Source organism: Porites lutea, chromosome 12 (genome assembly GCF_958299795.1).
Source record: "Porites lutea chromosome 12, jaPorLute2.1, whole genome shotgun sequence".
NCBI classification, from domain to species: Eukaryota; Metazoa; Cnidaria; class Anthozoa; order Scleractinia; family Poritidae; genus Porites; species Porites lutea.
This window is the reverse complement of record NC_133212.1, coordinates 17279284-17340231: the sequence shown is the minus strand read 5'-3', so window position 1 is coordinate 17340231 and position 60948 is coordinate 17279284. Positions and strand designations below refer to the sequence as shown.

The following is a 60948-nucleotide window of genomic DNA, read 5'->3' as shown; positions in this document are numbered from 1 at the left end:
TTACACTTAGTAGTAAAATAATTCAAGCTGCTTGTTTGTTTTTGTTTTCTGGCTCTGTTTGCAAATTAAGCTTTGATCGTATAATAATCGATGAGACGAGCCAATTTTGCTTCAAAACTCATCGGCGTGCAATCAATTTTTTCGTTTTCATTTTATAAGTCATATCACAAGTAAATTCTTTTTTTGAATGCAAATCTGCCCTCCTGAAAAAACAAATATTTCGTTCCAACTAAACGCTCCGTTAAGACGGGGATAAGAAGTCCACTTGGAAATTTCTTAACATCAGTGAAATTCTTGAATCGATGAAATTAAATCAACACGTAATTGAGCTGAGCACTTACTTTAAATACGCTAACCTGTTTAAGATTCCATTTTCCTGTTTGTCGGGGCTTTCCCTGCTGTCTCTAACCGTATTCTGAGTCATGTTATTTCTTGTTACGGGATAAAAAGGTCGTCAGATCGTGTTTCTAGACTTCGTAAATCTTAAAACTGACATAATTGCCGTGCGCACTTTTCTTTCGCTGTGGAGCTCGATAGGCTGGACACGATTTTCCGAGTGACTCAATAGTTTGGCACAACTTGTGCACAGATTAGGCACAGTTTGGGCACAACTTAGGCACGGCTTAGGCACGTTTTTCAAAACTAAAATGCACACTTTATGCAAATCTTAGGCACATTTTAGGCACAAAACCTTTGTGCCAAAGCACACTCTAGAATCCGATTTTCAGTCCAACGCACGGTTTACGAATTTTCACGTTAAAAAAATGCTGTCTAACCTTAGTTATTTGATCTTAGCATAAAAATGAGTTTCCCGAGGTCTTAACAGTTAGTCTATAATAACTTATGAGCATTCCAAAAATTATTATTTCTTCTCTTAACAACAAAAGAAAGTCGATCAAAAGCAACCTTTTAAATTGACGTTCGCACTTTACAGAGATCGGATGTAGACAGAACATCTTTCTGAAAACGCCCTAAACTTTGTTGTTTTGCCATTATGTTCAGTAATTTTTAAATACAGTTAGTACTCATAAGTCACTGACCTCTGTGGAGAAATTTTTCCAAAGTACCATTAACAGAAATAGATAAATCCCAGAATATGCGTGGTTAGACTGTAAATGTTACGCGAGCTGTTAAAAAATGGTCCCATTTTGAGCCATATTTTTCATATTTTAATTTTATTTTGGTCTTACAGCCAGAAAAAAAATATTCAATGAAAAGCTGTTTATAAACTTTAACTTCTTGCCAAATATCGATGCGATCTAAGTTTTAATAAGTTAATAAGAGCCAAACGATGTGAGATTCTTAGCCGTGTACACCAGTAGCGTGCGCCAAGCCGCTTGAGGATGCACGCTGTATCCTCGAATCCCAGTCACTAGGAAATTAAACCGACTGGGAAAAATGACAAACAAACATTGAGTTAACATTATTGTTGAAACAGTTTGTCATTAAGTTGGGTAAAACGTGGGTAAATGCTCATTTCCATAAAATATACATGTATATTAAATTTCCTTTTCTTATACAAAGCACGTTTCATTTGCGAAAACTTTCTTTTCTTTAAACTGATTGGTTATTTGATGGGGAATTTTAGCTCTCGGAAGAATACTCAGTTCATATTTTATGTCAAAACCATGACACTGGCGAACTATTTCCTTTTCGTGTCGATATTTTTTGATATCTGCAGTTTGAATTTAGCCGCAGACTGTCAGAGAGGATGCGAACAAAGCAGAGGAAGTATTGGTAAAACGGGAATGAAAAATCTGGCTATGCAAGGGCACAGCTTTAAAAATTACACGCTGTCGAAACCATATGACTGTCATGTAAAATGCTTTGAGGAGAAATGTAAATGCCAAGCGTACCAAATAAGGGAAAATCGATGCGAGTTGCTGGATGAAAACAGATTTTCTGCTCCTGAAGACTTTTTCAAGGAAAAGGGGTACACTTATTATGATATGAATAGAGAATACGTCAATCAGGTAACTAGTGAATCTAATGTCGAATGTCTCCTGCTTTGCCAAAGGAAGACACAGACAGTCTGTCTAGATTATACTTAATCAGAGTAAGGATTGTATTTAGGCTTTATTCGGTATTGCCTCGTCATGTAGTTAATAAAACAGGTTGCAATCTTTTGATAGAAATGCACTATTTTGGAAGCCGGGGGGGTACTCCTCGGAATTCTTGGTGGGGGTGTGCCGCCTGGTTCTCAAAATCTTGATGCTATTTCAGACTGTGAAAAACTGTAATTTTCCAAACCCGTTTTCAGACCAGACCTCTAAAATCCATATACCCGTTTCCAAACCTGTCCTTCAGGCAGAAATTATGTTAGCATTACTTAGCTTGGAGCGCAAACAAAAAGATTCTTCAAATCCAACTCGAATTCGCAAATTTCTCTTTCTTTCTTACTCATTTGGAATTGAGACGATAAATACGTTCATACACTTCCGTAGTTCCCACGATAACCATACCCGTTTTCAGACCAAAACAGTGCAAAAACCCTACCAGGTGGGGTGGCACATACCTGTATACTAGCTTATATAGGGGAGTACCCCCCGGGTTTGGAAGGCTGAAGTTTTGAAAAGGAGGACAACATGCATCTCAGCTTTCAAATTCCGTGTTGCTTTTAAGGATGTGGTACTTTAAAATCTTGTTCCTTAATTTTCAGCACCCTCTTTTCTTCAGAGACCCCTTTATCTCTCTCTTGAAATTAAGAACTTTTGGTTACACTTCCCCTCATGGCGCAGGTTGTTCGAATCCTAAAAATACTGGATGGATGAACAATATCTGTAACTCACTTCATGTGGTTTCTCTGTTCCCTTTCTTATTTTGAGGCAAGAGGTTTCTTGTTTGTGCAAAACAATGTGGAAGAAAAAATAGCTTTCTTGATTTTTCTTGTGCTTGACGCTCTGCGCACAGAGCTCTTTACAAAACATTCCCATATTGTTGACAGTTTGTAAAGCAAGGAAGTTGATTCAACGAAGTATATATTTCGGCATTTGCAAATTGGGCAAACCTTAAAGCGGAGCTTTCATCAAAATTCATAAGAAGGAGATATTATTTAAGGCACATTATAAAAAAGATTTAATAGAGAGGGTCCCGCAAATAATAATCTATAATAATGTATAAAGATTATTCCTACATGCACTTTTAACATACTCTCCCGTTTTACTATAGACATTTGTAAACGAGGCTTGCAAAGAGCAACCACTCCTTAACAAGTGCTGTAATCAGAATTTATGTGCTCATGGTAGCACCTGCACTGAGTTATACGACGACGCTAAAAACAAGTTCAACTGTACATGCGCAGTGGGATATTACGGCAGGTTCTGTCACAAACGAAGAGCAACTTCTTGCAAAGAGGAACTATGGAGAAACGAAAAGAGCAAGTCCGGAGTGTATCAACTGTTTGACCCAACGACTATGTCCCTGTACGAGGTCTTTTGTGATGCTATCTCTGAAAAAGGATTCGTTTGGACTTTGATTGAATCTTTCAGCTTTCGAAATAATAATGAATTTGCGGATAAAGCATTTTACAAAGAGTATCCGGTAAACCAGGAAGCCTTTACATGGAGCAAGTTTCGTTTGGCCTTGGCACGCATGATAACCACAGCAAAGCGCTCAACGCACGTGCGAGCAACGTGCAACTTTAACACTGAAGAACTTAAATACAGAGATTACTTAAGGGCCAAGTTACATGATATCGACGTTATGCGCTTTAATGGCCGTGGTGCATGTAAAAAATTTACGAATTTATTAGCATCCGAGGATATAACTGTAGCAACTGCACGGCTCAGTTCGTCCAAACAGATAATTGGCATGCGCATACTGATTCGTTTTACGGTCCAAAGAAAAGGTGTGAGTTTACCAGCCAATCCACAGGTGCAGTGAAGTTACCGAGAGGGGAGGATAACTTCGGATGGTATGAAACAGTCAATCCGGTTCACAGATGTGTATCGAGTGATGATTCCACCACTCAGTGGTGGTTTGGAGTTCGGCATCACTAGGCTCTCTAGCCTAAAGGTGGATTTCCATTTTCGCGGTTTTGGCTACGCACGTTAACGAGAGTAAATTTCAATCGCGTAAATAAAAGAGGCAAGATAAGAGGTGCTGAGCTTAAGGTGATTCCCTAGTAAAAGAACCTAACATAGATTGTAGATGAAACTTGGTACACTGATGTAACAAGTCAAGAAGATGATAAAAAAGTAATAAAAAGTGGGGGTCACCGTGCTCGTTTTGACGTCACAATGCTGAGAAATACGACTATTTAAGACCCTTTGTCAAAAACCGCGCGCAGCCCAAAACTAGACAAAAACGAGAGATTTTTTCGATGATGCATGTGGTATCGCACAGAATTTGACTTTATTGTATTGTTTATCCACTTAAATACCAGAAAAATACCTTTCAATGCTCCTGTTTTTATTTTACGCTCCAAAGTAGAATTGAATTGGACACACGCTATTCGACTCATGATAGCTCAATCCGTACAATTTAGTAAAATTGCCAAAAAACTGAACATAGATTTGTGCCAATTTTTTTCTCATCGAAAGGAAGTACTGTCCTTACTAAAATCATGGAATAAAAAATGGGGGTCACCGTACTCGTTTTTGCGGTAGAGCTGCAGAAAGTGCGCACCAAATGCATTTTCTCCGAGTTTTGAGAGAGGACTGGGGCGAGTTTCAAAATAGAAGGTATGTGAAAGGGGGAAGAAAGTTTTAAAAAATCTGTTTTTACAGAATTTACATCGAGATATCACATTTAGGATACAATGTGATAAAGAAAGCTTTTATGCATTGCCTCTATTTTATTTGCGAACGTAAATTTTACGCACGTACGCACGTAAAAATTACTCGACACTGGAAATCAACCCTTAGGGTTAGGGTTAGGCAAATAAAATAGAGACAATGTATGAAAGGTCGCACGCAAGCGTAAAAGTAGAACCTCTCGCAACTTAACGTGTAATCTCAACGCTTCATATCTTGCCTCTATTTTATTTACGTGATTAAAATTTACGCGCGTTAACGTGCGTAGCCAAAAACGCGTCAGTGGAAATCAACCTCAAGGGTGGATTTCCACTGTCGCGTAATTTTTCCGTGCGTACGCACGTGAATTTTACGCGCGTAAATAAAATGGAGACAATGTACGGAAGGCCACGCGTATACGTAAAAGTTGAACCTCGCTCAACTTTTACGCTTACGCGTGCCCTTTCATATATTGCCTCTATTTCATTTACGCGCCTTCGCAGGGAAAAATAGCGCGAGAGTGGAAATCAACCCTATTAAAGTCAGTCATTCTTTGAAAACAATTTATAATGTTTTATTAATCTACTATCATTATCTTAAATGTGAACTTGCATGTGTATGGATGCTTTATTGTCAGAACGGTAAGAGAGTAACAGTTTCCAAATGCAGCAAGTGGCCCCTGCATTGCACCTACCGGACATGCACACTGTGCAAGATTCCATGCTGGCATTTTTTGAGCTTGTGCCTTGCAGTGCAGCGCCAGAAGCCTTGGTATTTAACATAAATACTCTGTGCAGGTTCTCCCAAAAAGATATGCCTTTAATTTGATTTAACTATTGACCGAGGAAGAATTAATAATTTTGTTTTCGCTGTTTTGTTGTTAAAACAGTATACAAGTTTACGCTCATTGCGTGAATCGTTTGCCAATAACTTTGTCTTTGACATCAAGTTCCCAACTCTAGCTGAGCCTAAACATTTTTACTAGTTATTTCTGTTTACTTCTAGTCAGCTTTCACTATAAAAACATTGGGCTGTTTCGCGTAGTAAAGTCTCTCCATCCCAGAGGAAGGCAACATTGACATTGTCAGAAGTGACTATTCTTTCTCGTCGGTTGGATGCGCTTTGACCCCCACTTCAAGCCCAGACTCCTCGAAAGGCCCTTTACCAGCGGTCATGGTTTCTTGGGTGGGAACAACCTCTTCTTTCAAATTGTCAGTCTCAACTTCAGATCTCGCTGTTTCTTCTTTAGGCTGTATCGATTCGGGATTCTCTACTGGAGGCAAATTGTCGTGTACCTCGTCTGTTGGGTGCGCCTTGACACCCACTTCAAGCTCGGACTCCTCAAAAGGTCCTTTACCAGCGGCCATGGTTTCTTGGGTGGGAAGAACTTCCTCATTCAAACTATCGGACTCTTTATCAGAGCTCGCTGTTTCTTGTTTAGGCTGTATCGACTCGGGATTCCCCGCTGAAGGCACGTCGTGTACGTCATCTGTTGGTTGCGCCTTGACGCCCACTTCAAGCCCGGACTCCTCAAAAGGTCCCTTACCAGCGGCCATGGTTTCTTGAGAGGGGACAGGTTCTTCTTTCAAACTGTCGGAGTTAGCTTCAGAGCTAGCAGTTTCTTGCTTAGGTCGCTTCACTTCGGGATTGTCAACTGAAGACACGTCGTTGCCCGTTTGAATTTCTTCTGTGTTTTCTCCTTCCGCATCTTGCCTTTGGCTGGGTTTTCCTGTTTCCTGCAACGACTTGCTCTTATCTTGATCAGATTCCTCAGTAAGTCCTTTAATTGGACTCACGGTCTCCTGAGTAGGACGTACCTCCTCTTCTACGGTACTTTTAGTCTTGACAGCGGAATTAGCGGTTTCCTGTAAAGGTTTTCTCTCAGAGAGACCTTCCGTTTCATTGCCTGGACTCTCCTTAAATGGTTTCTGTTTCTCAGTATCTTCTAAACTCTTCAAGGACTGATCCCCGCCCGTGTCATATTTGCCAGGTTCTTTCGTCTCTTGTACAGGTTTCTCTTTGTCAAACTCTTCAAAATGCTGTAAGAACTGCTCGCCAACTGTTTGATTTTTGCCAGTCTGCTCAGTCTCTTGAAGTGGCTTTTCTTTATCAAACTCTTCAACACCTTCTTGAAGAGAATCCTCCGGGCCAAATTTGGGTTGCTCTATCTTCTCATTCTTTGTCACGTTTTCAATTTCTTGTACTGGCTTCTCTTCAAAGACCTGTTCGCCTGCAAGATGTTTCAAGCTTTCATCCGTGCTGTCTTTTGGCGGGTTGGCAGACTCTTGAACTGGCCTATCTTTCATCTTCTCATCCTCACCGTCAAGAGATTTCTTCCCGCCAGAGGTAGCTTGTGTAGGCGATCTTGCGTCTTGAGTGTTCGACCTGGGTGTCCCAGTGCCGAAGGGGGACATAACAACTGGTAGTGGTGACCTTGGATCCTGAACAGGCGTCTTGCCAGTTATCTGAGATGGTAAACGTATACCTGACTGTGGTGGGGACGAAGCGATTAATGAAGGATCCCCTGTATAGGCAAAGATAACAACAACAACAACAACAAAAAAAACGGTTAAGGGAATATTTAAAAAAACCAAATAATTATCAGAATTCTTAAAGGAAAACGTGTTTCCCATCATGGCCTTTCGCACTACGAAAAGAAACACGGTGGCTTTGTTTGTATAGCGTCAGACCTGGTTTTTGCCCAAACTCAGGCGTCTGCTTTCGTTTAGCTTCCAGACAAGGAAGGGAATTTGCTCCCCCCCCGGGGGGGGGGGGGGTAACACCTCTAATGGCCTATATGGGGAGGATCCGCCCGAAAGGCTTCGGGTATATGAAATGGTAGGGATTTCACTAGTTCTACTTGAAGTATATGAAGGAATAGGGAAATCTTTTATTCGAGTCTTTAATAAGGCGCAAAAAGGGATGACAGGTATAAATTATGGCTGTGAAGTCGAGAAAACGTTCTGCTTTTGTGATTTATTCATATTTTAGAGACAATGCATTTACAGCAAGGGATGCAAAGCTCTGAACTACAATCCCGGACAAAACTACTTGAGAAAGCTTCCCTATCATGTCCACTTTCCTACACAACAAAACTATTTCCCAAACGACGCCTTTGCGGAAAGAAATCCCCTTCCCCCAATTTAATGTTGCTTCCTAGAAACGCCCAGGGATCAGGCTTTCTTTTGAATACACAGCAACATCGCTTTCAGGGGAAGGAGGAGAGTAAAGAACCGGTACAGCTACGATGTTCAGAAAAATGCTCCCCAAGTACACAATTTTCTCATCAGTTTTGTCCAAGATTGTTGGTATCTAAAAGGGGTACCATTTGTCAATAGAAGGTATGGGAAAGGGGTACCAGTCTGTCATGAATGCATATAAAAAGGGTAAGGGGTTGCCCCTCGAGGCGGAGCCTACCCGCATAAAACTTTGTTGAGTACCCTCCTCCCGGGATATGGCCCTGGACAGAAAACCACCATCCATCAGTACCAAAGGTAACCTACCGATACCAACCTGAACTGGGAGCGTTGATGGTATTCGCTGAGGCTGCCCCTCCTACATTAAGAAATGCTTGTTGAGCGTTGACATTTATTACGTTACCTCCAGCTGGGAGACAAAAAAAAAAGCTTTTAACATTAATATTTCATCACCAAGGACTGATCTCAGGTTATTGAAGGCAAGACTGGAGACCAGACAATGGAGAGTCCCAGTGAAGGCCTATGTAGATGTAGCGAGAGAAAAACATGCACGGGGTAAAGGAACTTGCGTCGAGAGAAGCTGACACCGACTGATGTGTTATTGCTTAGGAATCGGTGAAGCAGAAAAATAGATGAAGGGTGCATTATTTATACTGAGATTACACGAGTCTTGGGAATAAAAGAATACTTTCAAAGTTCTTGACCATGGGAAAAACCACCAACAATTGTGACGTAAAACTTACTCTGCCTAAATTGGCACATATCCCTCTTACTGGAAAATAGAATTAGACTGAAAAGCACTCGGGTATTTTTTCTCACACGCGTGAAGCGCGCGAGCCTTACACGCCACATGCTTGAAGTGCGCGTACTTGACTACGGGAATGTACGGACTGTTTTGCAGTCTACACCGGATACAATTTTTAAACTGTTGTAAACACCAGCGTCCCGGAAAGTGCAGGTTAAGCAGAAGACATTCCAGAAAAAAAAGCATTATCAACAGAGAAAAAAATATAGTACGTAAGGGCAACGGATAACATTTCGTATACTTGCCTGGAGATTCACCAACAAAGGAAGTCTGAGCGGGCTTCAAAGATTCCTGGTAAAAAAAAATAGTACTTACCGTAAATGCTCGAATTAGCGCCCAGCTTCAAATAAGCGCCCCGCTTCGAATTAGGGCCCCTTCTAAGGCTCAAAATTTGTAATAAGCGCCCCCCTTCAAATAGGCGCCCCCTCCCTCCCCCGAGAAAAAATGAGTTTCGGTACACGGTACGATATACGAGACGTATACGGTCTATACGGTCCTTTTAATGAAATGTGACATTATTAAATAGTATAAACAGTAATGTCCTTTCAAAGTCGCACGGGTTTGCTTCTCACTTCCTTGATAGAAATATCAATGTGAGCACATAGCTGCTTCACTTTATTAAGTTCCTCGTAAAACTTTGCTCCCAATCGCCGGCTCCTTGTTACTGCCTTAAAAGTTCTTGGAATTACGAGGCCATTTTCGGTAAAGATAGTGTCATTTTGAGGCTAAAAATTGACAAACGAAATGAGCGCCCTCCTTCAAATGAGAGCCCCCCTTCGAATTAGCGCCCCCCTCTCGCCTAAGAAAATTAAATAAGCGCCCCGGGCGCTAATTCGAGCATTTACGCTACTTAAGAATAGCCAGGATTACCGAAACGGTTGGCTTCAGTCTTTGGTTGGGGTGGGAAGGGTGGGGAATGATTTTCCTTTGAATAATCGAACCACAATTTGTCATTAGGAAGATTCCACAAAAGGTGAATTAGCAAGGGTCAAGACTTAGTGGCCGAACGGTTACTTCGAACTTGCGTTAGTAAGGGACGCGTGTAAAGAAACCAGAAAGGGGTTTTGCGTTTACCTCATAACAAGCACACAAAAAAATGCACTTTGTTTGAGTGTCAATGTATTTAGTACGAAAGGACGAATTGCGGGCATTATGGGTTTGATGTCGCCTACTGGAGACGGGAACGTCATTTTACGTGGTCATCCGAGCCACGCAAAGGTCTAGCCATTTGCAGGGCAAAGGTAGTACCTTAATTTCTCGGTTATTTTAAGATACTGAGTATTGGTCCGGCTTCGGGAATCGAACCCGCGACTTCCCGCTCTACTCTGCAGCTCAGCGCTCTACCGGCCGACTGAACTAATCCTGCCGCGGATCACAGCATCGAATTTGACGTTAATTGAGTGTGGTAGTCTAGGCCAAAACCGGCAATTCCAAAAAAAGTAGAACCACTGGTCTAAAAAACACCCGGTGATCAAAGGTGACCCTGCCTTAACCGCCTGTAGGTAAAACCTCTATGAGGTTCCATATTTCTCACAATCCTATTTGGAATTTTGGTGTTACTCACCGAATCTACACTAGAACGGAATGGAAATCTACAGCCAAGTTGCTTCCTCTTCCGCATGAAATCACTGACAATCTGGCGAGAGAAAAAAAAATGTCCGGCACTTGATTACACCTAAGACTCAACTTGCTCTTTAAACGTGGCTGTAAATCTACGAGTTCTATTTCATCACCATTGCCACAGGGATCCCATGATATTGCATCACACGCGTGATCGTCTGTGCTTTGAAATGGCATCAGTGATAATGTTAAAAGGTGACTTGTCAAACTAGTTCTTCCCAATCAATAATTGAAATTCAATTCAATTATTGAAGAATTGCCACCTGGCCGAGGCAGCTTATGTATTTCATTAACTGTCATTTAACTAATCGTGCTTTCTTATTGCGTCCTTGACCATTTTTTCTCATATGGCTTCACAAAATTAGACATACGTCTAATTTATCCAGCGACTGGTGATTTCAGTCAGCAGACAAATATTTCATCAGCGTGAACAAGATTGACATTACGCTCAACATTCGCTAATTATATTTAGCATATCTCTCACAAATTAAAGTCTGGGTGCGTTTTTAGTTGCTTGCGGTAACGGTGACTGAAGAAACATAAAATGCAAGCTGAAAAATAGTCTAAAACGCTTGAGGATGCATGCCATATCCTCGAATCCCAGTCACTAGAAAACCGAAAGGAAGAAATGACAAACAAACGCTGAGTAAACTTATTTGTTGAAACAGTTTATCACTAAGCTGGGTAAAAGCTTATTTCCATAAAATATACATGTATATTAAGTTTCCTTTTCTTATACTGAGCACGTTTCCTTTTGCGAAAACTTTCTTTTTCTTTAAACTGGTTGGTTATTTGATAGGGAATTTTAGCTCTGGAAAGAATACTCAAAAGTGATATTTTACGTTAAAACCATGACACTGGCGAACTATTTCCTTTTCGTGTCGATATTTTTTGATATCTGCAGTTTGAAATTGGCCACAGACTGTCAGAGAAGATGCGAACAAAGCAGTGGAAGTATTGGTAAGACGGGAATAAAACATCTGGCTATGCAAGGACACAGCTTTAGAAATTACACGCTGTCGAAACCGTTTGACTGTCATGTAAAATGCTTTGAGGAGAAATGTAAATGCCAAGCGTATCAAATAAGGGAAAATCGATGCGAGTTGCTGGATGAAGACAGATTTTCTGCTCCTGAAGACTTTCTCAAGGAAAAGGGATACACTTATTATGATATGAATAGAGAATACGTCAATCAGGTAACCAGTGAATCTAATGTCGAATGTCTCCGGCTTTGCCAAAGGAAGACACAGACAGTCTGTCGAGATTATACTTAATCAGAGTAATCATTGTATTTCGGCTTTATTCGGTATTGCCTCGTCCTGTAGTTAACAAAAGAAGTTGCAATCTTTTGATAGAAATGCACTATTTTGGAATCGGGGGGGGGGGGGGGGGGGCTACTCCTGGGAATTCTTGGTGGGGGTGTGCCGCCTGGTTATCCAAATCCTGTCCCTATTTCAGACTGCGAAAAACTGTAATTTTCTACATCCGTTTTCAGACCCGACCTCTAAAATCCATACCCGTTTCCAGACATGTCCTTTAGGCAGAAACTATGTTAGCTTTACTTAGCCTGGAGCGCAAACAAAACAATTCTTCAAATCCAATTCGAATTCCCAAATTTCTCTTTCTTTCTTACTCATTTGGAATTGAGACGATAAATACGTTGATACATTTCCGTAAGTGCCCTCGAAAACCATACCCGTTTTCAGACCAAAACACCACAAAAACCCTACCCGATAGGGTGGCACATACCTATATAGCTTATATAGGGGAGTATCCCCCCGGGTTTGGAAGGCTGACGTTTTGAAAAGGAGGACAACATGCATCTCAGCTTTCAAATTTCGTGTTGCTTTTTTAAGGATGTGTTACTTAAAATCTTGTTCCTTAATTTTCAGCACCCTCTTTTCTTCAGAGACCCCTTAATGTCTCTCTTGAAATTAAGAACTTTAAGTTACACTTCCCCTCATGGTGCAGGTTGTCTGAATCCCAAAAATATTGGATGGATGAACAATATCTGTAAATACTTCATATGCTTGTTGACTTGTTTGTGCAAACACTGATATTGATACTGATATATTGATTTTTCTTGTGCTTAACGCTCTGCGCGCCGAGCTCTTTACAAAACATTCCCATATTGTTGACAGTTTATAAAGCAAGGAAGTTGATTCAACAGAGTAAATATTCGGCATTTGCAAATTGGGCAAACCTAAAAGCGGAGCTATCACCAAAATCCATAAGGAAGAAATATCTTTTAAAGCACATTATAAAAAAGGAAGGGTCTTGCAAATAATAATATATAACATAAAGATTATATAAGTGTATAAAGATTATTCCTACATGTACTTTTAACATACTCTCCTGTTGTACTATAGACATTTGTTAACAAGGCTTGCAAAGGGCAACCAGTAAGTAACCAGTGCTGTAATCAGAATTTATGCGCTCATGGTGGCAACTGCACTGAGTTATGTGAAGACGCTAAAAACAAGTTCAACTGTACATGCGCAGTGGGATATTATGGTAGATTCTGTCACAAACGAAGAGCAACATCTTGCAAAGAGCAACTATGGAGAAACGAAGGGAGCAAGTCCGGAGTGTATCAACTGTTTGACCCAGCGACTATGACCATGTACGAGGTCTTTTGTGATGCTATCTCTGAAAAAGGATTCGTTTGGACTTTGATTGAATCTTTCAGCTTTCGAAATAATAATGAATTTGCGGATAAAGCATTTTACAAAGACTTTCCGGTAAATCAGGGAGCCGTTTTATGGAGCAAATTTCGTCTGTCTTGGCCACGCATGATAACCACAGCAAACCGCTCAACGCACGTGCGAGCAACTTGCAACTTTAACACTGAAGAACTTAAATACAGAGATTACTTAAGGGCCAAGTTGAATGATATCGACGTTATGCGCTTGAATTTCGACGGATGTAAAAAATACGAATTTATTAGCATCCGAGGATATAACTGTAGCAACTGCACGGCTCAGTTCGTCCAAACAGATAATTGGCATGCGCATACTGATTCGTTTTACGGTCCAACGATCGGGTGTCAGTTTACCAGCCAATCCACAGGTGCAGTGAAGTCACCGGGAGGGGAGGATAACTTCGGATGGTACCAAACAGTCAATAAGGTTCACAGATGTGTATCAAGTGATGATTCCACCACTCAGTGGTGGTTTGGAGTTCGGCATCAGGGCTCTCTAGCCTAAAGGTGGATTACCACTGACGCGTTTTTGGCTCCGCATGTTAACGCACGTAAATTTTAATCACGTAAATAAAATAGAGGCAAGATAAAAAGTGCTATGATTAAACGAGGAGTTGAGCGAGGTTCAACTTTTACGCTTACGTGCGACCTTTCATGCATTGACTCTATTTTATTTGCGAACGTAAATTTTACGTACGTACGCACGTAAAAACTACGCGACACTGGAAATCAACCCTTAGGGTTAGGTTTAGGCAAATAAAATAGAGACGATGTATGAAAGGTCGCAAGTAGGCGTAAAAGTAGAACCTCGCTCAACTTAACGTTTATTCTCAACACTTTATATCTTGCCTCTATTTTATTTACGTGATTAAAATTTACGTGCGTAGCCAAAAACGCGTCAGTGGAAATCAACCTCAAGGGTGGATTTCCACTGTCGCGTAATTTTTCCGTGCAAAGGCACGTGAATTTTACGCGAGTAAATAAAATGGAGACAATGTACGGAAGGTCACGCGTATTCCTTAAAAGTTGAACCTCGCTCAACTTTTACCCTTACGCGTGGCCTTTCATATATTGCCTCTATTTCATTTACGCGCCTTCGCAGGGAAAAATTGCGCATGCGCCACAGTGGAAATCAACCCTATTAAAGTCAGTCATTCTTAGAAAACAACTTATGATGTTTTATTAATCTAATATCATTATCTTAAATGTGAACTTGCATGCAAATGGATGCTTTATTGTCAGAACGGTAAGAGAGTAACAGTTTCCCAATGCAACAGGTGGCCCCTGCATTCAACCTACCTGACTTGTGCACTGTGCATGATTCCATGCTAGCATTTTCTGAGCTCGTGCCTTGCAGTGCAGCGCCAGAAGCCTTGGGATTTAACATAAATCCTCGCTTATTGATCCTTATTAGAGGAGTTTCGTTGCTGCCACTCGTGTATTTACCACCTTGGGCTTATTTCAGTCTGCATATTTAATCGTAAATCTCTGATGAAATGGCTTAAATAAAAATGGCGTCTTTCGGCAGATTCGTTAAATATCTCTCGCGACAGGTGTATCATTATATTGGTTAATTTTCTGCTGTTTAGGGTTTTGGAACATACATTTTCGTTTAGCATGAATTAAAGTCAACGTGATTGACGTTTCGTCAGAGAGAAACAGAAATTATAACGCGTATTGTAAATCTATGTCAAGGCGCGTTTAAATTATGGGTGGATGCGCTTAAGTTGTTACACTCTTAATTTCATCATCCTCATTTTGGAAAAATTTTGCAAATAGCTAATCCGATCTGATGCATTATTATGATTTTGTAATCAATATTTCATACGTAACTGTTATTTCCTCCTTTTTCGTTTTGCTAATTTGTCTTGTAACCGAAAAGCCCTTTTAGGGAGTTACAATTAAGTATGTAGGTAGGTAAGTATGTTTATCGCTTCCTGCATTCGGTAAGCAGCAAAGCATTTTGTTAAATGATTAAAAAAAAATAATAATAATAATAAAAAAAAAATTCTGTGTGCCCCTGCTTTTTCCTTCATGGTGTAAGAAATATCCCAAATTTTGGGCCCGTGGAACATTCAGTTTAAAGCTAGTGAACGGTAAAAATACATGTATATATATATATATAAAGGGAGCCAAGGTAAGCTAACGTAAGCTAAACAACATACATTTTTAAAAGAGAGTTTTATGTAATTTGTGTTTTAACTATTAATAACACGACGTCGACCTCAGTTAAAACAAGAGTCTACAGAACGGAACTTCCTGTAAGGGTGCAGCTGCTTTGTAGCGGGGCTCCCGCGCGCGAAGCGCGCGTGGGACAGAGCCCCATACTCATGGAATATGGTCAACCTCTTTTCGCTTGGTTGTCACGTGACTGACCGAGCGTACGTCCGTCCGTCCGTACGTACGTACGCGTCTACAGATTGTACGGGTAGGGTAGGGGAGACTATCGAAAAGGAAGGGAGGGGTGTCTCGGGCGTGTGTTGGCAAGTCCTCATCTTTTATATATGACATTCACAATATAGTCAATTGACAGCTAGCTATCAAAACAGGATAGCCACTGACCAGTATCCCATGACCATATCGCGGGCTCATTTGTCAACTCATCGAGGTGACGTGATTTATTTGGAAGCTGTCTGCTGACCAGTTAATCGTTTTACTAGATCGCGAACAATATTCAATCTCATACTTTTTAGCTAGTTTGGGATCGGAGCACAGGAAATGTGATCAATTGACAGCTGTCAAAACAAGGTATCCGCTGACCAGTATCACTTGAGCGAATCGCGGGCTCAGGTGTCGACCCATCGAGGTCGAGTATTTTTTGAAGTTACCCGCTGACAAGGTTCTTGTTTTCAAATGATCGCAGGCTCAAGTTTAATTGTTTTTTAAATTCATATAAAATATGTTGTGTTTATGTGCCGCACAATTAAAATTTTGATTTCAAACTGACCTCGGACGCGAAAATTCAGCCAGGGAAGACAGTTGCTTTTGACTTTTCTCGCCATGTTCACGCGTAAGTCACGCTCTACGTCCAATTTTTATGCTCTGATTGGTCAAAATTTGACAGGTGAGTTCATGCGGAAAATTTATGCAGCATCTTGAATCTTGTTTACTTTGACAGCTGAAGCTGACAGAGTTTTGTGTCAACTTGTGATGTTTTTAACTTTCTTTTTCCACTGGATGTACAAAATGAAATTCAGATTCTATCAGGAGTCTTGTGTTATTCATGGCTAGTTTGTTTATTGGGTTTTTGGTTGAGTCAAAGTGGGAAATCCGATTTCGGATAGCATCGTTTTCGTTTCCACCTTGCTTAATGCGTAAGAGGGTTGCAAAGTCTGAAGCGATACTGGCCTTCCTTGATACCTTTCAGGAGCTGCATCTCGAGTGGTAAGCCTAAGTAATTATTGTATTTGATGTTTGTTTTTTATTCCTAATTTAATGAAGTCGAGCGTAGTTTATGCGGCTATTTTGTTTACGCACGTTTGTAAGATTTGAGACAATGATCTGACCGAGTATCAGGTTTGTTATAAGCTTACAGATCTTTAAAAAGCCTTTAGACATTTTCTCACCGCAAATAGAAAGAAAACGTTTCAAGGAATATTTAGTTATAATTGTGACTGTAAAAGAAAGGTTTGAGCGATTTCCTTGCCTCGAGTTCGTCTTTGAAAAAAGCAAACACCGGGAAGCCGGCTTAAAACACAAAATTCAGCTTTGAGCTCGAAGACTCAGGATTTTTAGAGACACTTTAATACTTGTCTTCCTGAATGAAAATTGTCGTCTCTGTATATGTTTCACCGAATTATATTTCTTTTATTAATTGTTAGTACTGTCTCTTGTAATTTTAATCGCTGTGTCGATTGTTTTCAGTCGTTCAGTGAGCAACGCTTCCCGGAGTACTCAAAATGCCGCGCGTTAAACCGTTTTAAAATAAAAAAATAAACATAATAAATTCTTTATTATGTTGGAGCGTAACTCTGTTAATGTTCATTCAAACACTCGCCACTGCTAGCACTGCAAAAGTCAGAACCGGCTGGCCGTATAGATGATTTTGAAAATTTTTTTTAACGGTTTAGCTAAAGCCCACGCGTGCTGCGATCGTCCTGAATATTGAATGATAGCAATTTGTATCGCAATATTGTGAAATACTGCATTCTGTTGTCCAAGGTCTGTATGATAAAAACAGTGCCTCATCGTACTGTTTCACCTCAGATGTGATGTATAAATGATATAAAAGGTTGGTTTACAGTCGCACCCAGATTTGTTGGCAAGATTTTGTAAAATAAACTTGTCGAACGCAAAAAATTCGGCCGGAATTTTTTTCCAGGCCTAATTAATCTACGGCGATCAAGAGCCATTATGGCTCTTAATAAATGTGATCGAAGATGATTGCCAGTTTTTGGGTGTACTTATGAGGCTATCAACTCGATGTAAGATTTGGTTCACTCTTGGGCTGCTTGCAAATTATTTTTTGTAAAATCACTTAGCCTTTCCATGAAAAGTCACACGAATGTGCTCTAAAGTTAACTGAATTGTGGAATACAAGTTTATTGTTTGATTTAAATTATAAATTTATTAATGGGAGCCTCGCTTTTAGCCCTGGCTAAATCTATATATTAGACACTAGCTATAAAAATGAAAGCTTATACCTCAGCTTCTAGTATGTCAAGTAGATCTACACAACTTTAGAGACCTTATAAATTACCCGTACGCGTAGCCGTAAATATGGGCAGATGGTCTCTTACCCAGGAGAAACCGGGAGGCTACCGGGAAGAACGGCGATGAACTGGGAAATCATGATTATCGGCTTTTGCATAACTACGCGGCAAACAGTCCCCACGTTCGTGTACACATATCCGTGTGCAGGAACGATGTATCTTAAGTAGTCCCTATTACATACCTTCCAACCTTTCTTAGATTTCTGCGACAAATGCGCATGATTTCCGAAAAGATAAAGACCACAACGCGCCCGAGAAATGGCCACACACAAGCGGTCCATTGATGCTAGGTATCCAATAACACCTTCTTTGTTGCTTCGAACCAGCGAAACAAGGATTATATCATTTTCTTGGCCCTGTGATTGAAAAAGAAATATTCATACACAGTGAATCCTGACATGGAGTAGCCTGCGCGTCGACATCTCCTGTGAAGAGGAGAAGTGTGACGTCATGTTACCTTGGTAGCAAAATTTCTGGATCGCCACAATAGAGCGTTTTCACATGACGTCATGGCGGCCATGTTGGTGTTCCAAAACAATGAAACGGCGGCCATGTTGGTGTACCCAGAAAATCCTCTAAGAGTTTCACTCTTTTCTCATGTAAATGCTTTCTTTTTCTCCAATAAATTAGCATAGACGCTGGCCACGTTAATAAAAACGCTCTATAGGGAGCTTAAGCAACGATGCAGGCGACGCAAAAGAGAAGTGGAAAAAAGCAATAGGTTTATATCAGCAAAACAACAACTGTGCACATGCATCACGTTTTTTTGTACGTTTTCTAGCCGCGTTGCACGACTAAGTTCACGCACCCGCTTTACGAAGTAGGAGGGCACAACGCCAAAATTTTCTTTTTCTTTTTCTTAACTTAGATTCGGTCCTTTCAGAAAATTTCGCTATCATTTGACAAATTAAATGAAATTCAATAAGATCGTCGAAGTTTGAACCATTGCGAATTCACTTTTTAAGTGATGTTTTCGGTTTGTTGTCACCCAGAAATTTTGCTACCATGGCAACGTGACGTAACGACTTCTCCTCTCTAATTCCTTTATTGCTCGAAGAAAAGGGTTAAGCTAAGTGGCATACCTTAAATGATCTGGTAGACAACCTCTCTCAAAGAACTTCTCTTTAACAATTATTCCTCGAGCCCAAATGGGCTCTGAGTCAATAGCCCATGAGGCCGAAGGCCGAATGGGCTATGGACAGAGAGGCCATGAGGGCGAGAGGAATAATTGTTTTAGTAAAATCCAACTAGTTGGTCAAAAGTATCGAGTCAAAACAACTTACGCTGACGTAATAGTTATAGCTGGACGTTAATCCTTTTCTGCTCCCCAAAAAGCTGGCGCTTTTCAATACTAGTGGGCTATAACATATAACCTTACAGTAGCTCAACCAATCAGAACGCACTGATAATAGACCGCTAGTTGGATTTTACTAATATCTAATAAACGCCCCCGCTACTAGCAATGTTAACTTTGCATCAGACGCCCCTCTCTAATAAACGCCCCCATGCACACATCCCCCCCCCTATAAGATTTACTGCAAAATACTAGTAATTACCGGTAGCAAAAAAGGAACAAAATCATTCAATTTGTTCGGTTTCTTGCCTGATGAACAATGGTTCTTTCATTGTATCTTGCTCATAGGGATAGACTAACGTTGACAACAAAGTGATCCTAAGCGGAGATTCGGATCTGTCGACGACGTTGAGATTTGAAAGAGCGATATGGATCTATAGACGGCCTAGATGTATCCATTGATGGCCTAAGTATTCCGCTTTGTTTTAAACTTTCTTGATATTTTCGAGAATAGCAGAATAAAAGCCTCCTATCAATTAAACGTTCTTTTTTTGGACCTTCAGAAGTAAATAACGCCCCGGGCGTCTATTAGGTCATTTACAGTAGACGAATTATTTGAAGGAGACTGTCGAGCGAATCGACGTTCGTCGTCGCTCTTGTGTTTAATCGAGTTTAAGGACGCTACACAGAAGGCGTGGGGTAAAGACGACCCACATCACGATGTGAGCCAAGAAGAGAAAGTGTGGTTAACTTTGGTATTTTTCTAGTTTATCGTTTCTGTAGTTGTTCTAGTACTTAAGGAGACAATGCTCTTCAAATCCCTCCAAAGATCGACCGTAATGTACTTTCAATTATTCCTTTTGAATTTTACGCATTGATTTCTAGTTTTCTTTTCTTTTCCACGGGCGGGAAAATCTAAACCGCAGTCAATGTTGATTTGATCCAATGAAATACCTGAATTAGATTATTTTAAGTGGTCTTGAGACACTGCCATATAATAATGTTCTATAAGGTGCTAGGTGGGTTAAAAGCCCAAAAAAGAACTATTTTCGATCCATAAATTTATCGCCGTTCCCAGGAGGGATAACGCGAACGTTTCTCCAGCCTCCGGAATGCTCCAAAATTGCTCCGAAACGCTCTGTACCTGAAAACTATCAATCGTTGTGACCTTTATATCTTCCAACGCAGTAATCTCAGTTGAACGAAAGTGGCTTTCTATTTCTTTCACCTGCGAGAAAGGAAGATATAAAGAGAAAAATTACCGAGGCTTCTAGGAAACACGGGTCAAATAAGAGAACAATCTTTGATCCGTCGGTCGAGACGGCTTCGAGAGACGTGTTTGTTGTTGTTATTGGCATAGATTACATTTCCCGTGCGTCCGTTCGTCTTATACAATGTGATGAATATTACGCTCGTGCTTTGATTGGTAGTTGCCCATGGCCTATTAGAGTACATACAGACACATGGATGAGATCAAAAGGAAACTTGTTTTCTTTACTTTACCATGTTTTGACGTCATCTGTGATCTGCTACTGAACAGAAGCACGGCAAAATGGAACCTTTTTGTTAGGTAGGTCATAGAAAACGTTCAAACATTTTACACTTGCCTGTCCTCGATATGAACAAAGAACAGTGATCTTTGAGGGATGTACCTCGCCCTCTTGGCAGAAGAATTTGGCAACTCTAGTTATCTCTTCAGCCTCTCGAAAATTTCGTTTGCTATGCGAAGCTTCACTTTCCCACTTGGTGTGTGTCCAGAAGTACATGCTAGACTCGACACAAGCTGGGCGTACGTTGTTTTCGACCAGCTGAATGAGGTAAAGAAATAAAGAAAAATAGGAAAGAGCCAATAAACAATATTAATTACATCGTATTATTGACGAAAAGGCTTATGTTATCTTAGCAATACACAGTGCGCGCGCATTACATGTTTAGAACGTAGTAAATGGTACCCTGGCTCTAGAGGTCCGTTCTCAAAATACCTAATATGAAATAAACCCTGCTTACGGTTTGAAAAGGCTCCCCTCGGCGCTTCACGCCTCGTTGACGCGGTTTCTCCTCGAACCATCAGTGTCAATAAGAAAAAAATATCCTCTGGAACCCAGGGTAAGTAAATGGCTACAACCTCGCACAAATCTGTTAAACACAGTCCCATCTATTTTCTTACTTTGGCGCCATACTACCATCACCTCTGAACAGAAAAAAAACCAAGACCCCTTCCAACTCTCTACTCAAAGTTGTTTTGGTCATAAAACCAACGTGTATAATTCTTGTGTTAGCCTTGATAACTTTAAAGAAAGGGGAGGGGGAGGGGGAAGACAAGTTAACAATAAGTTCATGCGTCAGCGTGCGTATGTCGAGATATTGATCACGCGGGAACTTTGGAGAGCACGAAAGAGGCGTAAGAGTTGCTCGAGGGGCAGCCGAGAGTACCTCTAGCCTTTTGAGTGCTGTCCAAACTTCCCAACTGCTCAATATCTCGACATACGCACGCTGACGCATTAACTAATTGTTTTATAACATTATCAAAGCGATCAATGCAGTGGTTAATTCAAAATTTTATTATTGTAGGGCGCGCTAAAAGCAGTACGCATCAATGTTTACGTGACTATATTTTTTTCCTCACAGTTAAGCTTATGTTTTTATCCTGAAACTGAGAGAAAGTGTACTCTGAAAAGATTGTAAAATTCATATTGAGATGCTGGAAAACTATAAATTCACATAAAAATTATTTTTGAGAGAAACAACTTCGCAAAGAATGATCTTCACACGCACAGCTTGCGGAGATGACAACAACAACAACAACACTAACCTCCTTCCCTACTATCGGCTAATAAATTCAAAAGTTTCCTCTTAAATTACCTTATAAAGCACATGGTAAACGCTTCATCGTTTACTGCTGAGATATGGAGACGTCTTGGGAGGATCGCTACGCTCACAACAATTCGAGGAATACTTTATTGACGTCATCAGCGTGCTCAATGGGAACATGTAACACGTTCGAGCTATTGAATCTGATTAGGCGAATTTTCTAGTTATGTTATAACATTCGTTTGGCGACGGTTTCCCTTTTTGGCCAGGATAACAGTAAAAAAAGGTATTTTTTGCGATGTGTCTTAACAGGTTTTATCCAATGTTGTAGCCCGCCATGAGAGTTAGGCTCGATTATCAGCCGCCCACTCAGGAGTCACCTTTGAGTTCGGGGAGGAGGGCGGGCTCATATCTGTGACCAAAGACACTTCATGAGCGTCTTTGTAGCTAACTAGCATAGAATCTGATCCGTTCTCAGGGTTTCATAAGTTTAATTCGACTCCTACGCGCCTCTGCCGAGACATGCTGGAAATTTCCTCCCTGTTTTTTTTTTTTGCAGCCAAAGCTCTCTCAAAGATAAAAAAAAAAAAATCCCAGTGTTTTCGTCGTCTCTCCAAAGAGGGAACGAGGAATGAGGCTTAATTTATTTTATGCAAGGTTAAATTCGAGCCAACGCGGCAAGCGGATTTTCTCTCTCGAGCACGTGCTCTGCGGGGTGCCCCTTTAGGTAGCAGGGCTTTTTACATGTTGCCTTACTTTTGCTTTCGTCGTGGATCATTGCGAAAATATTCTACGTCATTTTCTGCGAATCTTTGCGGATAGGGCCCACAAAATGGCTGAAAGTCGGAAAAAGTGGCGCCCAGCATGCTTTATGCATATAAGGACAAAGGATGCCCGCAGTTAGCAATACCTGTTTATGCGTTCGAAGGTTGTCATATATCTTTAATTCACGGAGTAGATCAACAAATTCATCCCTCATTCGGCACTGGAAACCCAGCTGCCTACAAGGCAGACCACAATTCCACAGTCGTTCAAACATAGACAGATCCAAATGGTGATGTTTTTTGAGTCGGTGATAGTGTACCATAGGTTTCAGTTGCTTGTGATCTCCGATCATGATCAGGTGTTGAACTGACGGCGGGATAACTGCGACCAGTTGCCCCTCTAGAATTTCCGCCGCTTCTTCCACAATCACGACAGAGGGTTTTATGTCAGCTAAAGAGAAATCAAGGGGGAAGGAGAAGTTATGGCGGCTCTGAAACACTTGCAATAATTTTTGGTTTAAACTTTAAACTAAATTGAGTCGTAATGAAAACAAAAGAAAATTTGATGAAGAAACATGAATATCACCAAAACTGTTTTTTAGTCAAAAAACGACCACAAGTTGTTCACCGATGAAGAGGTATTTGTTTCATACGATCAGTGACATGTTACCGGCTTAAACGGATTAGAAAAACTTATGTAAATAAATAGCAGAAAATTCTTTTGCCAACTGTTATGAAAGGCTTTAGCGCATAGCAAGCAAAAAAAATGCGAACAGAGGATGCAAGCTGACAAGATCAGTCTTCCCACTTTTTGTCACTTTGTGTTCTTGTTGAAACAAATAGAGGCGCTAGTTTTCCCAACATAACTTGCCTCTAGCTTAGTTGCGAAAGGCTGCAAAATGAGACTGTAATCGAACACGCAATATTAGATGTTTCTTTGCTGACAATAAATTACTAAGGTTTGAACAATGTACTATGAGATATGCTTTACCCAATAAGTTTGCCCTCATGGTCGCCCCTGTCACTGTCATGCCAATGACATGGCATCTCTTCATCACTTCAATATCTTGCTGATTTCGAACCTCCTTTAACTGATGATGTAGCTGTCAATGATATCAACAAAAAGTAACTAATTTCAGTGGTTATCTCACTACTTCCTTCCATTGACACTCTCACAATTTCATTCAAATTCAGTCAAATTGAAGGCCATGTCCATATCACAACGTTGTTTTTGTGCTGACCTTAACATAGCCGTCGTAATTTCCTGAGGACCCTGGTGAAGTGGCTAGGTCAAACCGGATTATTAACAATTATTCCTCTCGCCCTCATGGCCTCTGAGTCAATAGCCCATGAGGCCTTCGGCCTCATGGGCTATTGACTCAGAGGCCATGAGGGCGAGAGGAATAATTGTTTTAGTAAAATCCAACTAGTTGGTCAAAAATATCGAGAATAAAAAAAATTTTAGCTAGTTAACGCAAGACTTCAATCCCTTTTTTGCCGCCAAAAAACCGGCGCTTTTCGCTACTAGGGGGCTTTAACATATAGCCTAGTAGTAGCTCAACCAATCAGAACGCAGCATTGATAATAGACCACTAGTTGGATTTTACTAATAATGTATATATACGTTCGCACATTAGTCTGGACGGAGTCTAAGACCCCCTACCTGTAAATAAGCTCTGCTCACATTCTTGAACTCAGAACTGGCTTTAGAAAAGTACTTGCTTTGAAGAACGTAAACAAATTGTACTCTTCTTTGTTCTTCAAGTTCCCAAATTTTGCTTTCATTCAAAATATCTTTATAAGGCCTCAGCTCTGAAAAAAAAGAAATGTCTAAGAATGAGAAAGAAAATCGTTTTATATGCGAATCTAATGTGTACTTCGTGTTGTTCAATAAACAAGCAGTTCGTGTTCCTATCGGTATTTGACGTCACAGTGAACCCGCCTTAAGGCTAGATAGGTTCATAATCGGGGCTTACAGCGGGGGGAGCTTAATATGCGGGATTTCACGCTTTTCTTTGTGACATCACTCAGCTCCCACCTACGCCAGTGCAAAGAGGTTCTCTCTACATTATGCATATCTTTAGCGGAAAAGGACTATGGAGCGTTTTCACATGACGTCACGTCCGCCATATTGGTGTTCCAAAACAATGAAACGGCGGCCATGTTGGTGTTCCAAACCAATCCCGTGCGAGGTGAGCCTTTTTCTTAGGGACTGGTCAAAAAGTATGGGGGGGGGGGGGGGGGGGGTGGGCCGGAGCATTTGGAAATGTGGTTGATAAAAAACACATGACCCACCCTCTCCCTTCGGCACAAAAATGACTGACCCACCCCTAAAGCAAGGCTGGAAATTGCATGACCCACCCCCTAGTTAAAACATGGATGTTTGGTTTCCTCTTAATAATCCAATAAAACCTTGTTCTGTGCTTGACAAACTTTGTTGATACAGTGCCACAACCAATATCAAAATCACAGAAATCATACCTTTTACTGAAAAGACAAACGTGAAAAACTGAACATTTCTTGTTTCGATTGACGTTATGAGTCTTGTCACAAATATACAGCAAAGCAAGGGTATATTGAAATTGTCTGTCACAAGGCATATGAAAATTTCTACAAAGACAACCCATCCCTACACATGACTTGCCGGAAATGCTTAGATTAATCCTCAAAGAAAATTTCTTCCACTTCAATGGAAAGCACTACCTACAAAACCATGGAACTGCAATGGGCACAAAGACAGCAGTTCTGATTCCTTTGCCAATATTTTCACGACATATTGAAACAACTACTCTAAGCAAAACTGTCCTTAGAACAACAGTTTGGAAATTCTACATACACGATAGCTTTTCCCTATGGGACATGAGAGAACCAGAAATCAAAGCCTTCATTGAACAAGCAAACATACATCACCCAACTATTGAATTCACGGCCGAAAAATTTGACACTGAGACTGCGTTTTTAGACACGGTCGTATACAAAGGCACAAGATTCAAGGAAAAATCTATCCTTGATGCAAAGACACATTTAAACAAACGGAAAACTTCTTGCACACACATTTCACCTCGTGTCACCCTCCAAATGTTAAAAAAGGATTTGTCAAAGGAGAAGCCTTGAAAATCCTACGAAAAAACTCCTCAGAAACAACCTTTGAGGAAAATAATTCAAATTGAAAAAAACGCTTGATGGACCGAGGCTACCCACAATCTTTGATGGAAAATCTACTATCAGAAATAAAATTCACAAAAGGGAGTCTAAACCCCTAAAAAAAACAACAAGGAGGAAAAAGAAATATTGCCATTCGTGACACAATACCAGCCCTCAGGGTCTTACTATGAAGGAAGCTTGAATGAAAAAATGGACTCTTACACAAAACCAACTATAACTTCAATAAATTTTTAAAGAACCACCAATCAAAACAAAAAAGGAAAATCATCAAAGGACACGCTTGTTAGAGCCAAAAAAAAAAAGACGTTAACGGAGGGTTCCACGCCCGTATAGATGTGCGGCCTGTCACCCTTTGTTTTTTCTCGCACAACAGGTTTGTGAGTATTTTAGCAATAATTCCAGCTGGCTGTGTTTTATATAACAAGTGTAGTCAACTGTCTCGTTAGTAGTTAGTGCCTATCTATGTAATAAAATAGGGTGACCCACCCCCTAAGGGTAGCTGAAAATTGCACGACCCACCCCTTGCACAAGGCTCAAAACCTCATGACCCACCCCCTCTCTGCTCCGGCCCACCCCCCTATACTTTTTGACCAGTCCCTTATGCAAAAAACTTCTCATCTTCCAGAAAAATTTGAATAGCTGCTCGACACGTAAATGAAACCGCTGGCATTTCACTAGAATACGAATAGCCAAAGAAACCAGCACTCAAACATAACATGAGAATACTTTACCAGCGTCATCTAAGCAAACGAGGCTGCGCAAGCACTGCACAGAAAGAGGGGCTTGAGATTTCGACGAACTTTCTTCCTCTTTCGCGATGCTTTCATCCTCTTCATCCGCGATTTCTTCATCTAATGCAAGAAGTCGCTCCCTCTGCTCTACAGAAGGGTCTCTCGCGTCATTGGGATTCTCCTGCTGGTTTGTTTCTTCTTTTCTCTTTTGTTGATCACTTTCCGCCGGTCTAAAATTGACGAAAAAAGACTGAGTTTCCCAGAAACCTAAATAGATCCAAGGATCAATTTAGGTTTTGGGGAATTTGCCCACCTACCCCTCCCCTAAGCCAACATTAACGCTTACTCCTCGTTTAGGGCAGCGTGTTGGCTTAGGGGAGGGGTAGGTGGGCAGTTTCCCAGAAACCTTAAGTGATCCAAAAAGAACACCTTTGCAAAGCTGCAGATCATTTTTGTGTCTTTACCCATGCACAAAATGCTCTTGTTAAGTTATAAAGACGATATTAGAAAAAAACTTCATCAGGGAGCACTAACTATAATTAACATAGTTTTGGTGATTTTAGCAGGCACATCATGACTCGAAGAAAACTCAAGATTCGAAAACAAAACGGACCCGATAGTTTCAAGTTTCAATTCATGTCCGTCATGGCAAAAGACGACAGGAAACTATTTCAATGCCTAAATGCAGTCCTACATAACAAACCTGGACCACTATTTTTGGAATTCAGTTAACGCGAAGACACGTGTTGCTTTTTTAAAAAAGATGGCAAGAAGCGTGACAGCCCCTTTACGTCCTACTTAAGACCCGTTCACACAAGCGATTTTAAAGGCAATTTTATTACGATTTTCCGTTCTTTCAGACAGTATACATGCGATGAAAACACCTGCCGCTTTCGCATTCACTTTTATATTCCCCCGCAGAAAATCAAAGGCAGACCAAAAGACTACACATATCAATACTCCACACCAATGGTTAAAAACTTACCGATTTCCTTGCGCTGCTTTTTTCTTTTCACCAGAAAAACGATCGAACAACTTTTGACCAGGGAGCCAGTCTATCAATGCATTTTCCACGAGTTCTGCCGTACAAAAAACGTATATATGCCACATAACTTTCTAGAGAACAAGATTCTAGTATCATCGCGGAGAATGCGTGGACATCATTAACTATAAATTATCAGCGAAGCGACAAATTTGAATGCGAGTAGACGTTGAAAAGCTCAAACTAAGAAAAGATAGGGCTCAAATTGGTCAAGTAGCGCCGACGAAACTTCTTTCTTGATTTCCAAAAGCCAAATCCTAAATGCCTACGCGCGGCTTTTTTTAACGATGACAATCACTCCCCATCATCACAAACGACTTTTTTCGAAATCAAAAGTGTTAAGAGAGAATACATTAACGGTAATCACCTTCCAACACAAATTAACGATATACTGTGCAAGGAACCGACTAAATCGGTGAGCCACATACTACTACCAGCAAATTTTTCGGCGAGGGGGCTTAGGCGGCTCAGAGCTACACGGCTAATTCATAATAGTTTTGAAAGCATTTTAGGCAGGCTGAGATTGTTTTAAATGTTTACTTAGTGGGGAAAGTGGCACCAGCATTGGTTGTGAAAAACCTTAAAACGTTGCTTGATCCAAGCAGTAAATTTATCTGGAGAGATCCAAAGTTAAAAGATGAAATATATACATGTCACCATACATTTCAAAGTTTCATTAGGGCCTGACACTTTCTATCTTTAATCTTTAATCTTTAACCACAGTTCGTAACCATACATAACTGATACAAATGAACTAATACTAACATATACAATCGAACAAAAATACAAAAATGGTTAACAGGACGGTAGTAGGGGGAAACCAAATTCCCATGCTAAGACATACCCTCTATATCATGCTTTTTATGCCATTCATTTTATGCCCGCCTTTCACAAATCTTCATTCAAACTGCAGTACATCGCAAACCTTAGGGGCTTTCTTGAACTAAATTTGGCAAATGACGTAAGACTGTTCTAAAAAAGCAAGAACGATATCCCAACCTTAAATGAAGTCTTCCTCGTAACAGTTAGAATAACAGGCCATTCTCGAGTTCGAAAAACTCTCACTTTTAAAACGAAGCTTAGTGCAAAACCTTACTTGTGAAAATTGATTTGAATGAGAATAAGATTCATTTTCATATCAATGGCTTCGCACTTGACCTCGCTTTGAAACAGAGGCTTAAGGCAGCTAGCAAATGGCGGATTGATAAATGTCTTAACCTTATACCAAAGGCATCGGTTTTCTTGCTCAATGATTAACGCCACGGGTCTTCAGAAAGAGAAAAATCAAAGGCAAAAGCTTTTCACGCCTACCTTTCAGTTTTGCTTGATTTTTAGAAATGGACTGTTTGCTAATTAATTTCTCAAATTCTTCGTCTGTGATTTTCCCTTGCTTGTTGTCAACCACAAGGGACTTCAGCTGCTCTTCCGACGCTTCCTTTAGAATAAAAATTGATTGAATGTTCGTATCTTCAAGAACAAGGTATGCCTTACATATAACACAATATAAGTGTTGTTATAAAATGACAAAAATAACAACAACAACAACCTGTCTTACATTTTTTCCAGACATATTATATTTAACAATTATTCCACGAGTGTGCGTTGGACATGAGTTGGCTATAATCATCTCATATCAAACAAGCGCGAGTGGAATAAGTGTTTTATTAAAGGGACAGGTTCACGGTTCAGCGCATGCTCGTTAAGTAAAATGCTGTTTTTCTGACGGGACATGCTGTATCGTCTATGAAAGCAATACAATCATGTCATAATGTTGTCAAAGAACCAATCTGCACACTCCCCTGGCAGTCACTTGATCAACTTAGGTGCAAACAGCAGTAAATTAATCAACCATGGAATAAAACCTTCGGGTCAACAATAAATTCAACGTTGGTAGTGTTGGCATAATCCACTAATTTTCTGCGATTTTAGTACTCCTCCATCCTACTTCAGGTTACTCTGAAATACACTTCTACTTTGAAATACACTCTGAGATCACTGAGATACATATGAGTGGGATTATTAACCGACATAATTAACAATAAATTGGAAAAAAGTAATTTAATTAATGATCATGCGCTGAACAGTGAACCTGTCCCTTTAAAGACGCTCACAAAATATCGAGAATTCTTCAACGCGTTATTTGTAGAAACTACCGATTTTCAGCTTGGTTTGATTTTGAGCAAACGCGTTCAGTTACCATATTTGGAGAGCATGGTATAATGGCTCAAATGCCATCATGGCTAAGCCAATCAGAGCTCTAGAATTGCATTATCCAATGATTAAGTTTTTAATCAGTTAACTTTTTGAACGCCGACAGCTCCCTAATAATGAAAATCCCTCTGTAAGATGCACCCCTCACTTAAAAACCCTATCTCCACAAAACAACTGACAAAGGAGGATCTATGAATTTCTCTAGAATGTAAGGCGAACACTCAGACACTCCTCTGAAAATCTTAGAAGGTGAGCGTGATTTAAACTCTAACGTTTGAGGTGACGTGACGCAATGCTCTATCCAAATGAAAAAAGTCACGCTAACTGGCCAAGCAGATCAATTGTAAAAAATGGGGAATAAATCACATGTATGAGAGCTACTTTAGCGTTCCTTTTTCCCAAACTCCCTTAGCAGAGCGCGACAAAAGTGCTGTCGGATAACCCTAAGCTATGGAGTGACTTGTCGTACTAGCATGTTTAAATTATAAGTTGTCCGTAAGTGAAAATCAGGTTCGGTAGGCCTGAATGACTTCCCCAGGCTAGTAAACTTCAACAACAGCTTGCCCGAAGGATCAATCTCACAATGTTTTAGTCCCGTGACTTCTTACCTTTAAGAACATGTCTGCACTGAAGCGGCTGGAAGTTCTGAGTTTCTCAAACGCCTGCCTGACTTTAGGCTGCAATGCCCATATTTGTCCAAGCACCTTTCTCTTTTGGTTGTAAAGTCCTGGTTTGCGATTCACACCTTGCTGTACTCTCTTGAGTACGACGAGAAAAGAAGAAAGTAAGAGTTAAAGAATGCTACCCTGTTTTGTGTGTCAAGCCTTTCTAGCAGTCCAAGGTCGTATTCTGTCGATCTCTTTTTATAGAATGTCACCAAGCAGTCATAATTCTAGTCTCACTTTGTTTATCGCGCAAGAACGCTTTCAATCATTCTAAGTCTCGTAAAACCTTTCTGTGCCTAAAAATCAACAACATGCAGGGTTTAACACCTTAGAAGTGTCTGGTATACCCAGGTTTTCTCTTATCCGTTTTTCATCTTAACGGAAACCTTGACTTCTTTTACATTTTGAGTGGGATCCACAGTCAACTCTTCTTATAGCGGACACTGTAAGGACCTCGAGTTTGTGTCCTCATTAGCGAGAGTCCGTAATAGCGGGAGTTTATTTTAGTCCAGCAAACATGTGTAATTTGTTTTTGACGGGGATTTACCTACTGTCCGTTTTATCGGGTGTAGCGGGGTGTCCGCAAGACGAGAGTTGACTGTATTGGGGATGATCCAAAAAGCCTCTAGATTTTAACAAACCTCTCTCAACAAACACTTCTTCAGTTCGTCTCCAGCATCCTCATTCCACCTTCCAACTCGCACAATCCTTACATCATGAGAAGAAACTTTCCTAAGACATTCTTTCAAAAAATTGTCTAAAGCATGATTCTTATAAGTCACAACCTATAAGCAAATTGCAAACAGATATAGCGTTAACAATTAAATACAGTGAAACCTCTACTAAGCAGACACCTTCGGGAACTCCACAAGTGTCCGCTTAATAGAGGTTCAAAATAATTTCGCAATGTTTGTGAACGATTTTAATCGTAGAAACAACTGAAGCTCTCAGAGTCGTTAAAGAACAGAAGAAACACCAAAACGCGAGAGGAAACAAATGGCGGCCAGGGCTGTGTAATATGAGATCCTCAAAGAAAATCCTCGTAACTTTTTCGCCGCACATACGAATGTCACGAAACTTGCTGAGACAATAGATCAAGACAAAGAGTATCTTTATTCGTATTTATCCGGGCTGTAATCGTAAATTTTCGGATAAAAGTCGCTAAGGAAAGGATTTTGACCAATCAGAACCTCGGATTTTCGTGTCATAAGCCAATTATGCAAATGAATGCCTGGCATACCAGAGCCGTTAGCGCCAGCTGCCTTACACACCGCGCTACTTAACATTCAACGGTGACTCTGTCTGCTCTGTAATTTGATAAAGTTCCATGTCGTTAAGGAAACTAAGGAAGCTGTGCTTTACTTTTTGCAGGACTTTTAGGTGAACTTTTGACAGCTAAATGTATTGATTTATCTTTATTGATCGACTGCAGTACGTATTTCAAGGACGTAATCCGATACTACTAATGTCAATTCAGTCCGGTGTCCGCTTAATGGAGGCTTTCAACAATTGAAATTAGCCAAGTACAATTTATTTCAGTGTCCGCGTCTGCTTAACAGAGGTGTCTGCTGAATAGGGGTTCGTTGTAAAGGAAAATATAAGACGTTAATTTCGGGACGCGCTTAGTGTCCGCTTAATAGAAGATCTCCACTTAATTGGGGGTCCGCTTAATAGAGGTTTCGCTGGACAATATTTCGTATTGGCAGTAAGAAGGAGACGAAGTGGATAGAAAACGTAAACTGGGGTCTCACCAAATCACAAATACCTGAAATACCAAATAAATCTCCAACGCGCACTGTTAATCAGGAGAAGCGAAGCATAAGTAAAATATAAAAAAGTTCAGTTACTAAATTTTGGCATGTAATTTGTCCCACATTTAGATGTTATGCTCTTTCCAAGCCCAAATATATTTTGTTCTACTTTTAATTTTCCCTTTTAATTCAGATAGACGACTTTGACAACAAACTTCTCAACGCGAGCGATTGGCCATCATGCTCATTGCGGGAAATAACATTATTTGTAAACGCAGCGTCATATAAACCCTCTTATGTTGAGCTGAGCGCTCGGGGGAGTGGCTTGTGATGGTCTAAGAAATACTTTGATGATGGAAAATAAGAAGTAACGAAACGAATTTCTTAAGTACAACCCAGTACTGTTATCTGGTATTGAAATTCGCTTATACAAATAATCTTACCAAGATGGGTCCATGGTCTTGAGGTACCTTCATAGACAAAAGAAGCTGAACTAAAGTCACACCCACAAAAGACTTTCCAGTTCCTGGCGGTCCCTGTGAACATTGCATGACAATGTCAATCATTTCAGTTTAATTTGTATCATCCTAAAAGAGCTGTGTCACGAAATTTATCAAAATTCAAAGGGTGGGAGCTGCCACCAAATTGACTGGAACATAAAAATAACCGCCCAAAATGTTAAAAGAAGGTAGACATAAGATAGAAAATATAAAGGAAGCACGGATGGACAAACTTGGAGAAGAATGAAAAGAATTCAATTGTGGTGTATGAATAAAGTGGAACCCGGTTATTACGGACACCAAGGGGACATACCATAGTGTCTGTATTATCCGGGTGTCCGTATTAAGCGGGCTCTCAGAGAAAACGTCAGGAACACATGTTTTATCAATATAAAGACCAAAGCCGACAGTTTTACGAGAAAACGTTTAAATTCTTAACTGTAACCGTAACAAGTTCATTCTAAAGAAACTTCACGATCATTTATCGTAGTCCCCGAGTAAAATCTTTTAAGTATCGTGGTATTGTTATTTCAAAGCAGGCACCACAGTGGCTCCATTTGAAAAAGTCTGTGACTTTGCTTTAAGAGCAATGACTGCAACAAAAAGCCAAGGAAGTGAAACGTGTGAAACAGGAGGCAGAAAACTTTATTGAAGGACAATACGAAGAACGAGAGTCAAACACCAGAAGAAAGACAGACTGTTCAAAATCAAATATGTCACGCTACTTTGTTACTGTTTTTTCAGTACTGAAAAAAAAAAATTATTCACCCGTAAAAGTCTGTCATTATTTGAACGGGTGCAACGTCTACAATTATCACATAATTGTGACAGTGAAAATAGACAGTGTGAAGATAACCAGTGTCCGTAAAGCGGGGCTGACAATATATGAGAGTTTGTGACTCGGGACACATATAAAGCGGGTTAATTTTAGAGAAAATATATGAGCTTTTTGTCGGGACAAACGAAACTGTCCGTATAAAGCGGGTGTCCTTATTAAGCGGGTGTCCATAGAGCGGGGTTCCACTGTACTCGTTGGCCTAAAAGTTCTTCAAAGTTAATTTCTGTTGTTTAAAGCGTTTAAAAAACATTCATTGGAGACATATTTGACACGAAGCTGTGATTTTGGCATAAAGTCCACCGTAATTAGGACCTTGCGCTACAAAAACCGCGAGGACAATGAAAATGTTACTGAAAAACTGACTTCAATTTCACGTTCATTCACTTTTCTTCTTCGCCCTTTCAAACAAGTCTTTTCAATCAAAATCAGCCTCTCGGGATGTTCGGAAGACAACGCTGCGATTGTGAAGCTGAATGGATGAACAATTTCTTTCAGATAGGTATGGGACATTGCTTGCGCGCGTCTAAGGCTCCCAAGCCTAGGGCCCTCCACTACTACAAACTTTAAAATAGAATCCTGAAAACCACAAGTACCTGAATCAAAATCACTCTATGTTTTAGAGCCATCGCAATTGCGGCCAGCTGAGTTTCATCAGGCTTGGTTTCGCTAGAACTTATATTCAGCCGCAGATCTTCAAAATCCTTAATGAGGCTGTGACTAAACTTTGCGAGTGCTTCCTTTTTGTAGATAATTTCCCAGTCTGGAGGATGTTTAATTTTGCCGATGTACTCTGGAGGGCCCACTTCCTGTCTTGAGTCTGGATAAACCAGGAATTCCTTGAACGGAACATGGTCTGAAAAAAAAAAAAAAAAAAAAAAAGAAAACATTCGTAGGGTTTTTCAGGATGATTGATTTATGAACCTTTCAAAATGTGCTTAAGTAAGAGCAACTTCAATTAACAAACGATAGAAGCGAAAAGCAGAGCAAATTACTCGCAAACTGGAAGCACAATTAAACATCAAAGTTGAAACGGCCTGACTTCCTAAAATCAAGCTGATCTACTTACAGCTCGAGAGAATTTCTCTACCATCACAAATGGAATCATTACGCCAGTAAACCAGTAATATTTTCTTTTTTCTTCTTGTTTTTTTTTTTTAAAGTTCGATCTACTCTTATCAAAAAACCTCTTCAAAGTATCATACCTTGTTCATGAGCTTACTGGTCCAACAAGTAATAGGTCTGAGAATGATCAGAAAGCGTGTCGTATCACAGTTACAATGACGCGAGCATGTCTTATCTAAGACGAGAACAGCTCGTATAAATGGTTCGCGTCTTATTTCTGTTCTTGACTCGTTTTCATGTGAATGTTGCCCTTAGCAACGGCAATCCAACGTGGCCCGCCAAAAATTAACGCATGCGTACTATGCGTGCGCGTCTTATGTAAGACGCGAAGGTCATTTATACGAAGTTTTTCTCGTCTTAGCTAAGACGCGTCTTATCTAAGAACAGGTGTTAAGGGCTGTTCTAAAATAAGACGCGTCTTAGCTAAGCCGCGTCTTATTCAGACGAAATGGGCCGTTTATACGGAAAGTTCGCGTCTTATTTAGGACGCGTCTTATGTAAGACGCGCCTTATTTTTCCTCGTATAAATGGCCCTAATAAGTCTTGGTTTCATTTCAGATTGCATTTGGTTGGAAACGAAAGGCGCAAGATCTTTTTTGCAGCCAATCATAAGGGAAGCAAAGAAAAGAAAGCAATGGCAAGGTCACATGACATCGAACAATAAAACTGTTTCCCGCCAAAAATCTCTGGGCGGGTACCACGGTAACTGTAACATCTAAGGATACCGAAGAAATGTCACCCGCGAATATTGGTCGCTTTGAGATTACTCTCATAAATTTGTAGATAAAAAAGTTTCTTTCTTGGGTGATACTTTACAAAACACTCAATGACTGGTCTCGAGGGAAACAGTTCATTTGTTTCCCGAGAATAGACCTTTTAACCGATAAGGCGGCCATATTGAATTAATTGGATTTATGGAGTATTATGGGATGCCCAGGGGGCATGAGCATGATCTGATATACTCGCATAAGTATTTAAGTGCGCTTTTCGGGCCAATTTTTCTTTAAGTTTTCCTAGGAAAAGATTATAATGGGAGAAAAAGGTCGTTGTGCCGTGTTTGGATGTAATAATGATCGCCTTTTTTCCGAGAAATATACATTGAAGTTCTCTTTTTGCCCGGAAAGTGCTCGTAAATACTGAGCGAGTGCCCCCTGGGCATCCCATAATACTCCTTAAATCTAATAAATTCCTCATGGCCGCCGTATCGGTAAAAAGGTAATACCTCTGTGTTGGAGAATTTCCATGGCTGGAGCATAGGAGACATAAAAGGTTTGACTTTCAGCCATGAATGCTCTGATTTCTAGAATGCAAACACACATGTAAAAAGTTAAATGATTTTTGTTGAATATTTGACAGAGAGAGGAAAACTGACGTAGGTTGAGAAGAATACCCTATGAAAAGACGAGAACCGTCAAACAACCCCACATGGCATAAGTTAGGCTAATTGGTGACTAGAAAAAGATTTCAATTCCACGTTTATTAACGTCCCTGTTTTTCAAAAATCTTTCTCTATTCGCAGGTGTATAATCGATGTCATAAACATAACCTTACTTTTGTTCGTAAGTTCCTGCATCTTTGCAATAAACTGTGGCTCGGACATCGTATTTCCCTTTTCGCAAAGGGTTATTCCTACAATCCTGAAATAAATGACAGAAATTCATTATACTCGCAAAGTGAAAGGCATGCACTCATTGCCTCTGAGAAACATTCAAATGCTTTATTCATTTGTTCTCTGAAATAAACGGTATTCGGCAGCGGGAACCTCGCATGTTAGTTAAATTTAATACATTTTCACCACTAATGTAGTTCACCGCCCTTTTTCCGTGGGGCTGGTCAAGTGTCTAGGACATTTGGTCAGCTTTGCTAGATGTCTGGCGAACTTAAGGTGATGTTACACGGGACGATTCGCAACGACCATTTTAAGTGACAGTACTACAACATTGATGCAACATTGTTTTGAATGGTTGCAGCATTTTTGCAACATTGCAAAGACTGCCTTTAAAATAAAGAGAATTCGGTCTGACGAATCGCCACACCAATTGCTGCAATTTAGTTTCTGAAAAATCCTTGAAATTCTATAAATAATCGATTCACGAACCTTTCAGCCGGTAAAGTCCTTTTGCGAGTTCTCGTCTAAGTTTGGTGAAAACAATAATCAAAGTTGGGTGAATTTCCCACTTTCAATCATTTTCGCACATAACTGTATATTCCAACCTTAACACACGAAAACGAGGTACCCCGGCGCGAACAACTTTGTACAGGCTAAAAACTATGCCGGAAACAAACCACTGACCGCTTGCAGGGTAGAAAGAGATGTTCCCCTTTTTAAAATCTATTCTTTCTTTCTGTTTTTGTGTTTTATTGTATATATCCACTCCTTACTTTATTATAAAATAATTGATTGACCTCGCAAAGCACATGAGGGGTTGGAAGATACAATTGTTTCTAAAAAAAAATTCTCCACGCTTAGGAACAAACCTCTCATCAGCAAAGTGTTTTTCTACCACGGCCCAAACAGGTTCTTCAAAAAAGCCATCCAATGAAATACACAAGAGACTGCCATGCATGAGCCATTCTACGTTCCTAAGTAGATAAGAAAGAATGCGAGATCGAAAAATTACTGCACCATGACAGGGTATGGAGATGTCCAATAATAGGTGTTGTGCGGAAAGGTATACATACAGGGCGAACAGAGAATCAAGAGGGATAAAGGGCCGCGCCCACAACTTTCGAGGTGAGGGTGTGCCGGCGATAAAGAGTTGTTTTGGATTGCCGAGGATGTATTCGGAACTTAAACCTATAAAATATTGCTGAAGGTTACATAATACAAAGCATTGTTTACTGATAATTTGGAAAAAAATAGCTTTGTATTTTGTTATATATAGACACGAGTATTTTACTCGAAAATATACCACTCGTAAAATTCATAAAAACTACATCCGGGACCCGAGTGGTTGATTTTCCATAGTTTATCGATGATGTAATTTCAGTAATTTCCCTCTATTATTTTATCGATGTCTTTTTGTCTATATAATAAAAAGAACATTACACGGCGGCTTGAAGATACGAATTTTATTTTCTCGTGGAAAAGAAAATATTTTACTTACTCGCTGCGCTCGTTCGTAAAATATTGTTTTTCCACTCGAATATAAAATTCATATCTTGGCACCACCGTGTAATATCCTCTATTTAATCAACTTACTCGCTGTCACGACCTTCTTGTGAATCTGGCAATTCATACTCCAGCGTAATTAGCATAACAGTTGGAGAATTTTCATGGCGGGTAGAACATCCTCGAAGAGAAACTCTGAAAGAGAGGTAATGAAGTTAACATCTACTGCATTTGACCCTCCAAACATAGAGTGGCGATGTGAAAGTCGAACTCTCTCGGATTTTCTCTAAAATTTTAACGACGTCGCCGTTTTCACAAAACTCCGCATCCTTCTCGGAAATTTACAAAACACGCTTTTATATCAGATAATTTATTTCTTATTATAACAAGCCGTTGTTATCTAATGGAAACATATGACACCAAAATAGCATGTGAAGCCTTTTTTCTGGACAAGGTTTTTCAACCTTGAAATTTTTACCAATTAGTACCTATTAAATACTTACACCTGAAAATTGCATTATATTGACGTAACATTAAAAAAAACTACTAATAAAAAGGAAAAAGAAAGGAAAGAGAAGACAAGAGTTAAAACCTACAAAAAAAATCGCAGTATTAACGTGTAAGTATGAGTCAAATAAGTGTGGCCAAATACTTTCCAGCCAGTGCAAACTTAACCTCTGTACGGCCACGCCTTTCTTTGCTGTTCTAGAAGCCCCTAAAGCTCAGGTTAGTTTTCAAAGTATCAACTGCATTATATATGAAGTGATTAAGAATGCGAGTGTTAATGTCTCTCTATGAGCAAATTATATTTATGTCCTGACAAGTGCGCAATCAAACGCAAGGGTAATCAACTGAAACGATGTTTTAAATTGATGCCCTATAGATTAGTTTCAACAGGAACTGCAACATCGTTTTATTTTCTAACGTTTTATGGTAGATTTCAAGTGTAAATTAATCATCTACGTGCAAGCTTTAAAAAAACGAATGTCTCATTCGTACCTGTACATTGTCAAGTCTTTTGAGCTAGATGCTTGCCCATACTCAACGAACTCACTGATTCCTTTCCTGAGTTTGTAAAAGCATTCTTCTCGAAGAAGTCTGAAATAGGTGTTCAAGTAATCCTCCTCTGATTCATAGTTACCCTTTTCCCGGATCACTGGCAAATCACTAGTCTTCAAGCCTACTAATAAACAAACAATATAGACCAAAGTAATCTCTCCATTCAGAGGTCAATTAAAAAAAACGGTTACAAGTGAGTGTAATTTGCAAGGGAAGCTATTACTTTCAGACAACAGCTACATTGACCAAGAGGGTCCCCAGTGGGATTTGAAATTTGACTCTTTTGAAGGCAAAAATTCCGAACTACAGGTATTGAGAAAAAAGGGGGGACAAAATTGGGATTGTTATAATTGTAATGTTATATTGTGGTTAAATTAAGATCTAGGAATTGAGTAGACTTGCTAAAACGTCCGTTTTATTGTTTTCGTTTTTAGTCAGGAGAAATAACTCAAAAAAAGTTGACTTTGCGGGCACAAATGACATTCTAAAGCACCAAGATACACGAACACTAAGAAAATAAAAAATAAAAAAATAAATTTGTGATCTGCACTATCCTGAACGTCGTGAAATATACTCTGAAATGGACTATTAACAAAGACTAATTTACAATGAACCTGGCATGAAAAAAACATTGGACCAGGTTAAAGGCAACAGTTTAAACATATATAGCCAACAAAAAATATGAAAATTTTTAAATTTTAAAGGATTATGGATTAAGTTAAGGTGAGATGAAGAGATTGAGAGCTCCATTGGGGCTCCTAAAGTGTGAGTATACTTACTTGGTCTGAATATCTCCTCTGTGACTGGTATTAAGGACAGTTCCTTCCATGGTAACTTATCAACATCTTTTTGAGCCCCAGGTACTTCTGAAGCAATTATTGAACACATCTTTGAAAGGAATGCTATGGCTGAATGTCCACTCTCCTTTGCTTCACGTTCACTGGAGCCGGAGTCCCTGACTAAATTATGAGCAAGGTCTGTTGCCATGGGCAACACCTGTAAACCCGAGGCAGGAACAGCAGTGATGACATGTTCTAAGATCTGCTGAACCATACTGTTTAAAAACATATAGAATAGCAGTTAATATAAAAGAAAAAATTAGACAATTGAAGCTGACTCCTTGCAACCTGTCTTGCAGATGACCAGCTTTAGTTACGACCACCTTTATCAAACCCTGTTTGAACTGTAACTTAAATTTTGAAAAGAAAAGCTCTCATGAGCGACTGCACCTGTAAGCAACCGTGGCCACTACTTGGGATAACCCAACTGGGCATTTTCTTTGTTTTTAAGCTTTTGTAACTGACCACTCAGAGTCTTCTTCATGTAAATCAACCCCAGTGGTGGGGGGGGAGGGGGGGGGTAAGGGGTACTCCCATACATTACCTATACGGGTATGTGCCGCCCAAAGGGGTTGTGATTTTGAAGCTCCTGATTTAGAACAGGGTATCCATTTCAGAGGCGTTTTCTAGAACGGGGTATAATATTAAGAACGCACAAAAGCTCCACTTTTGTAAGCAGCCATTTGAAAGTATTCAAGGACAGATTGCTTTTAAAAATAGGGTTCAATGCGTTAACAAGCAAACCGTTGTACTCTTGTTGCACCCTAGAACGGAGTATAAAAAAATTGGCCCATTTCTAGAACGGGGTATCAGTTTTACGGCGAATTCTAGAACAGGGTATAAAAAATTGGCCCATTTCTACAACGGGGTATCAATTTTAGGGGAAAATTTTTCTAGAATGGGGTGCCAATTTGGGGTCCTGGACGGCACATACCCACCCAAAAAATACCCAAGTGCCCCCCCATCTACACTTCAATGAAACTGCACACTACACTAACGGTTGGTTGATAAAGACCTTGGGGTTATTTTAGAATAAAAAAACTGGACATAAAGTTTAGGCGTGTCTAAATTGAATATAAAGACACTCATTAAACATTAATTTCTTTTTTTCCATTATGAATTATTAATGAGTTTCTGAAGCGTTTGTAAGCCACCACCCTCTATTGTTTTGTCATGCGGTTGCTTATGAGAGTTCATTCTTGTAAGCGACCAGCTCTAGTTACAACAACTTTTTCAAAGTTCCAAGGTAGTCGCTCACGAGAGCTTCGACTGTATTCGATATATATTTTTGCAGTGTTTGGGTGTCCTGTACAGAAATATCCACCTTTTACCCTTTTCACGGGAATGTTAAAGTGCATTTACCATAAATTAATATAAAATCATAAAAAAATACCTGAGATGGCTTGTTTTCTCAGTCACTTTATTTATGTAACCAGGAACGACTGAACCAAACAATACACTCTGCTGAAATTCCTGAACTATTGCACTCACTGTAGGTGACATAGGGACAACTGTGGAAATCTTGTTAATGATTTCAAAAATCTGAACGATCATCTTGTCTGTGTATTTCTCCTTGGAAAGATTAAGGATGTACTTCCAGGCTGCACAGAACCTTAAAAGAGGAAATATCAAGGCTCTTTCAAACATTATATTAAGCCATCTACTTCACAGTTTATTGAATCTTCTGTTGCACACAGTATACTGGCTACTTAGATGTATGTAATACCTCTATATAGCTGGATTGAATTAAAAACAGCAGTTTCAGGCCATACAGTAGACTTAATGCCCTGCACTTACAATAACTAGCTTAGTAAATCAGAGATGGTGTATTGATAGAGCTGGTACATTGAATGACCAAACCTTTCAGATGATAAAATTCAATTCTGGCATCTCTTAATATTATTATCTTGAGGCTATTACACGATTAGTATAAATCATTATTAATTTTATTGTTATCATTATTTTTTTTTTTTTTCTGGACAGCCGATCCCTTTGTATCATTATCTTATTTAAGTATGCTTCAAGAGATTTCTTTGTCCTCCACAAGATTTACATCTATCAAAAACCCTTGTTAGAGTGTTAAATATATATAAATGTCACAAGAGGTACAAGTGTTATGGTCACGCACAGGTTGGTCCATTTGTTTCAGTTGTGGATAGGATTAATGAAATTATATTATCTAATATAAATACCTTGTGATTTCAATCATAGTTGCAGATGAACCACTGTCTTGTGCAGAGTTTGACAAATGCCTCAGAAATTCCTCAATTTGAGTGTCACTTAATGAATAACATCTTTGCAAGATATGGGAAAAATAAAAAATAAATGGTTTAATCATTAAGTTAAAAGAGTGGAAACTGTCAGACTCCTTTTTTACAGGTGTATATGTTTTTGTGGACCTGACGGTGCAGAATGTTTGAGAGTATTCCTATCATGTTGATCTAATATTTCACCATCACATAAATTTAATCATTGACAATATATGAACAAAGAACTGAGCACTGTCAGTGAGCTTCCAACATAAACTGCAGCACCGTTGATTTTATCTTTGATGTTAACTATAGTCTTCAAGCATTTATGCTGATATGAAAAAAAGTTAGTTGCAATTAAAGGCTTCTTCCCTGTGTTTTAAAATTTTCAGGGACGAGCAAAAACAGATGCCCATAAGGGTCTGGAAAGACGGGGGAGGGGGTGGGGCTGGGGGTGGGGTGTTTGATCTTGCATTTCTGCCCCTTTTTCACAAGATCAAATCCACCATCTCAAACTCCTGTCATTGCTTTTTCCAATATTGTTTTCTTTCCCAATCCAGCTCCCGTGCCCAAATTTTGCCGAGTCCTGTTTTGTGGAAGCAGTCCACTGGTGTATCTTGTTGATGCTTCCTGAATCCAATACTTTTACTTTCAGTGCTCAAATTTTCAGATCACAGCAGAAATACCCTTCCAGGATCAGACCCATATCTCCACTGCCATAAGCACCCTCGGCAGATATTACATGCAATGCTTTGTCTTATGTGAGAATTTCTGTCTATTAAATCCCGCATGCTTCAAAAATTGATTGACCTACTTCACTATCTCTGGTTCCAATGCAGTTCCCTCCTTTCTCCGACACTTTGTTACTTCTACAATGTCTCCCACAGCCAGTTTAAGATGAAATCCTTCATGACCAGTGTCATCTTCCTCACGAAGATCCACAAAAACTTCAGACAGCGAGAAACTGCCTGTTTGTCCTCTGCAGAGATCTTTCCTTTTTATCAAAACACACACCTTTGCTTCTTTACTAAATTTGCATACCACGACACCTTGAACTTTTACATTTTCCTCAAACAAATCGATTTTCTGCAGTCTACCTGTTTGCTCAAGATCAAAATCGGAAAAACTTCCCTCAGTCTCTAATAATTCTGCAAACTGTTTGAGTTCATCAAAGAACTGGTTGGAGTGCGAATTGCCTGTTAGGCGAAAGTCTTCATATTTCTTTTTATCAATAAACTTTTTGACCAATTTGTGGCGGAATTTATATGTTTTGTGATGTGGCTCCAGTTTGTAGTCATCTGTAAATCCTACTGGAACCCTCACATCTGTCAAAAAGTGCTGGAAATTTTCCTCCAAAGTGCCAGAAAGAAAAGGATTGTTGCAAATACCAACTTCTTTCAAATATTTCACGAGGTTCTTGACCTCTTCTGAAGCCATTTCACAAGCTGTTCTCAGCTAGTATAATTACAAAACAATAACTTTCATAACCTTTAATGAAACTTTTGATTGGGGAGGGGTGGGTGATATTCCATAAATGTAACACTAACATTATCGTTGATGTACTAGATTTCTCGAAGTTGAAATTCTCAAATTGTTAAAACTTATCGTTCCTCTAAATCTGTATCATTTTTAAAAATAAAACTAACCGTCACACAAAGCAAGTGCAAAATACTTCCTGCAGTTTGCCCCCGTCTCCTCTCTGGCTCAGCGCAAACAACACCATCTTTCCGAGAAAGATTAAAGCCACAAACGTCATTTCCCAGAATCTTTTACCCAACAACAATTCACTCATTCAACCAGCAAACAAAGGAAGTCTTTCCTGTTGAAAAATCGACCAGAAAAGGTCTAAAAAAGGCCTAAAATGGCCACAAATTTACCAAGACGGTAAAACTACGACAAATCTGTATCAGCATCCATTTTGAAGACGAGAAATATCTCTCTTGCTGGGGTAGAGAAGGGAGTACTTGCCTCGTTCCAATCTTCCAAAATCAAGGTACTGGGGAAGAAGTCCTTTTCGTGAAGGTATAATTATTTGTTGTTAGGTAAATAACGCCAAAACAGAGAGTCGCAACAAGTAAGCTAATTTTTACAACTAGGAAAAGGAAAGTTATTGAGGAATCAGTTCCGTTTGATCTCTTTCCTCCAAAACATACATATCTCGAGATTGCGTGACTCAGAACGGGACTATTGCATGTATCGTTTTCGTTGGCAAATTGAAAAAAAAAAATCTCACCAAAGGAAACCCCAAGCATTGTAAACCACGACTAGCAACCGCTTTTTGTTGTGCTTGGTTTTTTTTTCCACTTCTGCATGCGGACAACCTCGCGAGGTATACCCATATTTTCGAAAACTTTTTCCCGGAAGTTTTCTTTCCATTCAACTTTGCTCCCAGAATTTCTAGAATTTTCGGTTCAATGGTTCGTATTTCGGAAATTCAACAGTTTCGGAATTACTAGAAACTTTTCCGGGAAATTTCTGTACCATTTAAAACTATTTCCAAATGTCTGAAAGTTTTGATTGAAAGATTACCGCTTCGTTGGCAATCCACTTGGAATTCTGGATTCCACCCTGTGTATTCCACGCTGTGGATTCCGAATTCCAGGTACTGGATTCCGGATTCTTCGGCGGTAGAACTTGGATTCCGAATTCCAATCGTTAGCGGGATTCCGGATTCCTTGAGCTAACTTACGGATTCCAAAGCCCAGGATTCCGGATTCTACAAGCAATAGCCTGTTCCAGGCGTTCAGGTAGTAGAGCGCGGCGTTCAGATGGTGGGTAGCGAGTTAAATCGAACGCAGGGAAAACGAGGGGAATTTTTCACCCTCGCTTTACCATCTGAACGCCTACAGGCCAGACAAGCAAGAATTTCCCGGATTTCGGGATCCGGATTTCCTTATATGAGGCCCGGGCGTGAGGAGAACCGTTCATCAAATTCTGTCTGACCATTCGGTGGCCTAGTAAGGCAGTTTTATCAAAAATATATTAAGGGTATGATTTTTGAAGCATTACTTGAATAGAACTAAATTGAAAAGGTAGATTGGCGACCGTAGGGAGATGGAGAACTATGGAGAGCTTAATGTTTCGAGCGCTAGCCTTTCGTCAGAGAGAATCGCTCAAAACGCCCCAGAAGCCAGCTTCTCTATCTCCCTACAATTGTCAATGAAACCAAACCTTTTATTTCACTTCCTCAGCTACACAACACCACATGCATACCTCAAGGAACTAACACCTCAAGAAACTAACCTCTTCGTGCTTTAAATGGGCTGATTTATTACGTAGAGGAAGGCAAAAAGGGTGACGTTCGTGGGGAAGGAACGCGTGAGGTAACCAGGAGAGCTTACGGCCCCAACCCCATTTTCGTTTGATATTGTTTGATTTTTTATTTTTTTGTCATAATACTCTAAAAGTGTACCTTGCAGAATAAATTTGTGGGCACAAAATGCTCATAAAGTTTTTTTTAAATCAAGAAATAAACTGGCAGCATCTATGAACCTTGAGTCCCTTTTTTTTCTGAATTTTCTGGTCCCATGCCCGGGTTATGCAAAATGTTAATAAAATATACAAAAATTACGAAGATTTGGTTAATTTTTCATTTATGACTTATTTCTTACTTTATCCTCTTATCAGTCAGTCATGTCGAGCTTCAGAGGAAGAGATCAAAAAAGAAGAGGTAGAGGTGATCAGAACTGGTATGACAAGTCAATGGCTACGCTAACGGCAGACCAAGAAGAAGAGATTGTAGAAATTCCCAAAGAAAAGGTCGGACTTGTCATTGGGCGTAAGGGAAGAACAAAGGAGAAGATCACAAGACAAACTGGTGTCCAAATATTTATAAAAGATGATGGTGCTCACTTGAGAGGAACAGCCGAACAAATTCACGAAGCTAAATCCATGATTGAAGAAATCTTGAGTCCAGTAAGCACCCACAAGTCGAAGTTGACCCTTATGATTGAAAACAATCAACCACGTTTGTACTGGAAACTAATTTCCAAGGCCTTCATTGAGTCAAGACGTCACTACAAGTCATTCAGACAGATATATATTTCTGCTCTTTATTCTAAGCTGAACCCAAGGACAAAAATATTTTAGGAAATTCATATAACCATCATGATCTCGGACTTATTCTGCTTTTTTAGCAGGGCTACCTCAGGCTGTTGTTTTTTCTTTTGTTGTTGTTGATGTTGTTTTGTTTGTTTGTTTTTTGTTTCAAAATATCTTTAGTTGTTTTACTGGCCTGCAAAGCAGGCGTTTTTTGCGGTGCAAGCGATGATACTATAAATTAATTTTCTCCCACCATCTTTTGATTTAACAGATGAGTCACCGAGAAGGCAGACCAAGACAAGGAGGATTTGAAATGCTACAAAACCTAATGGTACCCCAACATTTGATTGGTCAAGTTCTGGGAAAAGGAGGCGAGAAATTGAGAGCCATCGAAACTAAAATCGGGGTTTCAATAAAAATCATCGATAACAATTTCCATATCAAAGGAGCTACTAAAAAGGAAGAGAAATTAGCCCGACGAGAAATAAATGAATCAGTGGTACGTATACGTTTTCTCCTAGTGAAGTAATTCAGCGACACAGATGTTGTTTTAATCGCCGTACAAACGGACGCAATATTGTTGGGAGTTGTTGCTTTTGTTTACACACATAGCTAAAAGTTTGACCAGTTTCAAACTTTTCGCAATATCTCAAACAGGGTCGGACGCAACATGTAACATCAATCAGTGTTGGGGGTTGTTGGCCAACAATGCTGCGTCCGTTTGCACGCGTATGGGGCTTAAAGTTTGACCGGTTTCAAACTTTGCGCAACAACATGCAACAGGGTGTTCAAACGGACGCAACACGCAACAATGTTGGGAGTGTTGGCCAACAATGTTGCTTCCGTTTCCACGGGGCTTTAAAATACAATGCTTCAATGATCAGTCCACTCAATGAGCCCGTACGTATCAGGGGCACCTAACGAGAATATAGTTCAAAACCACTTAAACATAGCATTGTTAAACGTATTTTAGTATTTAAACGGTAGATATAGGCATATTTTTATCCCCTAACAATTTTTCATCTGTTCGGAATTCTAGCTAACAGTCTAGTGATCCCAAAATTATAGGGATCAAAACTTACCTTTTTGAAAATTTCAGCCAGAAAAAAGGCTTCCGAAAATTCTAGGTGACCTTTCTAGGGCAAAAATCCGTTAAAAATGGGAAATTATACCATTTTTTAGATGTTCGAAAATCCTAGGAGAGGCAGGCAAGCAAGACATTTTACAACAAATGTTCCGAAAATTCTAGATCTCAAATCGTCTTCCGAACAGATATTTTCCGAAAATTGACGTTGGGTGCCCCTGATGTATCCCACATTTGTCGATATCACGCGAGGGAATGATGCCCGCCAGCGTAAATAAGCTGTGACAATGTAACATAATTATTGTTTTGCACTCTTTTAGAACCGCGCTATGAAGTATTCACAGAAGGGAGCCGCTTCGTTGAAGTTTGTCCATGTAGACACCGCCCAGTTAGAAGAGAATCACGAACTTCATTTATCCGTCGCAACACATCCCATAACAAATGCAAGCTTGGGAGAATATTACTACAAGCCTATACTAAGGGGACCTCCTTTGAAGGAGGTACGTACATTATTTTCACTTGCTTATATTTGATTAGGCCAAGGTCAAACACCGTACTTCACGTGCGACGAACCTAATGCTAATAGGACAATCACATGACTTTTGGAGGACATATAGTTTATTTGTGGCCCGAGTAGCATCATTTACACCCGAGCGGAGCGAGGGTGCAAATGATGCTACGAGGGACACAAATAAACTATATGCCCGACAAAAGTCATGTGATTATCATTATTATCAATACACAAGGCCAAATCGTACAAATTTATTCCATAAGGAAAGATTGTTTAACATGAAATCATGTTGCGGGCTGCAAATTCCATTTACAGCCCGCACATCGCCGTTTGGCCCGCGAAAAGGAGCGTTTTAGAGAAGGCAGTTTTGTCATTAGGGCGCGTGTAGTGATAATGAGCGAGAATAGATTCCGTAAATCCTGTATCTATTGATCAGTCAAGGAAGAAATTAAAAGTCAGTTAGTTGGAGCCGGAGGATCGAATTCCTACAAGAAGGTGTTACCGTGAACAGCACTTTTAATTACAGCCTGCTATGTTTCGTCTTCTCTCCGAGATCGAATATATCGACAAAAACTAAACAAATATTCATATGGCAAGTGCAAAAACAAGTGGTAAATAAGTAGCAAACGTAAACTCAAATTTAAATTCAAAGTGTAGACTACGTAATAGTGATAAAATATTTTCTCGGCCCCGTGGCAGGCTTCAGTTTGGCCTGAAAATTTAAGTTGGTTACCCAGGTCCCACGGGGGCTTTGTCTAGCTCTGTCACAGCACTACAGTTGACTCCCGATAACTCGAACCCGCGCTAACTCGAACCTCGCGCTAACTCGAACCAAAGTCGATTTCCCCTGCATTTCCTTCTTAAATTTACTGTAATTTTACCCTCGGTAACTCGAACCCTCGATAACTCGAAGTAATTTTTGTTTCCCTTGAGCTCCTTCTATACAATTCTACCCTCGATAATTAACTCGAACCACGATATAAACGCTTGACAAGCCGGAAAAAACATTGTACTGAAGTCCGAAACATTGAATTTCTTTCAAAACAACCAAGTAAATTCTTTGTCTTTACTTTTTTATCACTCCAGTTCAAATGCAGTGTCCATTCCTGTATACTTTGTTGCTTAATTTCCTTTCCTTCCTATCCATTTGCTTATTCCTTACTTCCAATTATTTGTTTCAAACTCCCGATAAGTCGAACTTTTTTCGATTTCCCTCGAAGGTTCGAGTTATCAGGAGTCGACTGTATATAATTTTTCAATCCTTACATTTGTACGCATTGTTTGTTTTATAAATATCAACTTACAGGATACACTCGATGGGTTTCTACACACAGACAAATTAAAGGAAAAAATTGTTAAAGTTTTAAAGCGAATTCACCAAGAGAAGGCCGAAGGGGAAGTCCGTGTCGACATGTGGTGTCATTTTGGCCGTGCTTACATCACTAACGTTGATGAAGGTACGGATCTTAATATAGTTTCTCAAACATATTAATAAGCAAGGCGTACCATATAATATATAGATTTAGCCAGGGCTAAAAGCGAAGCTCTCAATAATATTTAGAGTTTGCTCAAAAAAAATATAAAATCATGTTATGGTAAGCGGCGAAGGCAACGAGAACGGTGAAAAAACAACAATAGGTCTAATTAGCAAAAAAAACAACTTTGCATGGTGCAGCACAATGTTTTTGTACATTTCTTTGCCGTTGTTTTCCACGACCGCAACGTGAAACTTCCAGAAACTTCCTAGTTACACGTTTTATGGAGGAAATGTCGTACCTGTTGTTGTTCACTTTTTTTCACTCGCTCATTTTCACCTTGGTGGCCGCTAGGATTTCTCATTTTCTCACCGCCGCTAAAAAAAATTTCATGTTGTTCTTCCAACAAATAGCTCCTTATCTTCCGCTCTAAATCTCTGTCGCTCTTTTTCACGTTGAGTTTCGCTGGCCTGTCGCCCACTTTATTTTTTCTCTATATTCCAAATTTGTGGACATGATAATTAATCTAAGCTTAATACTTTAGAAAACAAGGATACAGAAACAATTTCCGCCTTCCGTTTTCGTCTTTATTGACTCTTTAGTTGTCTCTGCTTCACAAGACGCGGGTGGCTATGCGATTTCCCGGCAAAATAACCTCGAGTTGCATTTGGGTTGCCATACCTGTTGGTTGAGTTATTTTACATTGGTATGCCTCTGGTTCGGACAGACGGTTGGTCGGGCGTACGTTCACGTGATTACCAAAATTTCTAGGATGGGTAGATTGCCAAATTTTCTTACCCATGGCGCTCCGCTTCGCGCGCTTCGCGTGCGTGGAGCGTCGCTATGAATGTATGTGAAGTCAGGACCTTAGATTGTTCAATTGTTTGAAACCGGAAAGTTTATGTCTCACGTCTCTCTGTCTAAACGGGAAAGGTTAACATTTAGTACTTCTGGTTTAAGGCTGCATGGCTTGTTAGGCTCAAAAGTTTGCACCTAATAAAGGAAGGGCATCCTCGTCCTCTAACGCGAAGGTAAAAAAAAGGAAGAATCGGCTAAATTGGTTTAAACTTATTAGTATTAATAAAAAATAACAACCTATTTACTCTTGACATTACACGTTTATAATGATAACGAAAAGGACCAGTCTTAGCAAACGTTTATGGCGGGTGACAAGCGAGGAAAAACACTTTTTAGTAAAACAGCCAATCAGCCAATCACAAAGCGTACCAACTCATAACCAAATCAATAAAAAAAAAACAACTATCGACTCTGGTTTGAAAACAGCTTCAAGATGCTTTCAAAGACGACTATAGCCCCTCGCCGTATCTACGTTGTAGTTTTAACAAGAAAAAACCCTTCGAGAAAAGCATTAGTTAGATTTAGAATAAGTAGTCATCAACTTAGAATTGAAACAGGTACATACGAAAAAATCCCTCGCAATGAAAGGATATGTTACTTTTGTACAAGTAACAAAATTGAAGATGAAAATCATTTCTTACTAGATTGTAAGGCTTATTCTCAGATCAGAGACATATTTTTCTCCAAACTAGAAACTAAAATACCTGACTTCAAATCACTTTCACACGATACTTTAATATCTCTTCTTATGAATTCTTCTGATTATTTAATTAACTGTCAATTAGTTTCATTTATCTCGCAATGCTTTGAATTAAGAACCAAATTAACATCAATGAATGAATGAATGAGAACTGTAACGTTTTGTGATGTTTTGCACGTACTAATTAGTTGAATCAGTACTTAAATTTAGACTAATAGCTTTTGCAGTACGGTAATTCCTTTATGGTCATGTAAATAAAGCATTTGGTGTTGTTGTTGTTGTTGCTTTCATTGGAGCACCAGCAGAATTATTTGTTCCAGATAAACACATAGCAGAGTATAGCCGCTCTTGATAATCTTATTGGCTATCTCATTGCCTTTCGCTTTTTTCGTCTTTAAGTTCCCTCAAAAAGAAAAACGGTGGTCTTTGGTAAGTTTTACTTTTAACCAAGCAAAATAGACAATACTTTTAAAATCAAAATTTGCTTTTTTTACAGACGAATTAGAAGACACGTTCACGCTAAAAGAATTCAAAGAAAAACTAGAGGATGGGGTTAACAAAAGCTGGAAGTCATTTTTCGTAGAGGGCGTAGAAGACATGGAAGTTTTGGATATTGAGCAGAGTCTCCCATCCAAAGCGGCAAAAGAGGACATTAGACATGACCTCACTTTCTACACCCCAACCTGCAGGGATGTTCGTGTGAAGGTACTGGTTGCCCCTGAGTGGTGGGATTGCAATTAGGAAAGGTCGCGTATGGTAGTGTAACATCTACAACCAACCAGACTTCTATTCAACGGAGGTTTTGTGCGCAAAAATAACGTTCCAGGACTCTAACTAAGAGGGTTCTCTTGGGATAAAACAGGCTTTCAAAACACCCAGGTCTAGCCCTTCTAAGAAGCTTTGTACATTCTCCCATGCAGTTTTTCTTACACGATGGCTGATTCTGACTTGAAACTTTAATAAACTGTGTTAAAGCCTTCTTCTGGAGTATCGCAGGTTCGCCCTTCTTCTCTTACATCTCTTGATTTGCTTCCCAGTAATAAAATGTTCCTTTGTTGTTTGTATGAATAGGTCTGGCTCACAGAATCGGAAGGAGAAGAGGTTGGGGAAGCAGCATCATCCATGGCATTTTCACGCAGGGCACCCATTACTGTAAAGAACATTCGAACACGTGTGATGTCTGATGAGCAAGGAGACAGTTCGGACACTCCCTGTTTTCACATCTGCTCTCAGTTTCAAAGCCGATTGAGAGCGGATATTTTGATACCTTCTCAGGACCTCGATTGCCGTTTGTCCATTAGAACATGTAAGACCGTCGAATTAGATAGCAGTGAAAATTGTTGACCCGTATTTCTGTCATCCTTTATTTGACTCCCTTTTATAATTTCGCTTTATTTGAAAATCCCTGCACTTAAAAGTCTGCGATTGTTTGTGGTTCCTCTCAAACCGCTTGACCTTGAATGAAGGCTAATCTTAAAAACTCTTAACTCCTTATTTGACTTATTTGATTGGTTTACTAATTATTAAGAGAGGATGACCTGTCACAAAAAGAAAGCTGTTTGAATTAGTAAGGGGTTATGACAAGGTTACGCATAAGGCTCTTGCTGGTAACTACTGCAAGTATAATCTTCTTTGGAGGTCAGAGTTTAATCGGGTAATATTTAAAAGCACCCTGTAACGTTCTTTTCGGGGCCCATTACTCCTACGGTAATGTCTAGGAAGGAAAGGGATTGGGCGTCTTTTGTTTGATTACAGTAATTTTTAAATATATGGAATGAATCATATTTTGAACTGCGGGTAAAGATATGAAAGTGAACATGATCTTCGTAGTAGAATGAATAATCTAAGCGGTTGAAAAAGAACCTGAAAAATTCAGGTTTGATTGACTGCGCGTTGCGTCTGGTTATCGCAAAGGCCAGGATTCTGTTCCCGGTTAATCCTGAATTTTTCCAGGTTCTTTTTCAAACGCTTTGGTTGCTCTTTCTACTGCGAAGATCATGTCCACTTTCATACTCTGAGTAATCTTGTTTGACTTTATGCGCCGGGCTCAGATAATTTCAAATAGAAGAAAACATATTAATCGATTACCGCTACCAAAGAAAACAAAAGAATTGTGCTTTCAAGAGATCCAGAAAGGTAACTTTATTTATTTCTGGATTAAAGTGGACGGGTAAGGATTTCTCATTTAGATCACGATCTATTGAAACCCATCGTTGAATGGCACTAAGGACTGTTAACCAGGTTAACAAGTGAGTAGACTGAGCAGTGCTCATTTTAGGTGCTTCATCTGGCCATGCATGTCTGAGCAACCTGTGTTTCATATACGCGTATACTTTAACGATGCTGTTCCCGTGTGGTCGATTGTAATGATACAAAGGGGCTTACTGCAGCAGTCCTTTTTTAAGAACAGTTCTTTGTTTTTTTTTTCAAGGCACCACTTATGTCCCAAAAACTCCACAAGACGAAGAAGAAGACAAAATCTTAGAAGCTTACCTAACGGGAATGAGGATTGAGGGTGACCAGTTAAGGCTGCCGCCGGCTTCAGAGCTGCAGGATGGGTTTGACTTGTTTTACAAGCGGTGTAGTCGGCGAAAGACTTATCAGTATCAAATGTCGGATGGAGAACAGTTCAGCTTGACTGTTTGCAAAGATCAAGCAACAAACGTTTGCCCTTATGAGCCTGACGCAAGCAGCATTGACGACATTCGCCCAAAGGTTTTTCATCAGTGTTTTTATAATTATCTTGCGCAAAAATTACTATAAGCCCTTATGAGTTTCTTCTATTACGCAATCTGAGGGGCCCCAATTTGTTCACTAGCACTATTCAACTCTTTTAAAATGAGGTCGACGTAATTAAGGCAGTCCCATCCCTTCCACCAAAACCCTGTTTAGGCCTGGGTTGAACGGTGTTCAAGTCTGGTTTAATGAAGTACTCCCTTGAGTCAAACCAGGCTCAGCAGTGAGCTTGAAAATAACCAAAGCCAGGCTGGAAGTTAGATAAATAAGCTAACCAGGCTTCAAATCGACTGTATGAGGCTGTGCAGCATTAGTTAGTGGATGTCGGATGAATTCCCCTCGGACTCTCCTTGAGTCATTGGATTCGCTCTGTTTAAAGAGAATGAAGGGGACGTTTCAAAAGAAACTCTGGTCATGGACAGTTGGCCGGTGCTTCTCTCTCTCAAAAGATCTCGGTAAGGACTGGAACCGACTGGCCCTCAATCTAAAGCTGACATCTCAAACTCGGACGATCAATTATAACGGCAATTCAGATTAAATGTGCCGCGGAGCAAATCAACCATGTACTACATCAATTTTTGTTTCATTTTGCACTGATTTATCGGTTATTTTAATTGATGGCCTTTGGAATTGATGGCGCGCGTTCAGTTAGCTACTTGTTAGAGAATTCAAGTGTACAAGAATAACAGTCGAGATACGAAACAATGAACCGGCCTCTGTAAATTAGGTGACTAAAGCCTAAAAAAGAAGTTGATCTTCGTGAATTTTCGTCTATAGATCTTTTCTTAATCTTACACCTTGTTCTTTTCCTGTTGTTTTTTTCTTTTGTTAAAATCTAATCCTGGTTGCTTTATAATGCTTTTATTAATTTCCCTAAATTTCATTTACAGTAAAGTTCACGACGTTTCCCTGTATCTAATTCAAATAGACACTTAATGTACTATGTTCTTATTCTACCAAAACTTTTTTCAACGTTTGATTTTAGGCTGACATTCACCTGCATTGTGACGAATGGGATAGTCTCCTCGATGAGGGAAACTGGGAACCGGAACAGATTGCCGACAAGCTACCCGCTTTTCTGGAGTTTTTGAGACAAGTCCAGAGCAGTGTAGTTGTCCGTCACTGCTGATATACATTTGAGAAAAAAGATTGTGAATTAGCTGAACAATTTGATGAATTTAGCACATATCCAATAATGGTATGGTAGTTGATAACCGAGGATTTTACTCATAACACATATATAATACGCACTGTGGTCTACCAAGACGTCGTAATACATGCACAGTGCTCGTTTTTGGAATCCAAAGTAATAAATTGTACGTTTGTCTTTGTTAGTTTCAGTCTCAAACAGTTTCCGGTTAATGTTTTTCCGCTACAAAGAAAGTTTGGTAGGCAATTTTTCATTCTTAAAAGATTAACTGAATCATGTGTTGCTATTTAGACTATTTAATAAGGCAACAAACAAGTTACTAAGTTACTAAAACAAGTTCGGCTGCTTTGTACTACATGGCGCACCAAAACCTTCCAGTTTAATACTGATACTGAACGATCTACTAAACAATTAAGGTTAAACGCCCGATGGAGTAAACCTCTTGATTTAATACGTATTGTCGAAGGAGGTGGGGTGGCGGAGGGAGTTCAAATTCTTGTATACATGAAATTCAGTTAGATAGTTTATTTTTAAAGGAGAATTAAGGTGACTCGACCCAGTTTTTTTTTTTTGGGGGGGGGGGTACCATCCTACTTTGAAGCTCTCTGGTATCCAAACCTTTACTTTTATCGTAAGTCTAACACATAGAATGGATAACATATAGATCAATCTACAATATAACATAAAATTTTTGGCGATCGGAGTAAATGTCACGTGGTTATAATGCCACGCCCCTTTGAGGTCTGAGTCGAAAATCTGCTGTTGCCGGCATTTTTTCGTGAAAATCTCTCGGCTACACATAGTGCGCATTAGTGCCTTGCGCTGAACAGAGTTTCACCAAAATCGCAAAGACCCAATTCGAGAAATTCAGCGGTTTCCAAATTTAGGTCATAATTTATGCAAAAATGATAAGTAAACTTTACACGGATTATATCTAATAAACTATGAGATTCATCTCTTTATTTTGGGCATCGTTATAACAGATGGGTCCTTGCAAGTCAGCAAAACGCTTTAGGGCCTTGTAAATGTGCGCGATTTCGAGCAAAGCAAACATATAGAAATTATAGTTTTCGCTATTTGTTGACGTTTGTCAGCGTTTAAGAGTCCTTCCCACGAAAAAAGCATTTTCTTAAAAATTCGTAGTTTTTTTTCCTTCAAATTTTTTCAGGGCCACAATTGATTAACTAACTACCCGGACTCTGAATTTCATGGTCATTGAAAAACTGTGACATTATCTTCTATAAGCCCAAACTTGAGTAAACATTGAAGATTTTTAGCGTTTTGGCTGAGTTTGTGCTTTGGGAGTTGTCTATTATTTCTAGTCTGTCATTATACAGCATTCTTGTTCAGCACGCCTGCAATGACCACACCTGGCTGACTTCCGAATGCTCACCGAGATATTCCCGTCACGAGTTGGTTTAATTATTGGCTTGCATTAAACCTATGAAAAAATGATATTTTTTTAATAGTAAGTAGATTTAGTGTGTAGCACTTCTTGATTTTTTTTGCAAAGGCACAAGAAGCACGAGAATTGATTAAAAATTGTGACTTAAACCTCTATGTATCACGCGATGGCCTGTCTCACTTTACCAAAATTATTATATCTCGGTGAGCATTCGGAAGTCAGCCAAGCGCGGTCATTGCACGCGTGCTGAACAAGAATGCTGTATAATGACAGACTAGAAACAATAGACAACTCCCAAAGCACAAACTCAGCCAAAACGCTAAAAATCTTCAATGTTTACTCAAGTTTGGGCTTAAAGAAGACAATGTCACAGTTTTTCAATGACCATGAAATTCAGAGTCCGGGTAGTTAGTTAATCAATTGTGGCCCTGAAAAAATTTGAAGGAAAAAAAACTACGAATTTTTAAGAAAATGCTTTTTTCGTGAGAAGGACTCTTAAACGCTGACAAACGTCAACAAATAGCGAAAACTATAATTTCTATATGTTTGCTTTGCTCGAAATCGCGCGCATTTACAAGGCCCTAAAGCGTTTTGCTGACTTGCAAGGACCCATCTGTTATAACGATGCCCAAAATAAAGAGATGAATCTCATAGTTTATTAGATATAATCCGTGTAAAGTTTGCTTATCATTTTCGCGTGAATTATGACCTAAATTTGGAAACCGCTGAATTTCTCGAATTGGGTCTTTGCGATTTTGGTGAAACTCTGTTCAGCGCAAGGCACTAATGCGCACTATGTGTAGCCGAGAGATTTTCACGAAAAAATGCCGGCAACAGCAGATTTTCGACTCAGACCTCAAAGGGGCGTGGCATTATAACCAAAAATTTTATGTTATATTGTAGATTGATCTATATGTTATCCATTCTACGTGTTAGACTTACGATAAAAGTAAAGGTGGGGATACCAGAGAGCTTCAAAGTAGGATGGTACCCCCCCAAAAAAAACTGGGTCGAGTCACCTTAAAAAGTAGTAAAACATTTTGTATTCGTAATCGTTCACGAGGCAATGAAATGGTGTCAAATAATGTGCGTTTACCAAATGTAATTCTTGACCAAGAAGACAGTCCTTATCACGGAAATATATTCAGTAGCTGTCAGATTAGTCTTTTGTTTGTTAGTGCGGCGGCACGTTCAACCATGTAGCCCTCATCCCTAACTCTGGTTCCACGAAAGACATACTTATATATCAAAGGATGATTTGTTTCAGCTAGTCGAGAAATTAAACTGCATGAAACATACGCAACTGCTTTCTTATTTCTGACTCTGATTACAACTACCCTTAGCTACTTGAAGTATAAAACACTTTATATCCCTTTAAGTCTTCTTTGGTAAACATACCAGTTCGTTATGGCCAGATAGTATATACTACCACTCAGAGCCAATACCACTGAAGACATACTCTTTGTTCTACTTTAAATGATGTTGTTACCAAGCTTTGCCCCTTTATTATATTCATCCTAGTTTTGTTGCTGCAGTTTCCAAAATCACATCTTTCCTAAATTTAGCTCAAATCCCACAGTATCCTTCTTCATGGCGCCCATAGGACCTCCTTCTACAGAAAATAATCCGAAGTTTGTTAGTGTGGTGGTAGCATATACTTTTTTAAACTTTTCCTCCCTCATAATCCTTAAGGATTTCTGGGTCAGTTGATAATGAAGTGTCCGCATTAGCGAGGTTAACTTTTTATGAGAAACTGTTCATTGGGCAAGAAACAAGTGTCCATTGTCTGCATTAACGGTTGTCTGTATTATTATTATTATTATTATGGACTTTCCTCAGGCGCATAGAAAACTGTCGGTAATAACGAGGTGTCCATATTAAGCGGGTGTCCGTAAAGCGGGTTCCTACTGTAGTATGGCAAATTTAAGGGCGGAGAAGATAAGCTACAACACCCAAATTTTTTAAACCACAAAAGTGACCTTAAGCGTTGAAGAGTGCGTACTGCGCCGTTATTTGTTGAAGAGGCTAGTTCATAGATAAACTGTATTTTTCCCGTGGATTGGGGAAAGAGTTACAAAGACTTGAATTCATCGTAGAGGGATTCGATGAGAAACTGACGTTTCGAGTGTTGGCTCCTCTACGATTGACGGTTTTTCGACTTAATTGTGCTTAATATTTTTCAGGAGCTCCGCTTTTAGTATTGGCTAAATCTATATGACTCAGCCGATATAATCAAATCTTGATACTCATTTTTGCTTTCGGCGGTCGGTAAAATGTGGGGGGCGAACCGTTGAAGTTAATCTATTTGTCGAAAGTTGAGGATAGGGAAAAGTATTCCTCCAGATATATTCTGAATTAGTTTAATCGGTTCTATTTTCGAAAACATACCTATTACTGGCAGTGCGGCGCTGTATGTATACTTCGTCTCTAAAAGATGCAAGAGGACGCAAAAGGACTTTGATATGACGTCAACCTTTGTAGAAGTATGGGACATTTGGGGGCATTATGGTCTATGTGAACATGGTGAATATAGGAAAGTATACTGCCTCGATAATTAACGCTCTTTAGCAATAATCGTCCGCTTACCTCATGATTATAGCTTATAGACAAACATATTCCCATAACTGCTTCGTCCGTTGGCATGGCCTGTATTAGCCTTACTGAAAACACACAATTTAGATGTTTCATACTTGATGTCGATTGATGTAATTTATGTCGGCATTAATTGTCTCCATACAAGCAATTCTTATCGTCCACTCCAAATATCTTGTAGTCGAGGTCATCGAGGGATTCAGTTTTCAGCTGAGCTTTCCCTTTGCAGAAGTCATAACTTGCGTCCAGATCGGAACCGCTCTTGATGTCACCAAAAGAATCTGGTAATGCATTTGAAGAGGATTTCAGCTGTAGCAGCCAATCTTTTTTCCACGCTCTTGGAGAGAAAGGACTTTCAAGTTCTCAATTTATCCCCAAAACACCTTAAATCAGCAGCAGGAACAAATTCCAGGTCACAAGTCACAGGTCACGAGTCGGGCTAGTGTACAGATCACCTTGTTACGGTAAATAAACAACACCAAAGGTGGATCAAAATGTCTGTTCTTCAGGCAAATTTTTGCTGGCTGGGAGATTTGAAAAAAAAAAAATGTCCTTGAAAGGAAAATAGACAATTCACGGTGTGTGAGGGGATTTACAGTAATGTTTAGAATAGCATCTAAATTAAATCTTTCCTTTACGCATTTAAGGGTTCAAATTGCCTTTTAGAATTAAACGGAGATTTGACCCCTGTAATGCTTAAGGAAATATTTCATGACCGTTTTGAAAATTTCGAAATTACAAGGATTTGTATGGAAAACCATACAAACGTGACTGGATGGCAAAAGTTTATCTCGTACAAATGCTTCCAACTTTCGGCGGCCGTTGCAATCGCTACTTTTGAGATATACGGCTGAAACTTCTCAGGTTACCCAATTTTAATATGCTCTTTCAGGCTAACAAAATTTTTCAAAAGTGAACTGTGTTCGTGTTTACCGAAAGTTGATCACGTGATCAAGTCATGCAAGGAGCCTATTGTACGGTATTCCTTTGTATGAAACAATGGCGGCAACCACATGACGTCATAAAATGCCATATGGCAAAGCGCGAATAACCAAGCGCCTAACATTCAAGTCCGGGCCCTTTTTTGGACCTAAAAGTTCTTAGCACTTGTTGGGAGAAGGTTATTTCCTAGAGAATTTTGAGTCAAGTTGATACAACAATAGAGGCCTTATTTAAAGTGGCCATTCGGAGACGTCATGTTGTTTCTTTCACTAAGATGAGTTGTCAATAACGTTAAGAGTTGCCCCTGAGGTTTTAAGTGTCTATAGGGCTAACCAAGCCGAACTTATTCTTGCTGAGCGAATAAACGATACTAAAAAGGGGGTAAGGGGGGCGGGGCTGGGATTAAGATAATTTTTATTAGTCGTAAATGTCGAATCCCAGATGGAATTTCATAAACGTTTGAAAGACGGCGAAATTTACAAGTGAGCATTTTAATGTCATTAGCTTCTCTTCGCAGCCATAAATTCTTATTTCTTAGAGTAATTATGATTTTACTTGACCCGTGAAACAGTGAATAACAACTAGTTTAAAATAGCTACAAGTAAAGAAAAGAAGACAATGGAATTGGTGCATAATAGCGCGTAGTATTCTACTTCCTATTCCACGGGCTCGTCAACGATCCTGCGTGCAAAGAAATTAATTCGAAACTTCAAGCAAAGCAAATTGAAGCGGTAAGTTGAAGCCTGCGTCAAAAAAGGTACACAAATCCCGGTTAGTTTCGTCTGCAGCGCTGGCTAGGCAAGATGGTAGCCTAGAGGTTTCTATGAAACAATTTACTGTCGAACCCCGCCCAAAACGGCCACCCTAGGAACAGAGGAAAGTGGCCGTTAAGTGACCAACATCAATTTTCTCCTCACAAAATCGATACTTTATCGAGACAACAGGATATAAAGATCAATAAATAAAATTATCACCAAAGGGACAATAATTTGATCTTTTATCAATTTCTCTCAACTAATTCTTTAAGGAAATGTATAGAGCTCAGTCCGGAGAATTTGAATGCGAATATTGGGGCTTAAAGGGTTAAGACAAGATTGTATGCAACTGTTTGACGCTTTAGCTGTCTCGAAAATGTCTTTCTTTCATAAGAACTTAGTGATGGAGAAGGAAAATGTCCTATGTGGAGAGTTGGCCATAAGTGGAGGTTCGATTCAACAGACGAATGACCTCCTGGATCTCGTTAATTCGTGAGAAATCACAGAATAATGTCTGCGGTACTTTGATTAAAAAAGAAAATCGCTGAAATAACAACTGAAATAATAAGTATGTGTAATCAAATGATGACGAGTGAAATTAGGGAAAAAAATTTCACGCGTACGGCAGGTTGCCATGGCAATTTAGTAATTTCACATGTGAAATTACAAATTAATGCTGAAATTTCGCGCCAAAATTAAGGAGTAATTCGTCACCTATGATATAATAATAATAATAATAATAATAATAATAATAATAATAATAATAATAATAACAAAG

The 60948-nt window shown here is 39.6% G+C and overlaps 4 protein-coding genes and 1 pseudogene across 5 annotated transcripts in view; 3 read left to right on the top strand and 2 right to left on the bottom strand.

Moving 5' to 3' along the window:
- The first annotated feature begins 1628 nt into the window (after positions 1-1628).
- LOC140953796 (uncharacterized) lies at positions 1629-4080 on the top strand (annotated as a pseudogene).
- Positions 4081-5354: 1274 nt separating this feature from the next.
- On the bottom strand, positions 5355-43799 carry LOC140953577 (NFX1-type zinc finger-containing protein 1-like). Its single transcript, XM_073402992.1, has 26 exons — positions 42736-43799; positions 41865-41966; positions 41066-41284; positions 39613-39887; positions 38774-38954; positions 37865-37969; positions 37141-37245; positions 36214-36299; positions 35885-35962; positions 34134-34393; positions 32646-32738; positions 31093-31236; positions 30395-30544; positions 28887-29010; positions 27519-27612; positions 26534-26763; positions 24301-24449; positions 23629-23740; positions 22784-23088; positions 20670-20870; positions 20207-20290; positions 17951-18124; positions 10300-10371; positions 8981-9026; positions 8247-8339; positions 5355-7257 (listed from the first exon to the last, which is right to left on the bottom strand). The coding sequence occupies exons 1-26, from the start codon at positions 43356-43358 to the stop codon at positions 5828-5830; spliced, it is 5535 nt and encodes a 1844-aa protein (XP_073259093.1). The 5' UTR covers positions 43359-43799; the 3' UTR covers positions 5355-5827.
- On the top strand, positions 11207-13561 carry LOC140921771 (uncharacterized). Its single transcript, XM_073371772.1, has 2 exons — positions 11207-11551; positions 12725-13561. Exons 1-2 carry the CDS (start codon positions 11207-11209, stop codon positions 13559-13561), a joined length of 1182 nt encoding a protein of 393 aa, XP_073227873.1.
- A 1753-nt stretch (positions 43800-45552) lies between the features above and the next one.
- Positions 45553-55009, top strand: LOC140953795 (uncharacterized). The gene is made up of 8 exons (XM_073403181.1): positions 45553-45836; positions 46234-46461; positions 47367-47546; positions 48864-49014; positions 51087-51295; positions 51662-51896; positions 53022-53305; positions 54312-55009. Exons 1-8 carry the CDS (start codon positions 45555-45557, stop codon positions 54453-54455), a joined length of 1713 nt encoding a protein of 570 aa, XP_073259282.1. The 5' UTR covers positions 45553-45554; the 3' UTR covers positions 54456-55009.
- Positions 55010-60864: 5855 nt separating this feature from the next.
- Positions 60865-60948, bottom strand: part of LOC140922084 (uncharacterized) — a 40080-nt gene continuing 39996 nt past the window's right edge. For both annotated transcript variants that reach the window (XM_073372104.1, XM_073372105.1), the window contains one exon: positions 60865-60948. This exon is cut by the window's right edge and continues 2262 nt beyond it. The gene's annotated coding sequence lies outside the window, so the exon portion shown is untranslated.

What these genes read in the sequence shown, in the direction of transcription:
- LOC140921771 (XM_073371772.1), top strand. Translation starts at nt 11,207, where the DNA reads ATGACACTGGCGAACTATTTCCTTTTCGTGTCGATATTTTTTGATATC. An exon ending in ATAGAGAATACGTCAATCAG is followed by an intron (nt 11,552 to 12,724) that starts GTAACCAGTGAA and finishes GTTGTACTATAG; the next exon opens with ACATTTGTTAACAAGGCTTG.
- LOC140953577 (XM_073402992.1), bottom strand. Translation starts at nt 43,358, where the DNA reads ATGGCTTCAGAAGAGGTCAAGAACCTCGTGAAATATTTGAAAGAAGTT. An exon ending in ACTATGATTGAAATCACAAG is followed by an intron (nt 41,285 to 41,864) that starts GTATTTATATTA and finishes TCCTCTTTTAAG; the next exon opens with GTTCTGTGCAGCCTGGAAGT. An exon ending in AAAGCAGCGCAAGGAAATCG is followed by an intron (nt 26,764 to 27,518) that starts GTAAGTTTTTAA and finishes CGTCAATTTTAG; the next exon opens with ACCGGCGGAAAGTGATCAAC.
- LOC140953795 (XM_073403181.1), top strand. Translation starts at nt 45,555, where the DNA reads ATGTCGAGCTTCAGAGGAAGAGATCAAAAAAGAAGAGGTAGAGGTGAT. An exon ending in GAGAAATAAATGAATCAGTG is followed by an intron (nt 46,462 to 47,366) that starts GTACGTATACGT and finishes GCACTCTTTTAG; the next exon opens with AACCGCGCTATGAAGTATTC. An exon ending in TTGACGACATTCGCCCAAAG is followed by an intron (nt 53,306 to 54,311) that starts GTTTTTCATCAG and finishes GTTTGATTTTAG; the next exon opens with GCTGACATTCACCTGCATTG.